Below are 72,089 nucleotides of genomic sequence, written 5' to 3'. Positions count from 1 at the left end.
GTCAGACCATGAGAAGTCTGCATTGTAATACAGAGAACTGATAGGCTTTAAGCATATCAAACACTAGCGGCCTATCACACACTTTTAGTGTATCTTACTAATAATGACTAATTATTAGTAAGAGTTGTGCACAGACCCCTATGTTTTGGTTTGGTTTTAGATCTGAATTCATCTTTGTGTTTTGGGTTTGGATTTGGGTAAAAATTTACAAAAGCAGATAAAATGTCCGAATCCAACACCTTAGTTTGGTTTTTAAATCCGAGTTCCGAACCGACAACACATCCGAAACAGGACTCGGTTCAAACCGAGTCACAAAAGTGAATCCAATCCTTAACCCAGTTCTACACAGAACCCCTAAATTCGGCTGTGTTCGGATTTGAGATATCCAGACCGGCATTATCTCTACTAAAAATATGCATTTTACTTACTACTATCCACAGTGGCTGACATCTTATGAGACCAGAAGCTCTGCATACTGTGCGAGACCAGAAGCTCTGCATATTGTGTGAGACCAGAAGCTCTGCATATTGTGGGAGACCAGAAAGCTCTGCATATTGTGTGAGACCAGAAGCTCTGCATATTGTGTGAGACTAGAAAGCTCTGCAAAATGCGTATTTTATCTGGACTCAAGTTGCTTTTTAAATGTAAATTGTATACAACTACACATTAGGTACCATGTAGAAGTTTTCTAAGGACTAGGGGGAAGATTTACTAAAGCTTCTAAAACAGACAAGTGGTGATGTTGCCCATAGCACCCAATCAGAATCTGTCTATCATTTCTCTATTGCATTCTAGAAAATGATAAACATAATCTTATTGGTTGCTATAGACAACACCTCCACTTGTCTATTTTAGAATCTTTAGTAAATCTATCCCCTAGGATATCAAGTAAAAGTGTCTATTGTAATTTGTAACGTTCAAGGATGGGCAACAAAGTTCTCTTCAAGTTCTACTAAAAAAAAAAATTTTTTCCATTCACTCCACTTTAAATAAATTGGGAAAACAAAGCTAAATACTGTAAGATATGTCATGCACTAAACACACACACTGCCTTTATTGCCAATTACTGTGTTCATGGAGTAAAACTTTTTTTTTATAAACAGCGTGCTTGCGTGTCTAAAGTCTAAAAAAACTCAGCGTCACTTGACAGCAGTGATTGCAGATAGACATGTTACGGGCTGGGTGGGGTGCTCCATTCTCAGACAGCTACATACAGCAGTGTCCTCCTCCCATGACAGTACGTTTCATCACTTCCCACCCACAGAAACAACAAAGAACGTTTTGCATGTGTGACAGAAGAACCATTTTAAATGATGTTTCCACAACTCCACTGCAATAAGTACAGAACTCTGCTTACAGTCTTTCTATGAGCAGAAGAAGATGAGCCTGTAATAATTACTGTTTATATTGCAAAGTTCTTTGCAAAGAAAATTCATGCTAATTAGCCGAAAATATTTTTTTGCAAACTGCAACATGCTAGGCTGGTCACTACCATTTGCGGAACATGTCTCAGCCTGCGACTGCGATCTCATTCTAGGGGTGAGCGGGTTCGGATTTCTGAAATCCGAACCCCCCCGAGCCCCCCCGATCCGAGTCCGATCCGAGTCAGGCTCGACTTTTCCCGCCTGACTCGGATCTGACATCGAGGCAAAACGTCATCATCCCGCCTTCCGAGTCTCGCGGGTTTTGGATCCTATATAAGGTACCCGCGTCGGCGCCATTTTCTCACTCGGCTGTGGACAGTGAAGAGGGAGGGTGGGAGTTAGTGCTGTGTAGTGTAGTGTAGTGTAGTGCTGCTGTTGTCCACTACTTCAAAGTCCATAGGGGCTGGCTGTGTTGTGCTGTGCTGCTGTTGTTAATAGGGGCTGTGTCCACTACTTCAAAGTCCATAGGGGCTGGCTGGACTGTGTTGTGCAGTCAGTTCTCCATAGGGGCTGTGTCCACTCCAAAGTCCTGTGCAGTGTCCCAGTCCTAAAGGGGTGCTGTAGTGTTGTCCAGGGGGTGCTCTGTCCATCAGGGGTGCTCCCCCCAAGTGCTAAAAAAATAATATATTTTCTGTGTTTGTGAATTGTGTGCGCAGTAGCCGCACGTGCATCAACAAAGTAGTGCCAAGCGTGCGCCTGTGTCATAAGTAAAGGGCCGGCTGGCTTGATCGTTAAGGGTGCTGTAACCCCCGAAAGTACACTCCAGTCCAAACCAAAAAAAAAATTATTTTCTGTGTTTGTGAATTGTGTGCGCAGTAGCCGCACGTGCATCAACAAAGTAGTGCCAAACGTGCGCCTGTGTCATAAGTAAAGGGCCGGCTGGCTTGACCGTTAAGGGTGCTGTAACCCCCGAAAGTACACTCCAGTCCAAACCAAAAAAAAAATTATTTTCTGTGTTTGTGAATTGTGTGCGCAGTAGCCGCACGTGCATCAACAAAGTAGTGCCAAACGTGCGCCTGTGTCATAAGTAAAGGGCCGGCTGGCTTGACCGTTAAGGGTGCTGTAACCCCCGAAAGTACACTCCAGTCCAAACCCAAAAAAAAATTATTTTCTGTGTTTGTGAATTGTGTGCGCAGTAGCCGCACGTGCATCAACAAAGTAGTGCCAAGCGTGCGCCTGTGTCATAAGTAAAGGGCCGGCTGGCTTGACCGTTAAGGGTGCTGTAACCCCCGAAAGTACACTCCAGTCCAAACCAAAAAAAAAATTATTTTCTGTGTTTGTGAATTGTGTGCGCAGTAGCCGCACGTGCATCAACAAAGTAGTGCCAAACGTGCGCCTGTGTCATAAGTAAAGGGCCGGCTGGCTTGACCGTTAAGGGTGCTGTAACCCCCGAAAGTACACTCCAGTCCAAACCAAAAAAAAAATTATTTTCTGTGTTTGTGAATTGTGTGCGCAGTAGCCGCACGTGCATCAACAAAGTAGTGCCAAACGTGCGCCTGTGTCATAAGTAAAGGGCCGGCTGGCTTGACCGTTAAGGGTGCTGTAACCCCCGAAAGTACACTCCAGTCCAAACCCAAAAAAAAATTATTTTCTGTGTTTGTGAATTGTGTGCGCAGTAGCCGCACGTGCATCAACAAAGTAGTGCCAAGCGTGCGCCTGTGTCATAAGTAAAGGGCCGGCTGGCTTGACCGTTAAGGGTGCTGTAACCCCCGAAAGTACACTCCAGTCCAAACCAAAAAAAAAATAATTTTCTGTGTTTGTGAATTGTGTGCGCAGTAGCCGCACGTGCATCAACAAAGTAGTGCCAAGCGTGCGCCTGTGTCATAAGTAAAGGGCCGGCTGGCTTGACCGTTAAGGGTGCTGTAACCCCCGAAAGTACACTCCAGTCCAAACCTAAAAAAAAATTATTTTCTGTGTTTGTGAATTGTGTGCGCAGTAGCCGCACGTGCATCAACAAAGTAGTGCCAAGCGTGCGCCTGTGTCATAAGTAAAGGGCCAGCTGGCTTGACCGTTAAAGGGTGCTGTAACCCCCGAAAGTACACTCCAGTCCAAACCAAAAAAAAATTATTTTCTGTGTTTGTGAATTGTGTGCGCAGTAGCCGCACGTGCATCAACAAAGTAGTGCCAAGCGTGCGCCTGTGTCATAAGTAAAGGGCCGGCTGGCTTGACCGTTAAAGGGTGCTGTAACCCCCGAAAGTACACTCCAGTCCAAACCAAAAAAAAATTATTTTCTGTGTTTGTGAATTGTGTGCGCAGTAGCCGCACGTGCATCAACAAAGTAGTGCCAAGCGTGCGCCTGTGTCATAAGTAAAGGGCCGGCTGGCTTGACCGTTAAAGGGTGCTGTAACCCCCAAAGTACACTCCAGTCCAAACCAAAAAAAAATTATTTTCTGTGTTTGTGAATTGTGTGCGCAGTAGCCGCACGTGCATCAACAAAGTAGTGCCAAGAGTGCGCCTGTGTCATAAGTAAAGGGCCGGCTGGCTTGACCGTTAAAGGGTGCTGTAACCCACAAAGTACACTCCAGTCCAAACCAAAAAAAAAATTATTTTCTGTGTTTAGCCGCACGTATATATCAAATCGATATAACATAAATGGAGGACCAAACTTTCTCCGATAAAAATAAAATAGAGAAAGATCAAGAACCACTTCCTCCTAGTGCTGAAGCTGCTGCCACTAGTCATGACATAGACGATAACATGCCATCAACGTCGTCTGCCAAGGCCGATGCCCAATGTCATAGTAGAGGGCACATACAATCCCAAATGGCAAAGTTCAGGAAAATGACCTTGAAAAAGACATTTAAATCAGCTGAAGAGAAACGTAAACTTGCCAATATGCCATTTACGACACGGAGTGGCAAGGAACGGCTAAGGTCGATCCCTAGTATGTTCATGACTAGTGGTTCAGCTTCACATGACGATGGAAGCACTCCTCCCACTAAAAAAATCAAAAGAGTTAAGCTGGCAAAAGCACAGCGAAGAACTGTGCTTTCTAAGAAGATATCACAAATCCCCAAGGAGAGTCCAAGTGTGGTGGTGGTTGCGATGCCTGACCTTCCCAGCACTGGACGGGAAGAGGTGGCTCTTTCCACCATTTGCACGCCCCCTGCAAGTGCTGAAAGGAGCACCCACAGTCCACTTGCTGATATGCAAATTGAAGATGTCACTGTTGAAGTACAACAGGATGAGGATACTGGTGTAGCTGGCGCTGAGGAGGAAGTTGGCGAGGAGGATTCTGATGGTGATGTGGTTTGTTTAAATCAGGCTCCGGGGGAGACAGTTGTTGTCCGTGGGATGAAAAAGCCCATCACGGTCATGCCTGGGCAGAAGACCAAACATTCCACCTCTTTGGTCTGGCAATATTTCTATCCAAATCCGGACAACAACTGTCTTGCCATATGTACCATATGTAAAGGTGAAATAAGTAGGGGTAGGGACGTCAACCACCTAGGAACATCCTCCCTTATACGGCACCTGCAGCGCGTTCATAAAAAGTTACTGTCAAGTTCAGAAACTTTGGCTCAGACCGTAAGCAGTCCAGGGACACCTAAATCCCGTTGTCCTGTTGTATCCAAGTGCCTGCAAACCACACCGTCAACTCCCTCCTCGTCAATTTCCTCCTTAGTCAGGATCGGAAGTAGTCCTGCAGGCCATATCACTGGCATGACTGACTCTCCTATCCGGGATTCCTCCGGAGGATCCTGCATTGCTACGCCTACTGCTGCCGCTGCTGCTGTTGCTGCTGCTGCTGGGAGTCGTTCATCATCCCAGAGAGGAAGTAGGAACACCACTACTTTTACTAAACAATTGACCCTCCAACAGTCCTTAGCGAGGAGGATGAAGTACGACAGCAGTCATCCTGAAGCAAAACGTATAACTGAGGCCTTGACTGCTATGTTGGTGTTAGACGTGCGTCCGGTATCCGCCATTAGTGCAGTGGGATTTAGACAATTGATGGAGGTAGTGTGTCCCCGGTTCCAAATCCCGTCTAGATTCCACTTCACTAGGCAGGCGATACCGAGACTGTACAGAAACGTCAGAAAAAGTGTCCTCAGTGTCCTGAAAAATGCCGTTGTACACAATGTCCACTTAACCACGGACATGTGGACAAGTGGAACAGGGCAGACTAAGGACTATATGACTGTGACAGCCCACTGGGTAGATGTATCACCTTACGCAGCAACAGCAGCAGCGTCACCAGTAGCAGCATCTCAGAAACGCCAGCTCGTTACAAGGCAGGCTACGCTGTGTATCACCGGTTTCAGTAAGAGGCACACCGCCGACAACCTCTTAGAGAAACTGAGGGAAATCATCGCCCAGTGGCTTACCCCACTTAGACTCTCCTGGGGATTTGTGATATCTGACAACGCCACCAATATTGTGCGGGCATTACATCTGGGCAAATTCCAGCACGTCCCATGTTTTGCTCACACAATAAACTTGGTGGTGCAGAATTTTCTGAAAAGCGACAGGGGCGTGCAGGAGACGCTTTGGGTGGCCCGAAAAATTTCTGGCCACTTTCGCCATTCAGCGACTGCGTGCCGAAGACTGGAGCGCCAGCAAACACTCTTGAACCTGCCCCGCCATCACCTGAAGCAAGAGGTTGTGACGCGGTGGAACTCAACCCTCTATATGCTTCAGAGGATGGAGGAGCAGCAAAAGGCCATACAAGCCTATACATCCACCTATGACATAGGCAAAGGAGGGGGTATGCACCTGACTCAAGCGCAGTGGAGAATGATTTCCGTGTTGTGCAAGGTTCTTCAGCCCTTCGAACTTGCCACACGTGAAGTCAGTTCAGACACTACCAGCTTGAGTCAGGTCATTCCCCTCATCAGGCTTTTGCAGAAGCAGCTGGAGAAAGTGAAGGAGGAGCTAAGACGGAGCGATTCCGCTCGGCATGTGGGACTTGTGGATGAAGCCCTTCATTCGCTTTGCCAGGATTCCAGGGTGGTCAATCTGTTGAAATCAGACCACTACATTTTGGCCACCGTGCTCGATCCTAGGTTTAAAGCCTATGTGGTGTCTCTCTTTCCGGCCGACACAAGCCTGCAGAGGTGCAAAGACCTGCTGGTGAACACACTGTCAGCTGAAGCGGAACGTGACACGTCAACGGCTCCTTCTTCATTTTCTCCCGCAACTGGGGCTGCCAGGAAAAAACTTAGATATCCTAAGCAACCCGCTGGCGGTGATGCAGGGCAGGCAGGACCAAGTTTGGACATCTGGTCCGGACTGAAGGACCTGGCAACAATTTCTGACATGTCTACTGTCACTGCATATGATACTGTCACCATTGACAGAATGGTGGAGGATTACATCGGTGACAGCATCCAAGTAGGCATGTCAGACAGTCCATACCTGTACTGGCAGGAAAAAGAGGCAATTTGGAGGCCCCTGTACAAACTGGCTCTATTTTACCTGAGTTGCCCCCCCTCCAGTGTGTACTCCGAAAGAGTGTTTAGTGCAGCCGGGAACCTTGTCAGCGAAAGGCGTAGGAGGTTGCTTCCACAGAATGTGGAGAAGATGATGTTCATCAAAATGAATTATCAGCTCTTCCAGGGAGACCAGCCTCCAGAACGTACAGAGGGACCTGTGGTGGTGGATTCAAGTGGGGACGAGTTAATACTTTGTGAGGATGAGGATGTACACACTGAAGAGGGTGAGGAATCGGTGGATGAGGAGGATGAGGATGACATCTTGCCTCCGTAGAGCCAGTTTGTGCAGGGACACATTAATTGCCAGCTTGTTTTGTGGGGGCCCAAACGAACCAATCATTTCAGCCACAGTTGTGTGGCAGACCCTGGCGCTGAAATGATTGATTTGTTAAAGTGTGCATGTCCTGTTTATACAACATAAGGGTGGGTGGGAGGGCCCAAGGACAATTCCATCTTGCACCTCTTTTTTTCTTTGCATTATGTACAGTTTGGGGCCTAGTTTTTCTAACTGCCATCCTGTCTGCCACTGCAGTGTCACTCCTAGATGGGTCACGTGTTTGTGCCGCCCACTCGTGTCGCTTAGCATAGTCATCCAGCTACCTCGGTGCAACCTTTTGGACATAAAAACACTATTGTGAGGTGTGAGGTGTTCAGAATAGACTGGAAATGAGTGGAAATTAAGGTTATTGAGGTTAATAATAGCATAGGAGCAGAAAAACCTACAAATTCTGTGATTTTAGCTGTTTTTATGCTTTTTTTCAAAAAAATACAGATCCAAAACACAAAACCCAGAACCCAAAACACGGAAGGGTGGTTTTGGCAAAACCAATCCAGATCCAAAACACGAAGAAAGATCCAGATCCAAAACCAAAACACAAAACACGAAAAGTGGCCGGTGCACACCCCTATCTCATTCACAGTGAAAATGGCTCAGGCGTCTCAGTTCTGGTAGCCATTCTGCCAATTGTTGGATTAGCATATGAAAGTAAGTACAATGCTTCTGCTGTTGGGAAAAGTAGGGACAGAAGTTTGCGACTTCAAATTAGACCCACAATGGGGACTGTGGGGGTGTGCACATGGGGAGTTTTTCCAAACTGCTATAAAAAAAAAAAATTATGCTGTGTTAAAAACCATGCAATTAACCATGCAATACACAGTTTTTCCAAACCTGCAGATGGCAAACTGCAATGCCAGTTTTGCTACCTGTGATCAGTGGCGGCTTTTACCTAGGGGCAGCCCCCTTCCTTCCCCAGTAAAATCTGCTACCTCAGTGAGCCAGCTGCAGTATGTGACTGCACTGGCTACACTGTGACTGGCAGTGGGAGCTCTGCCTCCCAGTCACATACAAAACAGGCAGTCTCAGGGAGAGGTGTCTCCTCCCCTTGGGACTGCAGGTCCAGGCTGCTATTAGCTGAGAGCGGCTTCCAGTAAGAAGCCGCTTCTCTGATTTTCAGGCAGCCCTTCCCGGCAGCCGATGCAGCCCTGTCAGATCCATTGTGTAGGCGGCGGGACCCGGCCAGGAGCCAGTGACTGTTTCTTCAGTCCCCTCTCCTTCTCGGCACCGGCAGCCCCCCTCATCTAAGAGGGTAGGATCCGCAGCTGCCTGTCCATACAAATGCAATGTGTACAGCAATGGTTTGCAAAAACCAAAGGGAAAACTGCACAAGAAGAGACAAAAGAAGTCTAGATACATGTTAGTCAAAAGTGGATGAATTTCAAAGTGCATCAGGGAAAAACTATTTTTTTCATAGTGTTCAGTTTGCAAACCATGTGCAGACTGATAAATGCTGCAGTTTAGATTTTGAAACTGCATCTAATTGACAGTGGTTTAAAAATTGCTTATTATCACAATTTTACACATTCCCTTATTTCTCTTCCAGTGTACATTTAGATCAGGGTTACCAAGAGATCTGTGAAGTCATGGTATTAGGGGGTGTGGCCATGCATGTGGGGTGTGGCTATGCATTTTGGCGGTGCAGTCATGCTCCATTTTGAATTCCTGGGCCCTCTGCAGAAGTTGTTTATAAAGAGTCATGCTATGTTGGGATGTAGCTTTGTCAGGGCTGACATAGGGTGCCTAGGGATCCAAATGGCTTAGGGCCAGGTCTCAGACAACACACGGCAAAAATGTTAAATCCATTCTATGATATGGCAAGAAGACTTTCCTCTAGACTCCAAACCTTCAAGTGTTCCAGAAAACTCACCTCTTCAGGCAAAATTCAGCACCACCCTTTTAACCCCCCACGCCTATACCTATCATTTATTTAGTACATTCGATAAAATTATAGTTGATATCTGATCTGGTTGTCATGGGAAACACCTCCGATTTTCCTCTTTTAAAGTATGATAAATCTGCACAGTTACCAGCTAGTACAGTATATGTTATTATTATTATTATTATTATTATTATTATTATTATTATTATTATGAAAATGTATATCCGTTAATTAGCAATATAAATTTCAAATGCAATAGATCTTCATCATTTTTTTTTAAAATAATTTTATCTTTTTTATATACTCTAACACTAGAACATTTAAAAGAATATAAGTATTTTAATAAGTAAATTATTTTATATTTATAGAAAGAAAGACTGTTATTTCATGCTGCCTTCAGTTTTTGCATGTAATAATTAAGATATTGATATATGAACAGATGACAAAACATTGGTAAATTTATGGTTGGAATTGCATTGTTAATCCATGTCTTAATTTACTGGCATCTAGAGTTTTTTATTATATTTATTCTTTTTGCTAAGCAAATAGAAGAAATAAAACGTACATGCATGGCTACCGCTTAAACAACCCAGCTACATCAACCTAGTCACATACAGGTGATTTGTTACAACTCTCCAGAGTTAGCAGTAATATAACACTAAGCAGAATATAGTTTATAAAAACATGTCTTCGGGTACAGCTCCTACCTCTCTACTCTCGCTGAAACCACCAATGCTGAGAGTGCTCTTTGTCAGGGACTTTTCCGCTCATGTATTTCTGCTAGAGCCTTAAACATGTTTACAAACTGAACGACTTTACTTGACTCAGAGTTTCCACAACTCGGAATGAAGAGACGATAAAGTAACTTTTTTTTTTGGCAAAAATAATTTGCTCAGCAGGCAGAGAACTTTATACACCAGAACAGTGTGCTTGCTTATATGTTTTATCAAAACCAACAGTAATTTATACATTTACTATGCTGGTACAGTAGTAAGGTTCTTCAGCTCACTGGACCTCATTCAGAGTCTCTCGCAGGATGCGATCGCTCGCTTGCAAAAAGGGCCGGGTATGCTAATCAAGCAATCGCTCTTTGCACTGTAAGGACACCCTCTATGTCTTAGTGAGCGACGGCAGTTAGTGTACGCTGGACTATAAAACCTCCCACCTGTCACTCGCAGCACACGTCATCTCCGGGAAGAGTCTGGTTAATCGTGAACATCGAGGGCCATCGGAGCTGCTCGCAGCGCTTGGGGTTGACCTAATCTACCACAAACACTGTGAGTAGTGCAGGCTAAAAAATAACCAAGTAACGTGTGCAATGAGGCTACTTTGCTAATTATGCACACCAATTAAACGCCGTTCTTATGGTCAGACACGTCTGCGTTCACACATCCACACCCCCGTTCACAAGCACCTTCCCCTGTTACCACCCACAAATGGCACTATCTGTCACTCAAAACAGGGACCTGAAAGTGGCTTGTGAGCTAGCAAAATCAGACCGTAACGAATAACTTGAGCACGCGCACTGCGAATTATACGCAGTGACTCTGAATGAGGTCCACAGTCCCATGGTGTACGGGTCGATAGTTACTTTGGGGCGCAAGTCAAGATACTCTGGGACTATGTATCAATATGTCATGAGGTTGCCAGGGTATGCCCTCCATTGCCACACCACTAAGCCCCAAAGTGGCAAGAAATAGAAAATATTGCAGATGCCCCTTTGGCATTTTTGGCAGGTTTTTCATGGAATCAGAATTAAATAATGCAAGAGTGTATTCAACAATCGGTGCATCGAGTGACATCGGACCCAAACGAAGCACTTGTGGCTGACCATACCCAACTGAAAACACTGCGAGTGCTGCAGTGTGTAATTCAGCGATGTGACGTGTATTATGATGCTGCATCTTAATTATGCACGTCTCTGAAATGGCGTTAAGATGCACAGACACGCCCGCATTTGCACCACCACACCCCCGTTTCCATTGACCAACCCCTCTCACCACCCACAAATGGCTCGTCCTGTCACTCATTCTAGCGAGGCGTCTATGTGCAGGGTGCGAACGGTTCCCGATCGCATGGACTAGTTTGCGCACGCACACTGCATCTTGTATGCATGCGCACATCGCAAACATCAGCAGGTTATGAGCGAATGGGTCGGAATCAGGCCCTGAGCTCTAGGCTTGGATTGTGTCACATCTGGATCATTTTTTTTTTACCAATCTAATGTGACTTTTGTTGTGTTTTCTTTGGTCAGGTTTTCTGTTTCATTACATCCTGAATTTTATATTTCTTTTATAGACATTTACATGTTTATAATTGTGTCATTCCTTTGCTACTTATATTGGTGGAAGCATTGTTATTGCTGGTAATTGCCGATCTCTTCAGAGGCCAGCGTTCCCAGTCATGCAGTGCGTGGGTGAGTATCCTGCGCGGCCGTGCCTGCTGGATCATATTTGATCCAGTCAGCACAGCAGTGTGAGGGACATCCCGGATAGCGGCGAGTCAGGTAAGTAGCAGTACTGGTGGGTGAGGGCTCAATTTCAAGGGGGCCTGCATAAGGGGCACTGCTATAAGGGAGGCTGCATAAGGGGCACTGCTACAGGGGGGCCTGCATAAGGGGCACTGCTACAATGGGGGCTAAATAAGGGGCACTTCTAAAAGGGGGCTGCATAAGGGGCACTGCTACAAGGGGGCATCTGAAACTTTTTGAAAGGGGGGAGCAAAATTTATAGTTAAGCCACTGGATGTGTGTCCGTCAATGCAATGCTAAAATCACCTATGCACCATTAAAGGGTTTTAATATTTATTTATTATTAAATAAAAAACAAGGATGTAAGTAGTAACCATCACGTATGAGATTAGATGAATCAAATCCTGTACAGGACAGTGAGGGTTATGGCATCTTTTATCCAGAATGCTTGGTGTTATTATTGGGCCGGGTTCAGAGGTGCACACAGTTCATTGATTCACCAGTGCGAAAAATATGCAAATGTCAGCTTGAGAAAGCAGCCCCATGCTGAAACTCACCCATGACAATCCCATAACACCCCCATGACACCTCCTCTATTTTAGTCACTTCAGTACACCTCCAAGTCTCTACCCCTGAAATGCCCATGGATCGCAGATGCCTTATCAAGTTATATGCCATCGAGCACATTGCTCCATGCGTGCATAGAAAAGGGTTCCTAGACTTTTTTGCACATGTGCAGTAACAAATATAAAATCACTCAAATCCACAAACATGGGCAATACTTTCATCTATGAGTGAGGCCCATTGTTCTACAAACATGTGTAGTAGTGGTAGTAACAGTAGTAGTGGTGGTGGTAGTAGTAGTAGCAGCAATAGTAGTGTTGGTAGTAGTAGCAGTAGTAGTAGTATTGGTAGTAGTAGTAGTAGCAGCAGCAGTAGTAGTGGTGGAGGTAGTTGCAGCAACAGTAGTAGTAGTAGTAGTGGTAGTGGTAGTAATAGTAGTAGTAGTAGTAGCAGCAGTAAAAATAGTGGTGGTAGTAGTAGTAGCAGAAGTAGTATTAGTAGTAGTGGTGGTGGTAGTAGTAGCAACAGTAGTAGTAGTAGTAGTAGTAGCAGCAGTAGTAGTAATGGTAGTAGCAGTAGTAGCAGCAATAGAAGTAGTGGTAGCAGTAGTAATAGCAGTAGTAGTGGTGGTAGTAGTAGTAGTAGTAGTAGTAGCAGCAGTTGCAGCAGTGGTGGTGGTTGTAGTAGTAGCAGTAGTATTAGTAGTAGTAGCAGTAAAAGTAGTGGTGATGGCAGTAGTAGTAGGAGCAGCAGCAGTAATAGTGGTAGTGGTAGTAGTAGCAGCAGAAGTAGCAGTAATGGTGGTGGTAGTAGCAGTAGGAGTAGCGGTGGTTGTAGTAGTAGTAGCAGCAGAAGTAGTAGTAGTGGTGGTGGTAGGAGCAGCATTAGTAGTAGTAGTGGTGGTAGTAGTGGTAGTAGCAGTAGTAGTATTGGTAGTAGTAGCAGTGGTGGTGGTAGTAGTAGTAGTAGCAGCAGTATTAGTAATGGTGGTGGTAGTAGTAGTAGTAGTAATTGAAGTAGTAGTATTAGTGGTAGGAGTAGCAGTAGTAGCAGTAGTAGTAGTAGTATTGGTAGTAGTGGTGATGGCAGTAGTAGTAGGAGCAGCAGCAGTAATAGTGGTAGTGGTAGTAGTAGCAGCAGAAGTAGCAGTAATGGTGGTGGTAGTAGCAGTAGGAGTAGCGGTGGTTGTAGTAGTAGTAGCAGCAGAAGTAGTAGTAGTGGTGGTGGTAGGAGCAGCATTAGTAGTAGTAGTGGTGGTAGTAGTAGTGGTAGTAGCAGTAGTAGTATTGGTAGTAGTAGCAGTGGTGGTGGTAGTAGTAGTAGTAGCAGCAGTATTAGTAATGGTGGTGGTAGTAGTAGTAGTAGTAATTGAAGTAGTAGTATTAGTGGTAGGAGTAGCAGTAGTAGCAGTAGTAGTAGTAGTATTGGTAGTAGTAGTAGTAGTGGTGGTGGTGATAGTAGTAGTAGCAGCAGTAGTAGTAGAAGTAGTAGTAGCAGTAGTAATTGAAGTAGTAGTATTAGTGGTAGGAGTAGCAGTAGTAGCAGTAGTAGTAGTAGTATTGGTAGTAGTGGTGATGGCAGTAGTAGTAGGAGCAGCAGCAGTAATAGTGGTAGTGGTAGTAGTAGCAGCAGAAGTAGCAGTAATGGTGGTGGTAGTAGCAGTAGGAGTAGCGGTGGTTGTAGTAGTAGTAGCAGCAGAAGTAGTAGTAGTGGTGGTGGTAGGAGCAGCATTAGTAGTAGTAGTGGTGGTAGTAGTAGTGGTAGTAGCAGTAGTAGTATTGGTAGTAGTAGCAGTGGTGGTGGTAGTAGTAGTAGTAGCAGCAGTATTAGTAATGGTGGTGGTAGTAGTAGTAGTAGTAATTGAAGTAGTAGTATTAGTGGTAGGAGTAGCAGTAGTAGCAGTAGTAGTAGTAGTATTGGTAGTAGTAGTAGTAGTGGTGGTGGTGATAGTAGTAGTAGCAGCAGTAGTAGTAGAAGTAGTAGTAGCAGTAGTAGGAGTAGCAGTAGTAGCAGCAGTAGTAGTGGTGGTGGTGGTAGCAGTAGTAGTAGTGGTGGTAGTAGTAGCAATGATAGTAGTAACAGTAGCAATAGTAGTAGTGGCAGTAGTAGTAGTAGCAGCAGTAATAGCAGTAGTAGTAGTGGTGGTGGTAGTAGAATTCCACATAGTAGTAGTAGCAGTAGTAGTAGTGGTGGTGGTAGTAGCAGTAGTAGTAGCAGTAGCAGTGGTGGTAGTAGTAGTAGTAGCAGCAGCAGTAGTAGTGGTGGTTGTTGTAGTAGTAGCAGCAGTAGTAGTAGTGGCAATAGTAGTGGTGGTGGTAGTAACAGTATTAGTAGTGGTAGTAGCAGTTTTAGTAGTAGTGGTAGTAGTAGCAATGATAGTAGTAACAGTAGCAATAGTAGTAGTGGCAGTAGTAGCAGTAGCAGCAGTAATAGTAGTAGGAGTAGTGGTGGTGGTAGTAGAATTCCACATAGTAGTAGCAGCAGAAGTAGCAGTAATGGTGGTGGTAGTAGCAGTAGGAGTAGCGGTGGTTGTAGTAGTAGTAGCAGCAGAAGTAGTAATAGTGGTGGTGGTAGGAGCAGCATTAGTAGTAGTAGTGGTGGTAGTCAGGGCCGGATTAACAATGGGGCGGGTGGAGCTTCAGCTCCAAGCCTCCTATGAAAATAGGCCCACACAGGATCCCCTGCAGTGCACAGTAACAGTGGTGACAGAAACAGTTTTTCCTGTCACTACCAGCAGCCCAGCACATTATCCTCCAGACCAGCAAAGGCATTGTCCACTCCATACCCCCCCCGCCAGCATTGACCACCAAAGCCCCGCCCCCTACTCGCGCTAAGCCCCGCCCCCAAACTTGTGTCATTAGTGTAGGAGCCACCTGGTCGCGGTAAACGCTGCCTCCTGGTTGCCCTAAGATCCGTCCCTGGCCTTTCCGAAGTCCTTTCCCACAGCGGGGGAGCCACCTTGTCACTTTAAGCTCCGCCCACTTATCGAGGTAAGCTCCGCCCCCTGGCCACAGTAAGCTCCGCCCCCGGCATACGACACTGTGTCCTCAGTGTGCTTCTATGCCTTGGTCTCGCTAAGCTCCTCCCCTGGTCTCCTGGAAAATGTGCCACTAGTGTGGGAGCCCCCTGGTCCCCTGGTTTTTTTCTGGCAAAACCCTCCAAACCCCGCAATCGGGGAGCAGCAGTTCCTGGACCCTGGACCAAGTACAGCATTGTACAGTAACTCTGCAACCCAGGAGGGGTGAGTCAGTGGTACAACCGATTTTTACTTACTGTACTTCGTTGTATTCCTTGTAGTTGTCTGTAATGCAGGCAGCATATTGTGTTTTAAGAACATTCAGAGATATACAGAGTCCCATTGGTTTATGTACATCTAGGATGTTTGTGGGTGTGTGCATGCGAGTCCTGCGTGGTCACTCACAGTCCCAAACTGTGGCGTTTGGGAGACCGAGTGGGGGTGGTGACCTGGACCCAGGGGCGTTTCTAGAGAGGAGGGGGCCCGTGTGCAGTCTCCGACATGGGTCCCCTCCTCTCTGTCCGGCAGCGCACTGAGCTGTGCGTGGCCAGTGCCGGAGTTATAGACTCTGGGCACTAGAGTGCGCCCAGAGTCTATAGAGGATGCGCTGGTCACCGGGAAAATGGCTGCAGTGGGTCGATGGTGGCCCACAGCGCATGCGCACGACGGAGCAGGCTCCGTCGTGCGCATGCGCGAGACCTGGCTAGCGATGGGTAATCCGTCACTCCAGGTCTCGCACCAAAGGGGGCGAGCTGTCGATGTTGAGTGAATACTCCGTCGTTTGGTGGGCGGGCTGTGGGGGGTGGTTGCCCAAATGGAGGCGTTCCCGAGGGAATGCTTGCCATTTGGGGGCGGCCCCACTGACATCACGAGTGATGTCAGTGGAGAGCTTCCGGCTCTGTTAGAGCCAAAAGCTCTCTGGGGCTTGCGATGAATGAGACCCTACCACAAGGGTCTCGTCGCAAGCCCGATGGTCGCAATGGTCTTGACCATCGCGACCATCTTCCTGGCCGCTCGCTACAGCTGTGGGTGGTCACCCACAGCTATGCGAGCAGCCAGGAGGCCGCTCTAAAAAACAAGAAGGCCGGCCCTGATTCAGAGCGAGCGTTCTGTCAGAGCGTCCGGCTCTGAATCAGGGCCAGAGGGCCTGATTCAGAGCCGGATGCTATTTAAAGTGACCATTCGCTCTTTGCGGTCTGTTGACGCCTCCATGTCTGAACGAGCGAACAAAACATGCGGTCGTTATTTTGTTAAAAATGCCCCCTGGCCGCTCGCATCATACGTCATCTCCGCTATTTATAAGATTAATCGAGTACATCGAAAGGCGTATGAACTGCTCGCTATTCTTGTGGTTGCATTTTCCTACCGCAATCATGCGAGCAGTTCAGACTAAAAGACAACCAACTGACGTGGTCGATGACGCTGCTTTGTTAATTATGCACACCCTTAAAACGCCCGTTTTGACCTTTTGGCACACCTGCGTTCGGAATTCCACTCCCCGTTTTCAAGCACCTTCCCCTGTTACCACCCACATACTCCTCACCCTGTCACTCAAATTAGCAGGCATTCGCTATTTTGCGAGCACATGATTTCCGACAGCACTGACTGGTTCGCGCATGCGTATTACAACCCATACGCATGCGCAGATGTGCGAACATCGCTCGGAACGAACGAGCGGCCGCTTACGAGCAGCTCTGAATCAGGCCCAGAGTTACAGAGCACTTTACATATACATTAGGGACCTGTGAGAAGGGTATAATTCACTAACAGGGTTCTACAGGAGCTTCTAAGCACTGTCTACACTGCCTAATCCTATTGAGTGGCTGAGTGGACTTTTCCTTTTTTTAACTATATTTTAATTTTTTTAATTTGACTATTTTGTATGAATCTTATATGTTGTGTCGTAAGTGTGTAATTTGTATACCAGTATCAGGCCATCACAACATACATTTCTAATTTTTATTTAACTATAAGATCTACAATTATTTCTATGGGGCATATCAGGTTTCAGACCCAATAATTAGAATTTCTTATCGCCACTATTTGCGGCAATAAGAAATTAACTTTCCCCCAAATGTACAAAAAAATCAACTGCAGGAACAGGGACTCCAAAAGGAGCTCGTCCCTGCGATGTGTAAAGAAGGGAAATGATCACAAAATGAATCATTTCCCTTCTATATCCGGGGCCGTCCTGCGCATGCACTGTCAGCAGACCACGCATGTGCGGAGGCCATTTCTGAGGTGGCCTCTCCCTGTAATTTTTGGCCATAGGCTACTATAGGATAACGCCATCTGGAGATGCCGTTATCCTATCGGGGAAAGCTCCGAAATGTGAAAGGTTCATCTGACAGCTTCACAGCCCCATAGAAACATATGGGGGCTGCAGCTGCTGTCGGAAATGGAAGAACCTTCATACATTCAAGGGATCCTTAATATTTTGGGGTAGTTCCCAAAAACTAGTGTATTCGGGGAATATCCCCCAAATATTATTTGAAAAGTAAGCCCCTACATCATTTGATAAACTACTCATAATTTACCTATTTAGGGGTCTATTTACTAAGCTGTGTTAAGAGATAAAGTGAACGGTGATAAGGTACCAGACAACCAGCTCCTACCTGCCATTTTTCAAACACAACCTGTGACATGGCAGTTAGGAGCTGATTGGCTGGTACCTTATCACACTTCACTTTATCTCCTAACACAGCTTAGTAAATAGACCCCTTAGTGTTATATTAGTTTATTTTTAAAGCATATCCCTCTAAATTTATACTCTATTAGCAGAAGTAGTTCTGGTTATGCACTAGGAACTTATACCCCAACAAAAATCCTGGGTCTGACACGGGATTTGGAACATGGTTCCAAGCCGGGTCAGATGCGGGATTTACCCCTTCTCCATTATGGCGTTGACCCGGTCGATTCCGTTCACACTGCACCCGGGTGCTGTGCTGGCGCTTGGCGATGACGGCATCACTAAGTCCCGGAAACTCCACCCTGAATGCCGGACCGGAGCAAACCGGGCACCAGGGGAGGGGGTCCTTCCTAGTGGGGGCAGTCATTTGGGAGGCTGTCTGTGACAGCTGTCACTGGGCAGAGAGAGATTACAGCCTCCTAGGACCCTTTTCCTCTGAGCCGCTGCCGGGTTGACACGGCAATAACCCAGGTATTTTGGGCAGTGGAAAAGAGGTATTAGATTACAATTACAATGCTGACGTCTGTATTCAAGCAGTGAAGTGACTACTATCCAATGGGTGGGGATGCCAAGCTGAGTCTTTGCCTCAGGTGACAGAAAGCCTAGCTTCCACCATGTGTGCGTATATACTGTGTGTGTATATATACATTATATATATATATATATATAAAGATATACATACATGAGGCAAACGAAGGCGGCACTCAGGAGCACAGGCCACACCACCTGTGTAGACCACACCCACACAACACTGGTCACACCGCCCTGGCGACACACATTAGGCCATTCATAAATTTCAGCTCCAGGCCCATGTGGACATTAATCTGGCACTGGTTACAGCAGCCAATGAGAGTCACACAGACTCTCATTGGCTGCTGCACGGAGGGAGCCGGCTGGAGCTCACACATGAGCTCCGTCTTCCGGCTCCCTCCTCAGCGTGTGACAGAGCGGACGGCGCGGGAGCGGGGATACAGGTAAGTTTTTATTTTTTATTTTTTTATTTGTGCAAGGGCCAGGGGCGCTACTGGGGGTGCGGGGGGGCCCTACTACTGGGGGGGTCTGCAATACTGGGGGGGCTATACTACTGGGGGGGTCATACTACAGAGGGGCCTGCAACTGGGGGAGGCTATACTACTGGGGGGGTCTGCTACTGGGGGGGGCCATACTACTGGACATTAATCTGGCACTGGTGGTAGTAGTAGTGGTAGTAGCAGTAGTAGTATTGGTAGTAGTAGCAGTGGTGGTGGTAGTAGTAGTAGTAGCAGCAGTATTAGTAATGGTGGTGGTAGTAGTAGTAGTAGTAATTGAAGTAGTAGTATTAGTGGTAGGAGTAGCAGTAGTAGCAGTAGTAGTAGTATTGGTAGTAGTAGTAGTAGTGGTGGTGATAGTAGTAGTAGCAGCAGTAGTAGTAGTAGTAGCAGCAGTGGTAGTAGTAGCAGTAGTAGTAGTAACAGTAGTAGCAGCAGTAGTAGTGGTGGTGGTAGTAGCAGTAGTAGTAGTGGTGGTAGTAGTAGCAATGATAGTAGTAACAGTAGCAATAGTAGTAGTGGCAGTAGTAGTAGTAGTAGCAGCAGTAATAGCAGTAGTAGTAGTGGTGGTAGTAGAATTCCACATAGTAGTAGTAGCAGTAGTAGTAGTGGTGGTGGTAGTAGCAGTAGTAGTAGCAGTAGCAGTGGTGGTAGTAGTAGTAGTAGCAGCAGCAGTAGTGGTGGTGGTTGTTGTAGTAGTAGCAGCAGTAGTAGTGGCAATAGTAGTGGTGGTGGTAGTAACAGTATTAGTAGTGGTAGTAGCAGTTTTAGTAGTAGTGGTAGTAGTAGCAATGATAGTAGTAACAGTAGCAATAGTAGTAGTGGCAGTAGTAGTAGTAGCAGCGGTAATAGCAGTAGTAGTAGTGGTGGTGGTAGTAGAATTCCACATAGTAGTAGTAGCAGTAGTAGTAGTGGTGGTGGTAGTAGCAGTAGAAGTAGCAGTAGCAGTGGTGGTAGTAGTAGTAGCAGCAGCAGTAGTAGTAGTGGTGGTTGTTGTAGTAGTAGCAGCAGTAGTTGTGGCAATAGTAGTGGTGGTGTTAGTAACAGTATTAGTAGTGGTAGTAGCAGTTTTAGTAGTAGTGGTAGTAGTAGCAATGATATTAGTAACAGAAGCAATAGTAGTAGTGGAAGTAGTAGTAGTAGCAGCAGTAATAGTAGTAAGAGTAGTGGTGGTGGTAGTAGAATTCCACATAGTAGTAGTAGCAGAAGTAGCAGTAATGGTGGTGGTAGTAGCAGTAGGAGAAGCGGTGGTTGTAGTAGTAGTAGCAGCAGAAGTAGTAGTAGTGGTGGTGGTAGGAGCAGCATTAGTAGTAGTAGTGGTGGTAGTAGTAGTGGTAGTAGCAGTAGTAGTATTGGTAGTAGTAGCAGTGGTGGTGGTAGTAGTAGTAGTAGCAGCAGTATTAGTAATGGTGGTGGTGGTAGTAGTAGTAGTAGTAGTAATTGAAGTAGTAGTATTAGTGGTAGGAGTAGCAGTAGTAGCAGTAGTAGTAGTATTGGTAGTAGTAGTAGTGGTGGTGGTGATAGTAGTAGTAGCAGCAGTAGTAGTAGTAGTAGCAGCAGTGGTAGTAGTAGCAGTAGTAGCAGCTGTAGTAGTGGTGGTGGTAGTAGCAGTAGTAGTAGTGGTGGTAGTAGTAGCAATGATAGTAGTAACAGTAGCAATAGTAGTAGTGGCAGTAGTAGTAGTAGCAGCAGTAATAGCAGTAGTAGTAGTGGTGGTGGTAGTAGAATTCCACATAGTAGTAGTAGCAGTAGTAGTAGTGGTGGTGGTAGTAGTAGTAGTAGTAGCAGCAGCAGTAGTGGTAGTAGTAGTAGTAGCAGCAGCAGTAGTAGTGGTGGTTGTTGTAGTAGTAGCAGCAGTAGTTGTGGCAATAGTAGTGGTGGTGTTAGTAACAGTATTAGTAGTGGTAGTAGCAGTTTTAGTAGTAGTGGTAGTAGTAGCAATGATATTAGTAACAGAAGCAATAGTAGTAGTGGAAGTAGTAGTAGTAGCAGCAGTAATAGTAGTAAGAGTAGTGGTGGTGGTAGTAGAATTCCACATAGTAGTAGTAGCAGAAGTAGCAGTAATGGTGGTGGTAGTAGCAGTAGGAGAAGCGGTGGTTGTAGTAGTAGTAGCAGCAGAAGTAGTAGTAGTGGTGGTGGTAGGAGCAGCATTAGTAGTAGTAGTGGTGGTAGTAGCAGTAGTAGTAGTGGTGGTAGTAGTAGCAATGATAGTAGTAACAGTAGCAATAGTAGTAGTGGCAGTAGTAGTAGTAGTAGTAGCAGTGGTAATAGCAGTAGTAGTAGTGGTGGTGGTAGTAGAATTCCACATAGTAGTAGTAGCAGTAGTAGTAGTGGTGGTGGTAGTAGCAGTAGAAGTAGCAGTGGCAGTGGTGGTAGTAGTAGTAGCAGCAGCAGTAGTAGTGGTGGTTGTTGTAGTAGTAGCAGCAGTAGTAGTGGCAACAGTAGTGGTGGTGTTAGTAACAGTATTAGTAGTGGTGGTGGTAGGAGCAGCATTAGTAGTAGTAGTGGTGGTAGTAGTAGTGGTAGTAGCAGTAGTAGTATTGGTAGTAGTAGCAGTGGTGGTGGTAGTAGTAGTAGTAGCAGCAGTATTAGTAATGGTGGTGGTGGTAGTAGTAGTAGTAGTAATTGAAGTAGTAGTATTAGTGGTAGGAGTAGCAGTAGTAGCAGTAGTAGTAGTATTGGTAGTAGTAGTAGTGGTGGTGGTGATAGTAGTAGTAGCAGCAGTAGTAGTAGTAGTAGTAGCAGCAGTGGTAGTAGTAGCAGTAGTAGCAGCAGTAGTAGTGGTGGTGGTAGTAGCAGTAGTAGTAGTGGTGGTAGTAGTAGCAATGATAGTAGTAACAGTAGCAATAGTAGTAGTGGCAGTAGTAGTAGTAGTAGTAGTAGCAGTGGTAATAGCAGTAGTAGTAGTGGTGGTGGTAGTAGAATTCCACATAGTAGTAGTAGCAGTAGTAGTAGTGGTGGTGGTAGTAGCAGTAGAAGTAGCAGTAGCAGTGGTGGTAGTAGTAGTAGCAGCAGCAGTAGTAGTGGTGGTTGTTGTAGTAGTAGCAGCAGTAGTAGTGGCAATAGTAGTGGTGGTGTTAGTAACAGTATTAGTAGTGGTAGTAGCAGTTTTAGTAGTAGTGGTAGTAGTAGCAATGATATTAGTAACAGTAGCAATAGTAGTAGTGGCAGTAGTAGTAGTAGCAGCAGTAATAGTAGTAAGAGTAGTGGTGGTGGTAGTAGAATTCCACATAGTAGTAGTAGCAGAAGTAGCAGTAATGGTGGTGGTAGTAGCAGTAGGAGTAGCGGTGGTTGTAGTAGTAGTAGCAGCAGAAGTAGTAGTAGTGGTGGTGGTAGGAGCAGCATTAGTAGTAGTAGTGGTGGTAGTAGTAGTGGTAGTAGCAGTAGTAGTATTGGTAGTAGTAGCAGTGGTGGTGGTAGTAGTAGTAGTAGCAGCAGTATTAGTAATGGTGGTGGTGGTAGTAGTAGTAGAAGTAATTGAAGTAGTAGTATTAGTGGTAGGAGTAGCAGTAGTAGCAGTAGTAGTAGTATTGGTAGCAGTAGTAGTAGTGGTGGTAGTAGTAGCAATGATAGTAGTAACAGTAGCAATAGTAGTAGTGGCAGTAGTAGTAGTAGTAGTAGCAGTGGTAATAGCAGTAGTAGTAGTGGTGGTGGTAGTAGAATTCCACATAGTAGTAGTAGCAGTAGTAGTAGTGGTGGTGGTAGTAGCAGTAGAAGTAGCAGTGGCAGTGGTGGTAGTAGTAGTAGCAGCAGCAGTAGTAGTGGTGGTTGTTGTAGTAGTAGCAGCAGTAGTAGTGGCAATAGTAGTGGTGGTGTTAGTAACAGTATTAGTAGTGGTGGTGGTAGGAGCAGCATTAGTAGTAGTAGTGGTGGTAGTAGTAGTGGTAGTAGCAGTAGTAGTATTGGTAGTAGTAGCAGTGGTGGTGGTAGTGGTAGTAGTAGCAGCAGTATTAGTAATGGTGGTGGTGGTAGTAGTAGTAGTAGTAATTGAAGTAGTAGTATTAGTGGTAGGAGTAGCAGTAGTAGCAGTAGTAGTAGTATTGGTAGTAGTAGTGGTGGTGGTGATAGTAGTAGTAGCAGCAGTAGTAGTAGTAGTAGCAGCAGTGGTAGTAGTAGCAGTAGTAGCAGCAGTAGTAGTGGTGGTGGTAGTAGCAGTAGTAGTAGTGGTGGTAGTAGTAGCAATGATAGTAGTAACAGTAGCAATAGTAGTAGTGGCAGTAGTAGTAGTAGTAGTAGTAGCAGTGGTAATAGCAGTAGTAGTAGTGGTGGTGGTAGTAGAATTCCACATAGTAGTAGTAGCAGTAGTAGTAGTGGTGGTGGTAGTAGCAGTAGAAGTAGCAGTAGCAGTGGTGGTAGTAGTAGTAGCAGCAGCAGTAGTAGTGGTGGTTGTTGTAGTAGTAGCAGCAGTAGTAGTGGCAATAGTAGTGGTGGTGTTAGTAACAGTATTAGTAGTGGTAGTAGCAGTTTTAGTAGTAGTGGTAGTAGTAGCAATGATATTAGTAACAGTAGCAATAGTAGTAGTGGCAGTAGTAGTAGTAGCAGCAGTAATAGTAGTAAGAGTAGTGGTGGTGGTAGTAGAATTCCACATAGTAGTAGTAGCAGAAGTAGCAGTAATGGTGGTGGTAGTAGCAGTAGGAGTAGCGGTGGTTGTAGTAGTAGTAGCAGCAGAAGTAGTAGTAGTGGTGGTGGTAGGAGCAGCATTAGTAGTAGTAGTGGTGGTAGTAGTAGTGGTAGTAGCAGTAGTAGTATTGGTAGTAGTAGCAGTGGTGGTGGTAGTAGTAGTAGTAGCAGCAGTATTAGTAATGGTGGTGGTGGTAGTAGTAGTAGAAGTAATTGAAGTAGTAGTATTAGTGGTAGGAGTAGCAGTAGTAGCAGTAGTAGTAGTATTGGTAGCAGTAGTAGTGGTGGTGGTGATAGTAGTAGTAGCAGCAGTAGTAGTAGTAGTAGTAGCAGCAGTGGTAGTAGTAGCAGTAGTAGCAGCTGTAGTAGTGGTGGTGGTAGTAGCAGTAGTAGTAGTGGTGGTAGTAGTAGCAATGATAGTAGTAACAGTAGCAATAGTAGTAGTGGCAGTAGTAGTAGTAGCAGCAGTAATAGCAGTAGTAGTAGTGGTGGTGGTAGTAGAATTCCACATAGTAGTAGTAGCAGTAGTAGTAGTGGTGGTGGTAGTAGTAGTAGCAGTAGCAGCAGCAGTAGTGGTAGTAGTAGTAGTAGCAGCAGCAGTAGTAGTGGTGGTTGTTGTAGTAGTAGCAGCAGTAGTAGTGGCAATAGTTGTGGTGGTGGTAGTAACAGTATTAGTAGTGGTAGTAGCAGTTTTAGTAGTAGTGGTAGTAGTAGCAATGATAGTAGTAACAGTAGCAATAGTAGTAGCAGCAGTATTAGTAATGGTGGTGGTGGTAGTAGTAGTAGTAGTAATTGAAGTAGTAGTATTAGTGGTAGGAGTAGCAGTAGTAGCAGTAGTAGTAGTATTGGTAGTTATAGTAGTGGTGGTGGTGATAGTAGTAGTAGCAGCAGTAGTAGTAGTAGTAGCAGCAGTGGTAGTAGTAGCAGTAGTAGCAGCAGTAGTAGTGGTGGTGGTGGTAGTAGCAGTAGTAGTAGTGGTGGTAGTAGTAGCAATGATAGTAGTAACAGTAGCAATAGTAGTAGTGGCAGTAGTAGTAGTAGCAGCAGTAATAGCAGTAGTAGTAGTGGTGGTGGTAGTAGAATTCCACATAGTAGCAGTAGTAGTAGTGGTGGTGGTAGTAGTAGTAGCAGTAGCAGCAGCAGTAGTGGTAGTAGTAGTAGTAGCAGCAGCAGTAGTAGTGGTGGTTGTTGTAGTAGTAGCAGCAGTAGTAGTGGCAATAGTTGTGGTGGTGGTAGTAACAGTATTAGTAGTGGTAGTAGCAGTTTTAGTAGTAGTGGTAGTAGTAGCAATGATAGTAGTAACAGTAGCAATAGTAGTAGTAGCAGTATTAGTAATGGTGGTGGTGGTAGTAGTAGTAGTAATTGAAGTAGTAGTATTAGTGGTAGGAGTAGCAGTAGTAGCAGTAGTAGTAGTATTGGTAGTTATAGTAGTGGTGGTGGTGATAGTAGTAGTAGCAGCAGTAGTAGTAGTAGTAGCAGCAGTGGTAGTAGTAGCAGTAGTAGCAGCAGTAGTAGTGGTGGTGGTAGTAGCAGTAGTAGTAGTGGTGGTAGTAGTAGCAATGATAGTAGTAACAGTAGCAATAGTAGTAGTGGCAGTAGTAGTAGTAGCAGCAGTAATAGCAGTAGTAGTAGTGGTGGTGGTAGTAGAATTCCACATAGTAGCAGTAGTAGTAGTGGTGGTGGTAGTAGCAGTAGTAGTAGCAGTAGCAGTGGTGGTAGTAGTAGTAGTAGCAGCAGCAGTAGTAGGTGGTTGTTGTAGTAGTAGCAGCAGTAGTAGTGGCAATAGTTGTGGTGGTGGTAGTAACAGTATTAGTAGTGGTAGTAGCAGTTTTAGTAGTAGTGGTAGTAGTAGCAATGACAGTAGTAACAGTAGCAATAGTAGTAGTGGCAGTAGTAGTAGTAGCAGCAGTAATAGCAGTAGTAGTAGTGGTGGTGGTAGTAGAATTCCACATAGTAGTAGTAGCAGTAGTAGTAGTAGTGGTGGTGGTAGTAGCAGTAGTAGTAGCAGTAGCAGTGGTGGTAGTAGTAGTAGTAGCAGCAGTAATAGCAGTAGTAGTAGTGGTGGTGGTAGTAGAATTCCACATAGTAGTAGTAGCAGTAGTAGTAGCAACAGTAATAGCAGTAGTAGTAGTGGTGGTGGTAGTAGAATTCCACATAGTAGTACTGGCAGTAGTAGTAGTGGTGGTGGTAGTAGCAGTAGTAGTAGCAGTAGCAGTGGTGGTAGTAGTAGTAGTAGCAGCAGCAGTAGTAGTGGTGGTTGTTGTAGTAGTAGTGGCAATAGTAGTGGTGGTGGTAGTAACAGTATTAGTAGTGGTAGTAGCAGTTTTAGTAGTAGTGGTTGTAGTAGCAATGATAGTAGTAACAGTAGCAATAGTAGTAGTGGCAGTAGTAGTAGTAGCAGCAGTAATAGCAGTAGTAGTAGTGGTGGTGGTAGTAGAATTCCACATAGTAGTAGAAGCAGTAGTAGTAGTAGTAGTGGTGGTTGTAGTAGCAGTAGTAGTAGCAGTAGCAGTGGTAGTAGTAGTAGTAGCAGCAGTAGTAGTGGTGGTTGCTGTAGTAGTAGCAATAGTAGTGGTGGTGTTAGTAACAGTATTACTAGTGGTAGTAGCAGTTTTACTAGTAGTGGTAGCAGCCGCAGTAGTAGTAGTAATAAGCGGTGGTAGTAGTAGTAGTAGTAATTGAAGTAGTAGTATTAGTGGTAGGAGTAGCAGTAGTAGCAGTAGTAGTAGTATTGGTAGTTATAGTAGTGGTGGTGGTGATAGTAGTAGTAGCAGCAGTAGTAGTAGTAGTAGCAGCAGTGGTAGTAGTAGCAGTAGTAGCAGCAGTAGTAGTGGTGGTGGTAGTAGCAGTAGTAGTAGTGGTGGTAGTAGTAGCAATGATAGTAGTAACAGTAGCAATAGTAGTAGTGGCAGTAGTAGTAGTAGCAGCAGTAATAGCAGTAGTAGTAGTGGTGGTGGTAGTAGAATTCCACATAGTAGCAGTAGTAGTAGTGGTGGTGGTAGTAGCAGTAGTAGTAGCAGTAGCAGTGGTGGTAGTAGTAGTAGTAGCAGCAGCAGTAGTAGGTGGTTGTTGTAGTAGTAGCAGCAGTAGTAGTGGCAATAGTTGTGGTGGTGGTAGTAACAGTATTAGTAGTGGTAGTAGCAGTTTTAGTAGTAGTGGTAGTAGTAGCAATGACAGTAGTAACAGTAGCAATAGTAGTAGTGGCAGTAGTAGTAGTAGCAGCAGTAATAGCAGTAGTAGTAGTGGTGGTGGTAGTAGAATTCCACATAGTAGTAGTAGCAGTAGTAGTAGTAGTGGTGGTGGTAGTAGCAGTAGTAGTAGCAGTAGCAGTGGTGGTAGTAGTAGTAGTAGCAGCAGTAATAGCAGTAGTAGTAGTGGTGGTGGTAGTAGAATTCCACATAGTAGTAGTAGCAGTAGTAGTAGCAGCAGTAATAGCAGTAGTAGTAGTGGTGGTGGTAGTAGAATTCCACATAGTAGTACTGGCAGTAGTAGTAGTGGTGGTGGTAGTAGCAGTAGTAGTAGCAGTAGCAGTGGTGGTAGTAGTAGTAGTAGTAGCAGCAGCAGTAGTAGTGGTGGTTGTTGTAGTAGTAGTGGCAATAGTAGTGGTGGTGGTAGTAACAGTATTAGTAGTGGTAGTAGCAGTTTTAGTAGTAGTGGTTGTAGTAGCAATGATAGTAGTAACAGTAGCAATAGTAGTAGTGGCAGTAGTAGTAGTAGCAGCAGTAATAGCAGTAGTAGTAGTGGTGGTGGTAGTAGAATTCCACATAGTAGTAGAAGCAGTAGTAGTAGTAGTAGTGGTGGTTGTAGTAGCAGTAGTAGTAGCAGTAGCAGTGGTAGTAGTAGTAGTAGCAGCAGTAGTAGTGGTGGTTGCTGTAGTAGTAGCAATAGTAGTGGTGGTGTTAGTAACAGTATTACTAGTGGTAGTAGCAGTTTTACTAGTAGTGGTAGCAGCCGCAGTAGTAGTAGTAATAAGCAGTAGTAGTAGAAGAAGTGGTTGTGGTAGCAACAGAGGAAGTATTAGTAGTAGTAGAAAGTAGTAAAAGTAGTAGTAGTAGAAGTATTAGTAGTAGCAATAGTAGTAAAAGTAGTACTGGAAGAAGTAGTAGTAGTGTTAGTAGTGGTAGTAGAAGAAGAAGTGGTTGTGGTAGCAACAGAGGAAGTATTAGTAGTAGTAGAAAGTCGTAAAAGTAGTAGTAGTAGAAGTATTAGTAGTAGTAGAAAGTAGTAAAAGTAGTAGTAGTAGAAGTATTATTAGTAGTAGAAAGTAGTAAAAGTAGTAGTAGTAGAAGTATTAATAGTAGTAATAGTAGTAAAAGTAGTACTGGTAGAAGTAGCAGCTGTAGTAGTAGTAGTAGTAGTAGTAGTAGTAGTAGTAGTAGTAGTAGTTGAAGAAGTAGTAGCAGAGGAAGTATTAGCAGTAGTAAAAAGTAGTAAAAGTAGTAGTAGAAGAAGTATTAGCAGTAGTAGGAGTAGCAGTAGTAGTAGTAGCAGCAGTAGTAGTGGTGGTAGTAGCAGTAGTAGCAGTAACAGTAGTAGTAACAATAGTAGTAGTAATAGTAGTAGCAGTAGTAGGAGTAGCAGTAGTAGTAGCAGTAGTAGCAGTGGTGGTGGTAGTAGAATTCCTCATAGTAGTAGTAGCAGTAGTAGCAGCAGTGGTAGTAGTTGCAGTAGTAGGAGTAGCAGTAGTAGTAGCAGTAGTAGCAGCAGTAGTAGTGGTGGTGGTAGTAGCAGTTGTAGTAGCAGTAGTAGTGGTGGTAGTAGTAGTAGTAGCAGCAGTAGTAGTGGTGGTTGTTGTAGTAGTAGCAGCAGTAGTAGTGGCAGTAGTAGTGGTGGTGGTAGTAACAGTATTAGTAGTGGTAGTAGCAGTTTTAGTAGTAGTGGTAGCAGCAGTAGTAGTAATAAGCAGTAGTAGTAGTAGTAGTAGAAGAAGAAGTCATTGTGGTAGCAACAGAGGAAGTATTAGTAGTAGTAGAAAGTAGTAAAAGTAGTAGTAGTAGAAGTATTAATAGTAGTAATAGTAGTAAAAGTAGTACTGGTAGAAGTAGCAGCTGTAGTAGTAGTAGTAGTAGTAGTAGTAGTAGTAGTAGTAGTAGTAGTAGTTGAAGAAGTAGTAGCAGAGGAAGTATTAGCAGTAGTAAAAAGTAGTAAAAGTAGTAGTAGAAGAAGTATTAGTAGTAGAAGTAGCAGAAGTAGTAGTGTTAGTAGTGGTAGAAGTAGCAGCAGTAGTAGTATCAGCAGCAGTAGTAGTGGTAGATGTAGTAGTAGTAATAGTAGTAGAAGTAGTGGTAGAAGTAGAAGCAGTAGTAGTAATAGTAGTAGTAGTAGTAATAGTAGTAAAAGTAGTAATAGTAGCAGAAGTAGTAGTGGAAGACATAGCAGAAGTAGTAGTGTTAGTAGTGGTAGAAGTAGCAGCAGTAGTAGTATCAGCAGCAGCAGTAGTAGTGGTAGAAGTAGTATTAGTAATAGTAGTAGAAGTAGTGGTAGAAGTAGCAGCAGTAGTAGTATCAGCAGCAGCAGTAGTAGTGGTAGAAGTAGGAGCTGTATTAGTAGTAGAAGTAGTAGTAGTAATAGTAGTAGAAGTAGTGGTAGAGGTAGCAGTAGTAGTAGTATCAGCAGCAGTAGCAGTGGTAGAAGTAGTAGTAGCAGTAATAGTTGTAGAAGTAGTAGTAATAGTAGTAGATGTAGTGGTAGAAGTAGTAGTAGTAGTAGCAGTAATAGTAGTAGAAGTAGTAATAGTAGTAGTAATAGTAGTAGAAGTAGTGGTAGAAGTAGTAGTGTAAGATGTAGCAAAAGTAGTAGTGTTAGTAGTGGTAGAAGTAGCAGCAGTAGTAGTATCAGCAGCAGCAGTAGTAGTGGTAGAAGTAGTAGTAGTAATAGTAGTAGAAGTAGTGGTAGAAGTAGCAGCAGTAGTAGTATCAGCAGCAGCAGTAGTAGTGGTAGAAGTAGGAGCGGTAATAGTAGTAGATGTAGTAGTAGTAATAGTAGTAGAAGTAGTGGTAGAGGTAGCAGTAGTAGTAGTAGTATCAGCAGCAGTAGCAGTGGTAGAAGTAGTAGTAGCAGTAATAGTTGTAGAAGTAGTAGTAATAGTAGTAGATGTAGTGGTAGAAGTAGTAGTAGTAGCAGTAATAGTAGTAGAAGTAGTAATAGTAGTAGTAATAGTAGTTGAAGTAGTGGTAGAAGTAGTAGTGTAAGATGTAGCAAAAGTAGTAGTGTTAGTAGTGGTAGAAGTAGCAGCAGTAGTAGTATCAGCAGCAGCAGTAGTAGTGGTAGAAGTAGTAGCGGTAATAGTAGTAGAAGTAGTAGTAGTAATAGTAGTAGAAGTAGTGGTAGAAGTAGCAGTAGTAGTAGTAGTAGTGGTAGTGGTAGTGGTAGTAGTAGCAGCAGTGGTAGTAGTAGCAGTAGTAGGAGTAGCAGTAGTAGTAGTAGCAGTAGTAGCAGTAGTAGTGGTGGTAGTAGCAGTAGTAGTAGTAACCGTAGTAGTAGCAATAGTAGTAGTGGCAGTAGTAGTAGTAGCAGCAGTAATAGCAGTAGTAGTAGTGTTGGTGGTGGTAGTATAATTCCTCATAGTAGTAGTAGCAGTAGTAGCAATAGTAGTAGTGTCAGTGGTAGTAGCAGCAGTAATAGCAGTAGTAGTAGTGGTAGTGGTAGTAGTAGTAGTAGTAGTAGCAGCAGTGGTAGTAATAGCAGTAGTAGGAGTAGCAGTAGTAGTAGTAGCAGCAGTAGTAGTGGTGGTAGTAGCAGTAGTAGTAGTAACAGTAGTAGTAACAATAGTAGTAGTAATAGTAGTAGCAGTAGTAGGAGTAGCAGTAGTAGTAGCAGTAGTAGCAGTGGTGGTGGTAGTAGAATTCCTCATAGTAGTAGTAGCACTAGTAGTAGCAGTGTTAGTAGTTGCAGTAGTAGGAGTAGCAGTAGTAGTAGCAGTAGTAGCAGCAGTAGTAGTGGTGGTGGTAGTAGCAGTTGTAGTAGCAGTAGTAGTGGTGGTAGTAGTAGTAGTAGTAGCAGTAGTAGTGGTGGTTGTTGTAGTAGTAGCAGCAGTAGTAGTGGCAGTAGTAGTGGTGGTGGTAGTAACAGTATTAGTAGTGGTAGTAGCAGTTTTAGTAGTAGTGGTAGCAGCAGTAGTAGTAATAAGCAGTAGTAGTAGTAGTAGTAGAAGAAGAAGTCGTTGTGGTAGCAACAGAGGAAGTATTAGTAGTAGTAGAAAGTAGTAAAAGTAGTAGTAGAAGTATTAATAGTAGTAATAGTAGTAAAAGTAGTACTGGTAGAAGTAGCAGCTGTAGTAGTAGTAGTAGTAGTAGTAGTAGTAGTAGTTGAAGAAGTAGTAGCAGAGGAAGTATTAGCAGTAGTAAAAAGTAGTAAAAGTAGTAGTAGAAGAAGTATTAGCAGTAGTAGTAGCAGCAGTAGTAGTGGTGGTAGTAGCAGTAGTAGCAGTAACAGTAGTAGTAACAATAGTAGGAGTAGCAGTAGTAGTAGCAGTAGTAGCAGTGGTGGTGGTAGTAGAATTCCTCATAGTAGTAGTAGCAGTAGTAGCAGCAGTGGTAGTAGTTGCAGTAGTAGGAGTAGCAGTAGTAGTAGCAGTAGTAGCAGCAGTAGTAGTGGTGGTGGTAGTAGCAGTTGTAGTAGCAGTAGTAGTGGTGGTAGTAGTAGTAGCAGCAGCGTTTGCTGATCTGGCCAGCCCTGCAGTCACATAAGTGCTGCCAGCCTTCTCCACTGTAGCTACCCTCCGCAGTGTAGCCAGCCTTCCCTCACCGCAGCATGTGCTGATCTAGCCTCCCCCCCTCCTTAACCCTGCGCTGTGGTAACCAGTGAATGTTGCCAGCCTCTGCCTCCATTGCATACCCCGCTGTCTACCTGCCCCCTCTGACCCACACCCCCTGAAGCTAGCCTCCCCCGTGATGTAGGAACCGCGGGAGACAGACTCACCCCCCAGTCATTCCATCTCCCAAGTGAGAATCATGGGGTGATAATGCAGGACACTGGTCTTCTGCCTCTGAAATCAGGGGCATCAAAATTACCCAGCAAAGACAGGCATGGGTAAGTTTAACTGAAAAAAAATTCTTATAGTGTTAAATAATAAAATAACACAGCGCTCTCTCTCTCTCTTTGCGAGTCACTAGCAATTGTGTAGGTGTTTACTTTATTTTCTGTTTCCCCACCTTCTCCTGTCTCCCTCTGTTCTTCCCCCTTTCTTTCTGTCTCACCATGTTCTTCCCCTTTTCATTCCAACCCCCTTTTCCTCCCGTCTCATTCTGTTTGTCCCCCTTTCCTCTCGTCTCCCTCTGTGTGTCCCCATTTCTTCCTGTCCACCTCTGTTCATCCCCCTTTCCTCCAATCTCACCCTATTTTCCCCTTTCCTCCCGTCTCACCCTTCTTTCCTCATTTCTGCCTCTGTTTGTCCCCCTTTCCTCCCGTCTCAACTATTCCCCTGTATACACACGCATGATTGTTTGATGGAGGGGTCCCTAAAACATATCTTGCCTAGGGCCCCGTGAACTCTAAATCCGGCTCTGGGTAGCAGCGGTCTTGAATTGTAGCAGCAACAGTAGTAGTGGTGGTTGTGGTAGTAGCATCAGCAGTAGTACTAGCAGTAGTAGTAGTACTGTAGGTGCAGCTACAGTAGTAGTAGCAGTATTAGTAGTAGTAATAGCAGAAGAAGTAGTAGTAGCAGAAGTAGTAGTACTAGTAGCAGAAGTAGTTGTAGTAGTAACAATATTATTTTTACAATAGCAATAGCAGTATTATTTATTGCGTTGCATTTACCTATCTTGCCCTATACCATGGGTGACCAACCAAGTCCTCGAGGGCCCTAACATTACATGTTTTGCAGACCACTTAGATGGTGCACAGGTGTAGTCATTGTCAACTGTTACATTTTAAAACATGTGGTGCATTAAATTGTAACTGAAGCTGGGTACACTCTGAGACGATGTCAGCGCGATATGTCGTTTCTGGCCGAATCGCTCAGTGTGTACGGCCAATATGCGCACTCCCACGGGCACTTGCCACATTGTCGGGTTGATGTATCGCAAGCGGCCCCATTGCAGGTAATGAAGGATGGAATGAGGTATCATTCCGTCGTTCATTACCTCATTCTGATGCATACGCAGGATCCGATATGTCAGCCCATCGCTCAGTGTGTACCCAGCTTGACACACTTTACAGATCCACAGGTGGTCTGGAAAACATGAACTGTTAGGGGTCCTTGAAGACGGGTTTGGCTATCCCTGCCTTATACATTTTATGGCCTAATAAAAACGGTTCCCATTAATCTTTTGCGATTTTGTTTGTACATTTGATCGATACTACAGTAATGAGGTAGTTTCTCTATCATTGTTGTCTGGAATTACAGGTGGAATAAGCAAAAGTCCCCTACCTACAAGCCCAGATACAAACACATTAATATTTTAATATGTTTACATTCGTTGAAACTTAGCAACTGAGATGCTTAATAGATAATCTGCTCTTTTGCAGCGCTGGACACTTTATTAATTGAACTCTGATGACCAGATCTGGTCTTGTAAATCTTATTCATTTCTATACCAAGGTGAATTCTAGCAGACTGTCAATACTGACCTCGGGCAGCAAATCAGTCTTCCGTTTGATATTAATGGATAGCCACATCTGGCATTTTAAACAGACAGTCTACTATATGTTTTTAATACATGTAATGATTCATTTTGAACACATGCCTGTACATAGCAGCATGTCTTCAGTATTTCATGTGCTCATTTCTTTAGTGTATTTGTAGTACAGTGGATGTGGACAGCACCCATTGGATCATTTTCTTGCCTTCATATAAGGTGCTAGTGCAGTAATTTGTTTTTTATTTTCTGTTTACCTTTATGATTATTATTATTATTTTTTGTTTTTTGCAATATATTTTTTGTCAAACTACTTTGCAATTTTGTGACTCACTGAGACAAGGAAAGGTAGGTGAGATGGGTCTAGAGCTGTCTGCGTAAACCTTTGATGGACTACAATGTCATTTTATAGTGCGTCTTATTTTTAACAACGGGAGACAAGAGGGATTAGGGGAAGACAACATTAGCGTAAATGGCGAATAATCTCAGTTGACGAGGGTTGCTACAGACAAACCTGGCAACAAAACATTGTAAAATAAAGGGTGTAACTTGAATAAATGTTAACTATCTTTTAGATAAGCGTTTTTAAGAATTTATTTTTAATAAGCAGTAGTTGTATCAGTTTTTAAAATCCCTACTGTAAACCTAAACCTGCAGTCAGCCTGCATCTTTTCTATATTAATTCAATTATCTAATGTGTTATTATTCCAATGTCCGTAAAACCCATGTAAAACGAAAAAAGATCTTAGAGAACGTTGACTAGTGGCGTTTGTTTCATTTAAATTCTTTCGAACTCGGGAAGAGAAAAAAAAAAATCTGGTGCCGTGGTACAAAATGGTCACAGGCGTACTTGTGATTCAAAACATTCAGGAAGGATTGTAGCAATGGTTGTTGAATAATACATGATATGGGGGAGCATTCAACACCGGTCCCTCCTGGGGAAATGTACAGCAGTTTTTGCTTGTTATCTTCGAAATTTCCTTGCTGGATTACTCCTCAATAATATGCAATGCAGACATGAGTTTTTTTTGTTTTTTTTTGTTAAGAAAGGCACATCGAGAAGTTTGCAGGAAGCTAGTAATCCTTGACCTATATAAATCTTTATGGATAAGACTTGCAAAAAAAAATGCTGGGATCTTTAAATGAACATAATGAGTTTAGCTTCTTGGTTTACTATATATTATGTTACAGGGAGAATGGATTATAAGAGGACAGTGTTAATGCTCAAGTACTGTATGAATGACCGAGTAAACGAGAATTGTGATGCCAGCTGCACCAGTAGTGAAGAGTGAAGGATTAGGACAGAAAATTAATCCTTGTGCTGGAATGGTCTTGAATGAACACTAATAGGAGGTGGGAAAATACATCAATAATTGAGGGAAGGAAAAAAAAATTAATAACCTTGACATTGCATTGCACTTTCCATAATAATGTACTAACATGAGATTAGAAGTCTCAGTTCTTTGTGCTTTGTAGATCCGAGAGATTTGCATGATGTATGATTATTCGTATTAACACGTTTTGAGAAATGTAGATTTATGGTGCTATGGACCAGAACTGTGTAAACACCAGGATTTAGCCCTGAGAAATGTTCAATGTCTGGATAAAGAGGGATAAAAAGGGGTTAGTACGGTGACTTTTTCCTTAAATAATATAAAAGTAAACTGAATATTGTGGTTTCTCCAGCTGTTGGGATGTACCACTGTCAGATACTGCACACTACGGACCTCGGGACCAAACCGATAATAATACAAATTAATGTATCAGTAGAAACAACATTTAAATTGTGCGCGGTGAGATCTTCTTAAAATATTTTAATAAATAGGGAGAATTGCTAACAATTGGCCGGTGTAAGCCTCAATCTCGCCAAGATACTTATCTCCCTATCATCCTGGATTTGCACGCCCTAAACTTAACCACAAACTAGAAATACTAGATTTTGTAAAATTATATGGCGGCAGCTTGAGTGCGTATGTCTGTGTGTGTGCTTGTGATTTAGGTTCCCAAGCAAAATTATCTCATATTTAAACATAATTGTACAAGTAACTCATTTACTAAGACCGGAAGTAAGTGTAAAATATCAGCTCCGGAATACAATAGCAGCTTTGAACCCTCTGTACACCTCAGTTTACTTCATTCTGCCTAAATTTCTGCCCCAGTGCAGAGGTTTGCAAAGCAAAGTGGACCCAGAAGCTTAGACTAGATGTTTGGGATTGGAGGGGGGTAGGTATTCCTAGCCCAGAATGAAGTAAACACCACAATGAACCTCAGTGCAGAAGACAGATACAATTTTACGAAAAGGTTAATATTAACTAATGGATCAATGTGGTGGAGGTGGTGCACTTTCAAGGGTAGCCCCTTGCCATGCATGACCATTCCCACTCAGTAAAAGCTCTTGAATTTGGCATTAACACAGAGTTTGTAGAGATTATGGGGGAGGTGTATCAGTTCCTATATGTAGTGCAATATTTACGATAAAGCATAAAATATCATTATAACACATGCACTACCCTCTCTGCAAGCCCTCCACCAACACGAGAGGAACACAACCAGCCTCAGCTGACCAGAGCAAGATAATTGCCTCCATAGTGGAAGGGCAGAAACAGAATCACTGGGACTCTTCCCAACACACCTGGGCTCCAGGGGGCTCCCTATTTTACCAAAAGGGCAAAAAGTAAAACTCCTTGAAATCTTGTTCATCACTTTATTAATTACAATTTATTTTTTTCTTCTTTATTCTTTTTTTTATCCATGGTAGTGCCAAAGGAAGATAATATTATGTATTTGTATTAGTATTTTTCTATTTTTAGTATGTGAAAAGCAACAGTATATGCTGGTGCTATATAAATAAATGCTAATAACTAATTTATAAAATTTTGCTCAGGGATCTTAGGGACCCCTGTCCATTATATTGGGACCACAAAAGTAGCAAAGTTTTCTCTCCAGGGAACTAATCTTATTAATTACCCTAGTAGACCCCCAAAGCTCAGTGTGGTCAGGACAGGCGTGGAACAGTGCATTACCCAAATGTTGTTATAGGGCCCAGCAATTCTACTCAAGCCTCTCAGGCCACTGTTTTGCACTTAAGAATGTTCTATCCAATGCATGTGCAGGTCCAGACTGTATTATTATTAGTGCTGTTCGGTTCTCCAGAAATCTGAATCCACCCGAATATTCATGAATCCGGACAGATCGAAGTTGCAGTTCTAATCTCCTGAGGAGATCCGCATAAATCCAAATCATAGTTCTTCCAGCGATTTAGAATTTGGATTTTAAATCTGAATTTTGGGTTTTTGATTGCAAAAAATTACATGATTTTAGCTGTTTTTAAAACCTTTTTATAATTATTATTTTTTTTTTTTTAATCCAGATCCAAAACCAAAGCACTCGATGGTGGTTTTGCAAAACCAAAACATGAAGATGAATCCAGACCCAAAGCCAAAACATGTGGCAATTTTATATGTATTGTATTATATTATTTAAAGTATACCTGCAAAGTGAACCAAACTGATCCAGCTAAAACTATAGGAACATAGTTTTATTTGAGATAACAAAATAAACAAGAAAGGAAAATAAATGCTTGCCAGTCAGGCTCTGACCAACATACAATTGCCTCTCTCATGGTGGAAAGATCTTGTGTTGAACTCACAAAACAACATTAACACATCACTTACTATCACCAAAAATTGTTTCTCTAGCTCTCTCAGCTCTCTCTCTCTCTCTCTCTCTCTCTCTCTCTCTCTCTCTCTCTCTCTCTCTCTCTCTCTCTCTATGCAAGCCTCAACTTGCTCATCAGGCAGTGAGAGACAGACTAGAGAAACTGACCCAACTTTTATCAGCCTCTCACAGGAGGCCTGGCCATCAAGGTTGCTAATTAGCTGTCTACCAGACAAGAGCTAGGAACCTGGGCCTGGGCATATAATTATCTCCCCTTGTCAAATTCCTCAGTGTTTTTGTCAGTATATCACAATATTTCACAATTTGTTGGCAGTGGGAACAAGTAAATCATATAATTAGGTATAATGCCGATTTGCAGGTGTATGGAAGATAACGGGGCCAGAATGACACCTGTAAATGACATTATGTCGCGAGTACGCTGGACTCCAAAAGTGGTCATTTAGGGGGGATTTCCAGGTACCCAGAAACCCCCCCCTGCATGTGCCACTGATTGTATTAGTCACTTTTCATTCACGTGTATATATCTTACTTCCATATATTGCTTAACCTATGCATTGTGCCCAAGATGGCTGCCTCACCTTGTATGCTTGGGGGTAGGATGAACAATGTATGGTTCTGATTATTTTGTAAGGATCCTGCATCTCACTTTAGTATTCTGTAGCTTCCCTGTTATTTCTCTTCCAGGCATTGCCAATTCCACCCAGTATAGCCCAAGATGGCTGCATCGCCTTGTACATTTGTGTGTAGGATAAGTACTGTAATCCTTGGAATATGACTCAATGCATTATCTTCATTGTTTTCTGTGTCTTTTCTAAATCTAAATCTCTGTATCATGTTCATGACTTCTGTAAAGCACCTTGGCCCTCATTCAGAGCCACTCGCTATTTGCGGTCGTTCGTTCAAAAACAAGGGGTGGCTATTCAAATGAACCATTCGCTGTTTGCGGTCTGTTCACGCCTCTAGGTCTGAACGAGCGAACAAAACTTGCGTTCGTTTTTTGGAAAAATACGCCCCCTGGCCGCTCGCATCCTACGTCATGTCCGCTATTTATTAGATTAATCGAGTACATCGACCAGGGTATGAACTGCTCGCTATTCTTGTGGTTGGTTTTTGCTACCACAATTTTGCGAGCAGTTCTGGCTATAAAAGAACCCAGTGACGTGGTCAATGACGCTGCTGTTTTAAATATGCACACCCATAAAACGCCCGTTTTGACCTTTAAGCACGCCTGCGATCGGATCTCCACTCCCCGTTTTCAAGCACCTTCCCCTGTTACCACCCACATATGCCTCTTTCTGTCTCTCAAATTATCAGGCATTCGCTATTTTGCGAGCACATGAATTTCGGCCGCACTAAGTGGTTCGCGCATGCGTATTACGATCCGTACGCATGCGCAGTTGGGCAAACATCGCACGGAGCGAACGAGTGGCCACTTGCATCCGGCTCTGAATCAGGGCCCTTGTTTGATTCTGCAATAAAGCGCTATATATAGAGATGTGCACCGACCCCCATGTTTTGGTTTTGGTTTTGATCTGTATCTCTCCTGGTTTTGGATCTGGATTGGTTTTGCCAAAACCTCCCTTCCGTGTTTTGTTTTTTGGTTTTGGTTTTGGATCTAGATTTTTTCTTAAAAAATCATAAAAACAGATAAAATCACATAAAATGGGCCTGTTTTTGTTTCTACAGTATTATTAACCTCAATAACATTTATTTCCACTCATTTCCAGACAATTTTGACCACTTCACAGCTCAGTATATTGTGTTCATCCAGTTTAGACCCCCCAAAATTTGCACCAAGCTAGCTGGCGGACTAAGCTAAGCGGCAACAGACACATGGCAGTTCAACTTCCAACATGGCCCATGAGGAAACAAATGTTTTCATCATTCAAGAGAGGCCTGAGGGAGTTGGAGTATTATGTAGTTGAAGGCAGGGACAGGAAGGGTTGATTGGTAGTAAATTTAATTTCATTTTTTGATTCTAAAGTAAATGTATGAGGGAGAAGGGGAGGTTAGGAGGGGAGGAGATGCATTTTCAAAAAAATGTTGACACATTCACATCAGTCCTTGCCCCAGAAAAATCCTTGAGCGCCATCCCTGCTACTGGGAGTGGATTTTTTTTTCATCCCAGAAGGGAACCAGGAAGACTTCTAGTAGTGCTTTCCAAAACAATTGACTGTTAAATACTCCTTTTTGAAAGCTTCCATATGAAAAAGCATTTCCCAACCTGTACAGGGACATTAAGAAAAACATAGTTAGTTAGTGGTCTCCAAACTGCCACTTAACCAGTACAGATATGTGGACAAGTGCAAGATTTAAGATATAGGGCCAAATGTAATAGGGTGAGAGTTTAGAAAATGTGAGAGTTCAGCAGTAAACTCTCACATTGGTTGAGTTTTATCTTCAAAATGGGAAAACATCTGAATTAGATTTTAAACCGTGAGAGTTTTTTTAAGTCTAAAAAAACATGCAAGTTCGCTCTATTACTTTGTTTTAGGACTCTGGCAAAGTTTAAAAAGTGTCAGAAACTCTCACTTTTCTAAACTCTCACCCTATTACATTTGGCCCTTAATGTCTTACATTGTATCTTTCTTGAGAATCCTGCACCTGCTGCTGCTGCTGCTAAGAGTGGATTTTCATCCCAGAAGAGGACCTGGAAGAGTGCTACTGCTTTCCAAAACAATTGACTGTTAAATAATCCTTTGCTATGCTTCCACATGAAAAGCATTTCCCAACCTGTACAGGGACATTAAAAAAACATACTTATTTATTTATTTATTTATTACCAGTTATTTATATAGCGCACACATATTCCGCAGCACTTTACAGAGAATATTTTTTCATTCACATCAGTACCTGCCCCAGTGGAGCTTACAATCTATATTCCCTACCACATGTTCACACACATACACACTAGGGTTAATTTTTTGGGGACCCAATTAACCTACCAGTATATTTTTGGAGTGTGGGAGGAAACCGGAGCACTGAAGGAAACCCACACAAGCAAAGGGAGAATATACAAACTCCACACAGTTAGGTCTATAGTAGGAATCGAACCCACAACCTAAGTGCTGTGTGGCATTAATGCTAACCATTACACCGTCTGTGCTGCCCAGTTGTAACTTAGTTATTGGCCTTTAAACTGCCGTGGTACCCTCTGTCCACTTAACCAGAGCAGATATGTGGACAAGCGGAACAGAGCAGCAAATGCAACATTTCAGATATAAGGTTTAAGTCTTACATTGTGTCTTTCTTGAGAATTCTTGAGCACCATACCTGCTGCTGGAAGTGGATTTTCATCCCAGAAGGCATGAAGACATTGTTTCATCCTCCCAATGGACACAGATCTGAAGAGATGTAAAGAACTACTGGCAGGAAAAAGAGGCAATTTGTAGGCCCTTACACAAACTGCCTTTGCTTTACTTGAGCTGCCCACCTTCCAGTGTGTATTCAAAAAGAGTTTTCAGCACAGTCAGGAACCTTGTCAATGATTGGCCTGAGACTACTTCCCCAAAATGTGGAAAAGATGATGTCCATCAAAATGAACTACAAATTCTATGAGAAAGACCTTTACCGTCAATTACGTGCAAAAATTACAGAGGCACCTGTAATGATGGATTCCAGTGGGGACAAATTAATATTGTGTGATGAAGATGATGTATATGTGGTACCCCCATATTTGTGCCCCAAATAGGGGTACCCCACTTTATTTATTTTTTTAATATTAAGGACTGGCCCCCACAGATGGTATATATTTATAATGTATTACTCAGCCATAAATAGGCAGGGAGGCTGGCTGAAGTCTGTCTGACCCCACTGTCTTTGGCTGCTACTGGGCATGTGCAGCCTAAAGGAAGAATTTGTCCTCTGTCCAGCAACCCCTTTAGCCTGGGAAAATGGCCCCATAGGTAGTAAGGCAGAGGACCCAAGGGGCAGGTTGACAATGGACCCCACTGGCCAATCAGGAGGATCGGAATGACCCAAGAAAGGGGACAGTAGGGTTAAGTAATCGCTCCCTGGAGGATTTGTAGATTTTTGCCGGGCTGCTGTGAGGGTCCCCAATGTGGGGGAGGATTATGGGATGGAGCGGGGTGAGGCTGAACCTGCCACCCTTAGGAGAGGACCGCTGGGACTGTCTATTACGGCACCTGCCTGACTCACCTGCCACTGCTGTCACATATCTGCCCCATCGTTGGACTGCCAAGCCTGAGCAGAGAGCCAGGACTGCTCCACAGATGTTGCTGTGTGAAAGGGACTCACTGAAAGCCCCAGTGCCGAAGTCAGCCGCACAGAACCCTTGGGAGCACTAAAGAACCCGCAGAGAGGACCCCTTCTTCTGCAGGCTGCCTGAAGCAGTGCCCACAAACTGGAGGAGCAGGTGACCATTGCCAGAGGGAGAGGGCCACTGCCGCATGGAGCTAATTGCTAGTGCCACCCTGAGGGACCGCTGCTGTCTGGAAGCCCCTCAAGAGACCCGAGGGTACCACTGGCAGCCATGGGCAATGAAGAGGACAGCCACAGAAGAGGAGTGAGAAGACTGCTGCTGGGGAGAGGAGATGCTGCCGGATGAGAGGGAACGCCACTGAGGAGGATCGTCGCCGGAGAGAGGAGCTGCGTTAGTCGGTGAAGAGGACCAGAGTGGGGAGGACCCCACTGCAGAAAAAAAGAGACCAGCTGACATCACCAGGAAAGCACCCTTGCATAGGGAGAAGGGCTGCCAGAGCAGAACCCCATTGGACGGAAACCCTGGGAGGGGGAAAACTTACCCTCTTGTACTATAGTGCCTGACATAGGAGCTGCTGATGACACAGGATTACAAAATATCACCTGGTGCGGTGCTCAGCATCCCAGGCCCATAGGTGGAGCTTCCCTGGAGAACGAGAGGAGGCTGAATAGCTGCAGCAAGGGGTGAGATTACCTCAGATTCCCTGTCACCTTCTATAGGTCCCCAGTCTTCACCTCCCCTCCAAACTACCCTCCTGCTCTCAGTTTTCCCAAAGAAGTGCAACAAGGGGGAATATAGGTCTTCTGTTATCTGCCAGGGCTTAGTTATATGAGGAATCCCCTTTAACCTTACTGGTTACCCCTCATTTGTCAGTTAGGGGCATTGAGCTACTGAGTAGGGGTGGCCTTTGGTCTGTACAGCTCATTAGGCAAGCGATGTAGGGTTAGGTTACCCCTTCTGAGACTCATTGTCAAATTGTTTGGTGTATTACTTTTCTTGTCAACCTCCAGCTCATGCTGGGAGGGGAAGTGATTTGGCTATTGTGTCAGCTCATGTCTGATGCAAGTGTGATTACTGTAAATGCTGTTTTTCATGCCATAAAATGTATATGTATTCACTGGTAGTGGTGTAAATGTAAATGTCTTTGATGCACTGCTTGTTTATTCTGAATGTAATGTATATTCATCCTTGCCAGTGCCTAATTTGTATGCTACATTTTCAAAGCATTGTGTATTTCTACTGAGAAACATTTACCTTGTTGATTTTTGTAGTGCTATGTATATGTAATGCTTGTCTAACCCTGTGTAACTCCAGCTGGCAACTTCTGTGGTAATCGTGTGTGGCACAAGCGTATGTATTTTTCTTTATTTTTCTCAACAAAGGCCAAGTGTTAGCAAAGGCTGTGTTTAAATGGTATAATCTGCCGGTGAACTACTGCTCCCAGCATAGCCTGTGTGTACTTTCTATTTTTTCTCAGCAAAGGCCAAGTGTTAGCAAAGACTGTGTGTAAATGCTACAATATGCCGGTGCCCAACTGTTTCAAGCATAGTGTGTGTTTCCTCGATTCCTCGCTTCTCAGTAACAAAGAGCTTTGTGACAACTGTGCTTCCTTTTGTTGTCCTCTACTTACCAGCTGGGGTCACCGGTAGAGGACAGGGTGGTGTAAAGTAAAAATGTTGCTATTGTAATCTGCAAGATTGTGTTCTGCCTATTGTTTACATTTTATACTAACTGTTGTTTAACCAGTTGCAATAATAAAATTGCGTTGTACCTTCCTTCCTGAGTGATCACTGTGTCTGCAAAAGGGGGTATCACTTAGGCTTGCCTCTCTGTCATGGTGTGTCCTATCTTAGCTATGGGGAGATCGGCCACAGAAGCATACCGAACACACCTGAACCTGGGGCTAGTGGTGCATCACTATACTAACTTCCAGAGCATCACATATACATCACCCCAGATTATATCATCACCCAAGCCTATATTGTCATCCCATCGTGTGTTTTGTATAAATTACAGCTGCGCTCCCTGTTAGATTGGGGATCCATTGTCCACTTTAGTGGATGTGAGCTACATTTTAGTCCATATCACCACACCCCCTACACATCTTCTGACCTGGGCTACAGGAGAAGCAGCTGCACTCTGGAATACGGTTGCATGAAGTTGTCCCTCTGACTCACTGAAATTCCGGTAGAGGGGCCATGGGTAGGGAGTAGGGACACTATAATCAGAGAACGCAATTGTAGCTGCTTTATTCCATTTTTTAAACCATATCCTCTATTTTCACCTTTTGAAAATGTTTATGCAAATCTCAGCAGAGGCGTTTGTGATGTCATGGCTAACGCACACACACACAGAAAACAAAACACTTTGATTTTGGCACTTGGAGGGAGAGCACCCTTATCGAGACAGCAGCCCCTTGATAAATGACACAGGCAGCACCCCTGCACAGCTACCTTGCTGGTGATAAGTGTGCCTAATGCACACACCCGCACACAGAAAAAAAACACATTGATTGATTGATTAATTTTTTTTGGCACTTGGGGGGGAGAGCACACTTGAACGAGGCAGCAGCCCCTTGATAAATGACACAGGCAGCTCCCCTGTGCAGCTACATTGCTGATAAGTGTGGATAACGCGCGCACACACACAGAAAAAAAAAATCTTTATTTTTTTCACACTGGGGGTGAAGAGCACTCCTGATGTATAGAGCACCCCCTGGACAACACAGCAGCACTCCTTATGGACTGCAGTGACAGGAGCCACTGAAGCCCCCCTCTTCTGTCTGCAGCACAGCTCCTAGTATAGAGTAACACAGCCCTTGTGGACAACAGGCACAGCACAGCCCAGCACAGCAGCCAACCCTAGCATGGAGTGGACAACAGCCAGCCTGCCAGCCCCTATGACAATTGACAACAGCCAGCCCCTATGTAGTATGGACATTAAGCAGCCAGCCCCTGACAAGTGACAATGATAGCCAGCCCCTATGCACACACAGCAACAGCACAGCGATTACAGCCCCCTCCTTCCTCTTCACTCTCCACAGTCGGAATTAAAATGATCGCGGGACCTTTTATACAATCCAAAACCCACGAGAATCAGACAGCGGGACGATGACGTTTTGCCTCATTTTGAGATCTGAGTCAGGCGGGAAAATCCGAGATGACTCGGATCACGGCTCGGAACGTCAAATTCGGGTGGGTTCGGTTCTCTGAGAACCGAACCCGCTCATCTATAGCTATATTACTAAAATTATTATTATTATTACACCTTCTGACAGACATATCTGTAGCTTTATTGACCTCTACACAGACAGCAAGCCTTTACTGGACTCGGTGACGTCACAAGGGGGGAGCGGGCCGCACCCGGGTGTCACCCGCCGAGGGGTGACACCAAGGTGCAGACTCCCCCTCAGTGACAGGAGCCGGGTGCAGCACTGTATAATTAAGTGCAGCACTCGGCTCCTGACACTGTGAGGGAGCCGGCCGGCACTGCACGCTCTTCCGGCACCTCTTCCCCTGTCTCCCAGTGATATGGGGGTTCAACCATGAGGCCATGCCCCTTACCACAAGGCCACGCCCCTTACTACGAGGCCACGTCCCTTTTGGCGGTGCATGACTTCGCTCAAAACATTGTCCCTCCCCACACCGGATGACACCGTGGGGAGGGACGCCACTGACTGCACTTGATCAATACTGAAATGCCAGTTACCCCTACTGTTCTATAAGCAGAGGGAGTAGAGAATGCTAGCTGTGACTGCATAGGAAGGGAGCTCCGGCGTGCACATGCGCGAGACCCGGCGAGCGAAGGACTTTCCATCGCTCCGGGTCACGCACCAAAGGGGGTGTGCTGTCGATGTTGATTGACAGCACGCCCCCTTTGGTGGGCGTGCCGGGAGCGTGCCTGCCAGACGGAGGCGTTCCCATGGGAACGCCTACCGTCTGAAGCCGGCCCCACTGACGTCACTAGTGATTTCAGTGGGAGTGATTTTGGCTCTGACAGAGCCAAAATCACTCCTGGGCTTGTGGTTGAGAAACCCGACCACAGGGTTTCACTCGCAAGTCCAATGGTCGCGATGGTCAAGACCATCGTGACCATCTTGTTGGACGCTCATATATGCTGTGGGTGGTGACCCACAGCTATACGAGCGTCCAGGAGGACGCTCCATATTAATGGAGGAGGGCCCTGATTCAGAGCGAGCGCTCTGGTCAGAGTGTCCGGCTCTGAATCAGGGCCATAATGCTTGTCTAATTTTCATGCAAGTGTACAGTAGAAAATGTATCATTTAAAAAAAAAGTTAAATTGATTTACATCCAACCCTAGCTTAGGTCCTATATTGTGATATTACTTATTTTGAAGCAATATGGGGGACATGCACTAAGCTTTGAAATTGATAAAGTGGAGAGTGATAAAGTATCAACTAATCAGCTCCTAACTATCACTTAGAGGTTGTGTTTGTAAAATGACAGTTAGGTGCTGATTGATTGGTACTTTATCTCTCTTCACGTTATCACTTTTCAAGACTTAGTACATCTTCCCCTATGCCTTCTACACTTTGTGCTTTTTCAGTATTTTAATTCATCAGCAAGACATCTAGCAACTTTGGGCCTGATTCAGAGCCGAACGCTCTGACCAGAGCGCTTGCTCTGAATCTGGGCCCTCCTCCATGAAAATGGAGCGCCTCCTGGCCGCTCGCATAGCTGTGGGTGACCACCCACAACATATGCGAGCGTCCATGATGATGGTCGCAATGGTCTTGACCATCGCGACCATCGGGCTTGCGACGGAGACCCTACCGCAAGCCCAGGAGTGATTTTGGCTCTATCACAGCCAAAATCACTCCCACTAACATCACTAGTGATGTCAGTGGGGCCGGACCCAGACGGTAGGAACGCCTTCGTCTGGCAGGCACGCCCCTGGCACACCCACCAAAGGGGGCTGTGCTGTCAATCAACATCGACAGCACGCCCTCTTTGGTGCGAGACCCGGAGCGATGGAGAGCCCGTCGCTCGCCGGGTCTCGCGCATGCGCACGACGGAGATCCCTCCGTCGTGCGTATGCGCAGTGGGGGAACATCGACCCGCTTGTGAGCGTCCTGCGCTCGCGAGCGGGTCTGAATGACCCCCTTTGTTCTATGGGCCTGTTTCAGTGATGTACCTGATGGTTTGCACCCATCTCCGATATTTGGGGTCTGGGCATTAGCAAAACGCGTCCTGCGATCTCGCTCGCACATCCCCCAAGCCGCAGCATGATTGACATACTGTGCCATTTGGGGTGCGGAGCAGGGCTGTGGCTGGGCAGCATTCCCAGAAAAAGTGGCGTGTCATCCCTGTTTTCTGGTAGGGATGGGTGGACGCAGATTTTGTGGCCAGGAACCAACCAAGCTGAGTAAATTTCAGCTACCGCAGCCTGGCCAAAGGAGCAACCATGGTTGTGATGGTAATTGGACGCAGTGTCTGCGGACGCTACACTTGAATCGCAGATGCAGTAAGGTGTCTTTTTCCTACAGACACCTCCTGATGCATTTACATTTGAGTTGGACGGTACAAATGAATGAACTTGCTTTTTGAAAACCGTAGTGCATTTGGTCTGCATTATTGTATGAAAAAGATACAGTTTGTATTGTTTTACGTTAAAAGACAATTGCAAAAAGTATTTTTTACCGTATTCTGCACTTGGGTGCGGAATTTCGAAAGCTTTCCCAGTGGAATTGATTCTTTTGTGTCCTGCACAGAATTTCTTACTCCAATGCTGACATTTGCAATGTTGACAAGGACAGAATGTCGACATGTCATAATGTCGACATTGTGAATGTTGACAAACAATTGTTCTTACCAATTTTAGGCTTAGGGTAAGGGCTAGGCTGTGTCGACATTCACAATGTCAACCTTATATCACTGTTGACATTTGGCATGTCGACATTCAGAACATGTCGACATTTTCTAGTGTCAACATTCTGTATGTTGACACTGAATGTTGACATTTTGTACCACATCCCTGTTCATCCGCAAAATTCGAGTTGTGCAAAATTCCAGTAATACTTGGATCATCTCTAATTTCACAGTTTCAAGGTACAGTAAAACATGATGGGTAAGGGATACCGGTGGTCAAAATCCCGACACCGACACCAAAATCCCGATACCGACATCCCGACGGGGTTAGGATACCGACACAGGTCGGTCAATATCTTAACCCTCCCCCTCTCCCCACCCCTAACCCTCCCTTGTGCCTGAACCTTACCTCCCCCCCTAGTGCCTAACCTTAACCCTCCCCCCAACTTACCTTCAGCATGTCGGCAGTAGGGATGCCGATGCCGGGATTCTGACAGATGTTGGGATTCCGGCACCGGTATTTTAAGCGCTGGCATCAAATGTGTCGGCATACTGAACGTGTACCCAGTAAAACAGCCTGATGCAAAAATAAAAAAAAAAGTGAAAAGTTTACAGCTCCCTACATTATAGAAAAACAACTGGCACACAAAAGAAAGCATCTTGGTATTTCTAGGCTAATAGAAACACAAACTAAATTTGACATGACTTTCATAAAATAAACACCAAAGCTTGTAATCTGATGGATGCACACAATGACATTTTAATGACGAATTGTTATTGAATTACCCATGTGTGTTTATGAGAGAGACTCGGTAATAGAACTTGAGAAACGTGTTGGACAGGCCTGACGGACTTCGCGGCTCATGCTAGACCCTGTAGCAAAACTTTATGGTCTTTTCACTGTAAGTTCCAGCCTGTTATTTCCAAACTCTGCTGTATATTTATTGCATGAGATTAGGGTGACAACGTATGGCAGGTGGTCTGAGTGTCACACAAACTGTGTAACACTATCTCATGCCAGCGGTATATTTAGTGCTGTGCTCTTTTTTCTCAGACGTCTTACATAATATGGCGTAACTTATTTGACGTAATTGTTGATATTATGAAAGATCCTTACTTCCTTTTCTTGTCAGGCTCAATAAAGATCCATTAATAAAGGTACAGTAAGTGATGAATATAATATAAAAATATAAAAGGGCAGGTAAAGGTGATGAGGGATACAGACAGAGATGTGCCGTTCGGCTTTGCTGAAAACCGAACACACCTAAACTTTGGGGTTCCGTATCGAGTCCCGTCTTACATGACGTTTGGGGTTCCAAGTAGAACCGTGTCCTGTAAGTTTGGAACTTGGATTTAAAAACCGAATCTAGTGTTTTGGGTGGCATGTAAACAGGTCCAAATTACATGATTTTAGCTGTTTTTATCAATTTTAAAGAAATCCAAAACCAAAACAGAAAAGAACCAAAACAGTTGAGTGTGGTTTTGCCAAAACCATCAACATTTGCGCACCTCTCTAGTCATATAATACTAGTGCTAAAAGGTGCACATTTACACTTGAACCACAGCAGCCAATCAGATAATTGCTTCTATGTCACCAGACAAAATTAGGTAAGTGCTTAAATACTGCTTTATTTTGAGTTTTAGTAGATTTGCACCATAGAGAATGTTAGTAAATAACCATCAATAAGGGTCATTTATCAACCATAAAATGTATGCACATACAATGCTTCTTTATATACTCAGGTTCATCTCCCACTGCTGTGAACATTATGATGATCTGATTGGCTATTGTTCTATCCACACACCCACTTTAAAATTGAGAACATCCCACAGTTAGAGGCCATGACTGAATAGTATCCAGAGATTATGCTGACATTCATAATGTTGATGGTTCAATATTGAGGTTGACGTCTGTCATGTCGGCGTACACAATGATGACATCGTCCTAATGCTGACACAGTCATTAGGTCGACATTGTGCATGTCTTTAGTCACACTGTCAGCAGTACATGTAGCGCTAACATGTAATTTAGGGTTAGGGCTTAAATAGTTGATATGACAACTGCCAAAATGCAAAATGTCAACGTTATGACCATGTCGACACTGTGTATGTCGACATGGCGTATGTTGAAATAACGATTGTGTCAACATTTTGAATGTCAACAAAACATACCACTACAGATTGCATAAAATAATGTGACAGAACCTAGTCAAACGCACCTTAAAATCTAGGCAATGTTCTGCATTTTCTTTGCTTTTCCTGTCCAGTGCATTATCTGCTGCTTCAACAGACACCAAAGATTAGCTACAACAACAGAGAGACATCCGCATAGAACATTGATATACAGGTTGAGTCTCCCATATCCAAATATTCCGAGATACGGAATATTCCGAAATACGGAATATTTTTAGCATGACTGAGAAAGTGAAACCTTTTGCTTTCTAATGGTTCAATGTACACAAACTTTGTTTAAAGCACAAATTATTAAAAATATAATATAAAATAACCTTCAGGTTGTGTGTATAAGGTGTATATGAAACATAAATGAATTTCATGTATGTACACAAACTTTTTTTGATGCACAAAATTATTAAAAATATTGTATAAAATGACCTGCAGGCTGTGTGTATAAGGTGTATATAACACATAAATTAATTCAATGTTTGTATTTGGGTCCCATTCCCAAGATATTTCATTGTTTTGTGCAAATATTCCAAAATACGGAATATTCCGATATCCAAAATACCCCTGGTCCCAAGCATTTTGGATATGGGAGACTCAACCTGTACTACTTTCACATCTCCCCCTTGATACCTCATGCACAGAAGTCATTTACTGTAATTTTGGGATGTTCCACAATAAAATAAGTCACTTTCAAACTAATTTGCTTTCAAATTGGATTAAACAATCATGATTTTACTGCGAAATGCATCACATAAATGGTTTGAAGAACCACTGAGAACATATAAGTGTTGAACGCTGATAATAACACTAAAAGCTGGCCACACATCTAAAGATTATCTGTCCAACCAGCCAACTAGATGATTGGTTGGAATGAAAATCTGGTAAGGTATGAAAGCAAATGACAATCAGCAATCTGCTCCCAAACGCCGGAAAATGGACAAAAACTGTTGTTTGAACAAATTGTTTAGATCAAACATTTAATAAACTTGTCTGACGACCATTTTCGTCTGTTTTCTGGCATTTAGGAGCAAATTGCTGATCATCATTTACTCCCATATGTTACCAGATTTTCATTCCAATCAATCAACTAGTTGGCTGGTTGGACAGATAATCTTTAGATGTGTGGCCAGCTTTACATGTTATCGGTGATGCATCATATCACACACAGGTGGTGGGGGAATTAATGTATTTTCTGCCCTTTTGTGCTTTAAATGTAATCATAATAATTACCATTAGAGATGTGCGCTGACCCCCGAGTCAAGTGTTTTGGTTTTGGATCTGGGTCTTTTAAAAAAAAAATTTGATAAAAAGTTTTTAAAAACAGCTAAAATCATGTAATTATTGCAATCCAAAACTCGATATTTAAAATCCAAATTCCAAACCACTGGAAGATCAAAACCGCAACTCGGATCTGTCCGGATTCACGAAATTCGGATGGATTCAGATTTCTGGAGAACCGAACTGCACATCTCTAATTTTATATTCTAAATGAGATATTTACCTGGTCAGTTGTTTTTAGATTCCAGTTATAAAATGTATTTGTATTCTTGCATGTCTGTATTGGTTTCACTGTTTGTTATAAAATACTTATTATGATTTCATCACTGCATAATATCTACTTTTGTATGATTATTGCACATGTTTATTTTTTATATGTTTTATTTTTTCCTGATTGGCCATGTACCTCCTGTATCAAGTGCAGCCTGATATTGTTATGAGAATACTTTGCATAGACAGTTAAGAACTGGTTGAAAAATGTAACCAAAACACTGATATGTAACATTATTATATATAAAGTCAAAACAGATTACACTGTACAACAAATTAATACTTTTAATTTGTTTCCTTTCTAAAAACAGTCATACATTACTAATTTGAGGTCAAGAAAAACTAAAATGATTTCAGAATGTTTTTACTAGCTCTATTTTTTGAGCTACACTACTTGCACTATACTGGATGTACATTAGTAATATAGTCATAGTGAAAAGCTATTTTAAAATAATCTGATATTTTCTTAATAGAAAATAAATAACAGTTGTTTTAATTCAATCAATCACAAATAAGAACACAAAATGAAACAAACATACAGCATACGAAACAAACATACAGCATACGAAACAAACATACAGCATAGGAAAGTACTATGTAATATAGTGGCCTATTCATGGGGGTGCTCTCTCTTTGCTTGTCGCTTGTACTCCTCTTCTGGGGCATCTCTTGTCACTGTCCAACAGTAGTGATTCACCTGCCCTGATATCTTTGTTCCATTGCTGAAATGTCTTGGTGGAATCGCTCACTATGCTTGTCCCCATTAGTAATGCCCCCATTAGTAGTGCCCAGTGACAGTTCGAGGTGCAGGCTAACAGGGCCGTCGCCCGGAGCGCCGACACCTAGAGGGCGCCACTGAGTCCCCCCCCTCCCTGAAAAAATCTAGAAGAAAAAATTTAAATAAAAATACGCTGGTCTCCCTCCCCCGCTAGCCGCCGCAGGGTGGCTGCATTTGCCGGGCGCCCGCTGATATTTGTTATCAACAGGCACCCGGCTCCCTCCCTGCAGTGGCAGCCAAAAGCCAGAGCTCACTCCTGAGTACTATAGGAGGGATGTCTCCCATAGATCCGAGGAGCCGCGGTCAGACCGGACGGCAGCGGCCGCGGAAGCAGGAGAGGGGCTAAAGGTAAGTATTGTGTTTTTTTTTTTTTTTCAGTCGGAAGCACCAGCACTGGGGGCACGATTATAGAGGCATTACTACTGGGGGGCATTACTACTGGGGGATGTCTATAGGGGGCATTACTACTAGTGGGCACAACTACAGGGGGCATTATTTGTGGGGGCAGTACTACTGGGGAGCATTACTAATGTGGGCACTACAATAGGGGGGATTACTACTGGGGAACATTACTAATGGGGGCTCTACTAATGGGGGCGCTACTATAGGGGGCATTACTAATGGGGGCACTACAATAGGGGGGATTACTACTGGGGAGCATTACTAATGGGAGCACTACAATAGGGGGGATTACTACTGGGGAGTATTACTAATGGGGGCACTACAATAGGGGGGATTACTACTGGGGAGCATTACTAATGGGGGCACTACAATAGGGGGGATTACTACTGGGGAGCATTACTAATGGGGGCTCTACTAATGGGGGCACTACTATAGGGGGCATTACTAATGGGGGGATTACTACTGGGGAGCATTATTAATGGGGGCATTACTAATGGGGGCATTACTAATGGGGGAACTACTATAAGGGACATTACTACTGTGGGCACTACTAATGGGGGCATTACTACTGGGGAGCATTACTAATGGGGGCACTACTATAGGGGGCATTACTAATTGGGGGATTACTACTGTGGAGCTTTACCACTGGGGGAACTACTATAGGGGGCATTACTACTGGGGGCATTACCACTGGGAGTACTACTAATGCGGGCACTGCATGGGGGGGCACCACTACTGGGGCCATTGTGTAAGGGGCACCACTGATGTGGGCATTGTATCAGGGGCACTACTACTGTGGGCATTGTATTAGGGACACTACTACTGTGGCCCTGTGTATAAGGGACACTAATTTTGGCATTATGTAAAAGGGGCACCACTGTGTGTCATAACATAAGAGACTACTGTGTGGTGTAATTTGAATTGGGGATAATGTATTATAAAGGTAATTACTGTGTGTGGCACAATGTATTATACAGGGCATTACTGCATGTGGCATAATGTGTTATAAAGGGCATTACTGCGTGTGGCATAATGTGTTATTACTGCGTGTGGTATAATGTGTTATAAAGGGCATTACTGCATGTGGCATAGTGTTTTATAAAGGCCATTACTGCGTGTGGCATAATGTGTTATACAGGGCATTACTGCATGTGGCATAATGTGTTATTACTGCGTGTGGTATAATGTGTTATAAAGGGCATTACTGCGTGTGGCGTAGTGTGTTATAAAGGGCATTACTGCATGTGGCATAATGTGTTATAAAGGGCATTACTGCGTGTGGCATAATGTGTTATTACTGCGTGTGGTATAATGTTATACAGGGCATTACTGCGTGTGGCATAATGTGTTATAAAGGGCATTACTGCATGTGGTATAATGTGTTATACAGGGCATTACTGCGTGTTGCATAATGTGTTATACAGGGCATCACTGTGTGTGGCATAATGTGTCATACAGGCCATTACTGCGTGTGGCATAATGCATTATACAGGGCATTACTGCGTGTGGTATAATGTGTTATAAAGGGCATTACTGCGTGTGGCATAATGTGTTATAAAGTGCATTACTGCATGTGGCGTAGTGTGTTATAAAGGGCATTACTGCATGTGGCATAATATGTTATAAAGGGCATTACTGCGTGTGGCATAATGTGTTATTACTGCGTGTGGTATAATGTGTTATACAGGGCATTACTGCGTGTGGCATAATGTGTTATAAAGGGCATTACTGCATGTGGTATAATGTGTTATACAGGGCATTACTGCGTGTTGCATAATGTGTTATACAGGGCATCACTGTGTGTGGCATAATGTGTCATACAGGCCATTACTGCGTGTGGCATAATGCATTATACAGGGCATTACTGCGTGTGGTATAATGTGTTATACAGGACATTACTGCGTGTGGCATAATGTGTTATACAGGGCATTACTGCGTGTGGCATAATGTGTTATAAAGTGCATTACTGCATGTGGCGTAGTGTGTTATAAAGGGCATTACTGCATGTGGCATAATATGTTATAAAGGGCATTACTGCGTGTGGCATAATGTGTTATTACTGCGTGTGGTATAATGTGTTATACAGGGCATTACTGCGTGTGGCATAATGTGTTATAAAGGGCATTACTGCATGTGGTATAATGTGTTATACAGGGCATTACTGCGTGTTGCATAATGTGTTATACAGGGCATCACTGTGTGTGGCATAATGTGTCATACAGGCCATTACTGCGTGTGGCATAATGCATTATACAGGGCATTACTGCGTGTGGTATAATGTGTTATACAGGGCATTACTGCGTGTGGCATAATGTTATCTTATCTAAAAAAATTCTTTCTTTTCTTTACTTTTTTTTTTTGGGGGGGGGGGGGGGGCGCAACTGGGAACTTTCGCCCTGAGCTCCACAATGTCTAGAACCGGCCCTGAGTGCACCACAGTCATCTTGTGTGGGTAATCCCGTGAATCACATATATTTGAATAGGGGAGGGGACAAATAACTGATTCATTTAATTGGGTCATTAGGCCCCGCCACCTCTGCGCGGAACGCAGATTGCTGGTAAGATTCTCTCCATTCTGCCCACATCACTAGGAATACCCCTACATCATCATAAATGGGCTTTATCTCGGAACTCAGAGCTAACTGAGAGTTTTAAATGTCATATTCATTCTTTGCATGCTGACATCAATTAGAAGTAACTATGTTCACATCGGAAACATTTTCATTGTTGTGCAGTGTTATCTAAAGTCAGACATTTGAGTGGCTATAGAGATAAGACAAATAAAAAATGAATTGAATTTTGATTCCTCGCTGCAAGATACAGTCTACAATGTGCCCACTTATACAGTATTTCTGTTATTTGCTGTAATCCTATAAATCTTTAATTTTTTTAGTTAGAATTAAAGGACGGGTAATAAAGATGGGGCACCGGATGGATAAAAAGGAAAGCTAACAAAAGCTAGGGCCAAGAATATTTAATTTCATGAATAAGCCAATTTGTAATAACCGTTAACTGCTTATGAAAAATCTAATTCTATTAGCTATGGTTATTACAGTATATAACTAATACAGGAGCCACAGATAAGTCTAACTCCAGATAGTTATCTAATAAACTGGGGGATCTATTTACTAAGCCTTGGATGGAAATAACGTGGACAGAGATAAAGTACCAGCCATCCAGCTCCTGTAAGTTTCAAACACAGCCTGTGACATAGCAGTTAGGAGCTGATTGGCTGGAACTTTATCTCCGTCCATTTTATCTCCATCCATGACTTAGCACATAGACCAGTGAGTTTGAAAAATGACAGTTAGGAGCTGGTTGGTTGGTACTTTATCTCCCTCCACTTTATCTCCATCCAGGGCTTAGTAAACAAACCCCTGGGAGCCCGGGTAAAATGCCTACTTTACACTAGTCTCATAGACCCCTCATTATGCAGGTAGCAGTCAATTATATAATTAATATATATCATACTATGGGGGAAGATTTATCGAGCCTTGGAGAGAGATAAAGTGGAGAGAGATAACGTACCAACCAATTAGCTCCTAACTGTAACTTTTCAAATACAGCCTTTAAAGTGGCACTTAGGAGCTGATTGGTTGGTACTGTATCTCTCTCTACCCTATCTCTCTCCAAGGCTTAGTACATCTCCCCCATTACTTAGCAAAGTCACACTAACCTAATGTTAATTTGGAAATTTTTATTTACGTAGTATACATTCTAAGAAATGAATATGTCATTATTTTATTGTTCAAGGAAATAATTTTGTTTCTGTTGAAGTGTTACCAAGGGAATCGGTATGAAGTCCCGGCAGCCTGCAGGGAGAAGATCCCGACAGGGCAGGTAATTTCCCTATCCCTACCTCTCTTCCCCCCTAACCCTCCCTTAGTGGTGCCTAATCCTAACCTCCCCCCTAGTGCCTAACCCATACCTCCCCCTCGGGGTGCCTAACTTAAACCCCCCCTTACCACACCCTGAACCTAACCCTCCTGGGGGGGTGTCTAACCCTAACCCCCCACCAGTGGTGCCTGACCCTAACCCTCCCCCTAGGGGTGCCTAACCCCATCCTCCCCCAAAAAACCTAACGCTAACCCCGCTAACTTACCTAAACCTAACCCTCTCCATCCCCACGACTAACACTAAGGCTGCACCTGCTTACCTGCGTTCGGGCACGCGTCCACCTGGATTCTGGCATCGGGATTAAGATAGGTGTCTGTATTTTGATGCCTATTTTAAGTCCCTTGTCAGGATTCCAGCGTCGGCAATGAGACCGGCGGCCTCGCGGCTGCTGGTCTCTTAACTACATCCCGTTACCAAGCCTGCTGGCAGAAGTTGCTAGAGTTCCATTGCCATTTGTCTCATAATCCTTTTATCCTCTTCTAAAGTTATGTAACCCAACCTACTGTAAGTAATGTGCAATAATCTCATTGTGATACAATGGCATGAGCTAGTGGCAAGATGGAGGAGCACGACAGCATTGTGGGCATGGCATGCCCAGAAACTCTAAAAATATGCCAGATTTAATAGGATAATATAACAGGACTCACTAAAAGGTTCTTCTGTACTGCACATGAGTACCTAAAATGTCTATGCATATGTCAGAACATAATGAATATATAATGCATAAAATACATAAGATATTAGGAGGACAACAAAGGTCCAGTGACAGATGATCACCAGCTGTGGTAGCCAAATGCCTTCCACTTTTACCTCTTCTATTAGTATACATATACCCATCATAAGTCATGTTATCATTTACCAACTAATGCCCCCGCCACTGAGCAGCTGTCTTGTCTGATCCAGCAGCACTGATTGGATCCTTCGGTGGCCTGTTCTACCAGTGAATGCCTCCAGGCAATGAGCCATCCTTCCCTATAATCCTGTCTTCCCCTTACCTGAACCAGAGGTACATTTTGTTAAGTGCTACCCTGTCCAACAGCTCCCAGAGTGTTAGCTACACAGCCACCTTACACAGTCCTCAGCTGCTTCATTGGCTGCGCCACGAATAGCTCCCGACAAGCCCTGCTGTCTGTTAGCTCCCATCTGCATCTCTGCATCTGCCGGTGAGGCTGCACTTTAAGGATTCTGCCTTTGAACCTCTATATACCCCTGCCTATACCTTCTAATATCCTTCCTATAAACTGCTAAGGATGACGCTAATTTGCGTACGCAGTCATCCAGTAAATAAAGATTCCAGACTTAGAACATGTGGTTCCACAGCACAAAGTATTATTAAAGTAAAGTACAGCAGTTACACGCTACGATCCTCATATAATCTTAGCGCAAAGAGATTATACAGACCCAAGTACAATTATACATACGCAGCGCTCTCTGGTCCAGATGTTAGGCATCAGCAAGAAACCCCTCGTCAATCAGCATTCAGCACATAGACTAGGAACCCAGGGTCAGAGCACATATTTATACCCCCCGGAAATAAACAACACAATAGAGAAGTTTGTTGCTAATACCAGTGGTCCTAAAGGAGAGGGCATATGTTACAAGGCATTTAACAGGTTGATTCAAATAGACACAACCCAGCCTCTAACAACTGAAGGTCTCTGGTTTCCTGCCTCATGCAATCATCCTAACAGTTGTTCATATTATGTACATTTTTTTGCTTGAAGACTCTGTGGTCCATAAGTTGAGAATGCATGATGCGATCTCCACACCGATGGTACCGGAATACTGTTGAAAGAGTACACATCAGTACAAAACCAATCACGGCTTACTTATCATGTATAAAACCTTAGTTACGAAATAATCTTTATTTCACAGCATTTATGCTAAATGAACAAACTTAAATATTATACTTTAAAGCTTATTAAACCTTTTATGTGAATATGTAATGTGTAAGTATGCGGGGTGTGATGTAAAGACGCTAGTTAACTTGGGGCAGATGCGTGCGCATGAAGCTAATAAACAGCGTTTTCATACAGGATCTTAAGCATTCGCTAATATGCAATTGTGCGTATTAATGTGTGTATGAGAAATGGTGCACTTAAATTTCACTTAAACTAAGTGAACACCTAGCAGTGTAGAACGCTGAGCATTATAGTTCCACACGCCCACATCTCTCAGCAGCCCCCACCCTTCCCAGGCTCAAAAGTACAGTCCTTTGTTCTCCCAGGTTCTTGTGTAAATGCAAATTAGCACAGCTACAAGACCCAAACCTCAGATAACACTCTTGGCTTTGAAGGTATTTTATTGTAGGAAGCCTGCTAATGTAAGGTGCTACAAACGACCCTCTTGCTGTATTCGAGCAGGGCCACCTGGAGTGAGAGCAGACGTTATGTCCAGGAAGCTTGTCTACACAGGCTAGTTGTCACGTGGCCATTTGCTGTTTAGCTAATGCAATCCAATTTTGACATACTGTACAGCCATTTCTGAAATATATCCTTTAGAGGAATTATAATAATATACACTTTATCCAGACCACCCAAACTATGTAAAGTCATGAAATGGGCTTTTGATGAATCGTCGTAACTTATGGTGATGGTCACAGATGCAATCATATGATGCTAATAGTAATATCACCACATGTACTAAAGTGTGAGTTTATCTAAAATGGCGCTTAGGCGGCCATTCGCAAAATGGCGTCTTGCGATCTCATTTCCAAGATGGCGTCTTACGGCCAGTCGCAAGATGGTGTTGCTGTGATTAAATTTTAAACTGATCTTGTCTCAGCCAATAATCCAGCTTCGACAGTCTCCCTTTGATAGTGAACAACATGCTATCACAATCTGATTTTAAAATATAATTTTGGCTTACATTTATATACAATTTAGTGTTATTATGGGATGGCACAAGGTGGTTCTTAATCCATCAATAACGTGTCTCTGACTGGGGACATAAAACTACTATTATACACACACCGCGGATCTTGGAAGATCATGTCAAAGGTGTGGGGATACATCAGTCCTATAAAGGCAGTCTTGAAGGGGAATTGAGACTTTACATTATCTGAGGTGTTTTTAAAAATAACATTTCAATAATACATTCTATGCATGTCTAAATATAATACATTAAAGGATGGTATTTCCTAGTTCAGGGTTGTAAAGCAGTTCTGTATTTACCTCGGTATTCATACTGACCACCATCATAATTTCGTTCTTTCGTTTTACTCTATTTTTACATTTTCCACACTTCAACACAATAGGAACACACCGGACACATATGCCAATTATTATGATGACAATCAGTATAAGGATTAAGAACTTGCCTATACTGGTGATCATTTCCTGGACCCATTCCCCTAGACCTGAGAACCATTTCACTGGGTTCAGCCATGAAACCCATCCTTCTATCTTCTCCCTTACTTCAGCCATTGAAGCGTTATGGTTCTTACGAAACTCCCATTTTTAGCTGCAGAATTTCATCCATCTTCCGGTCTATCACCTCCTTGGGGTCGCTGGTATCATTGGTGACATAGGTGCAACATTTTACTCCAAATTGGGTGGCCAACGTTACGCATACCCTCCAGTAACAGCAGTTAAATAATTTAACACTAGCCTGTGTTGCACCAATTCTTTCTTGTACGCTTGCAATTCTCTCCCTGTATCCCTGAATGTGTCATCGTACATCTCGGTGATATTATCTATCAATTTAGCAAGTTCCTGAATATATCTAAAGTTTAATGTACCCCGAGCGATCCTGGTGGGATCCAATGCAACTAAAACTTGAAAGCCAGTTGTCTCACTAATTAACTCAGTGGCTTTGTGCACGTCACCAGGTATCATATTTCATTTGCCTCTGTGTTCATATTGTGTGTGAAGATATGGTGACGGTGTGTTTTTATGTATACCAAGCATTTCAACATGTGTGAGGGTCATAACTTCTGGGACTACTCTTCCCAGGTAACACAAACCTTTGGAACTCGGGGAGAGCCACGTATACGCTTTTCTTCCACATATAAAATACACATTATCAGGGAGAACATAAGGAATGTTATGCATCATTATATTAAGCACATTTCCCTTGCAAACAATCCTATTTCTGGGTCTTCCATCTGGTACATGCAAGTTTCTGGCTGTATTATTTTAGCACAATAACCATCTGGCACCTTACCAATAATTTCTTTGGTGGAACTCAATGTATACTGATACCTAAAATGTTTCCCACTAGATTTAATTGAGCGTAACAGATCATGGTTTATGGACTCATTATCAGCTCTTTGTGAGAAGGTCATCGTCTGATTATTCCCCGTCACTTCCCAACTCCCGTGTTTATTGGAGTTGGTTATGTTTAAACACAAAAGTGATCTATCTACTTGGAATTGATAGAGTTTGAAATGAGGTGGTTTGGATGAGAGAAATTTTCCATCCAATGTTTTCCCTTTTTGTAATTCTAAAATTTCCGTGATATTCAGCGGAAATGGCATCAACCCTACATTATGCTGTCCCTGTGGGACATGTGAACACACCCAGCAATCAGTTTGATTTAACACTTTGCCTACCATGCTGTGATAATCCTCTAAAGGATACCCACTCCAGTACGGGTTATATTTAGGTTGGCACCATTGGATACAGTTCTCATCAACTAGGGACCCACAAAGCTCACAAATACAGGAATCTTCAGACGATAAACCTCTACACCATCCCCGAGTATCCGGAATGACAGCTCTCTTAACAATAACAGTACTAAGATTGGTCAGACACTCCCCTGATTGGCATTGCACACCTCCTGACTCCACTCCATCAGCACTGCCATCAGCTCCCATTTCCTCAATCGGTCTCCCATCACATAAACTGGATATTCCTGCACCGACCAGGATGGTGAACACTCTAAAAGAGAATATGAAAATGAACACAGCAGGCCCGTCCATTGTCACAACAAGACCTGCAAATTTCTCTTAGTTCAGGTATCTCACTACGACCTTTTCAATCCTCCCGGAACAAGCTCGCGAGCAACAGGTCCACGCTATCAGCCTTGTCTCCGACTTGTTTCTCCACCGGTTGATTGACCTTTTTGCAGTGAGTGGAATGGACCCAGGTATCTCTCTCAGCCACCTTCAAAGATGTAGTACTTGTCAGCAGCACCTGGTACGGACATTCCCACCGATCAGTCAAACAACCTGAACGCCACAAATTTCTGATCATAACATATTCTCCTGGTTCAACATCATGACAGTTAGTTTCAGGCATATCATGGGACAACAATTTCAGTTTCTGCTGCTGTTGCTTTAACTGCTTACTCATTGATATAAGATACTTTACAGTTACCTCGTTGTTACCCTTCAAGTCTTCCTGTGGACTTATAATCAAATGAGGTTGTCTACCGAACAGTATTTCAAATGGGGACAGATTTAGAGGAGGTCTAGGAGTGGTCCTTATGCTATGTAGGACCAAAGGTAACGCTTCTGGCCATCCTAGTCCAGTCTCTGCCATGATTTTACTTAACTTATTTTTAATAGTCCCATTCATCCTCTCTACCTTGGCACTGGCTTGCGGTTGGTAGGGAGTGTGAAGTCAGCTATTAATACCCATCAGCTTACACATATTTTGAAAAATATCACCTGTGAAATGAGTACCCCTGTCACTCTCGATGATTTTAGGAATACCGCACCTGCATACAAATTCCTGAACTATTTTCTTGGCAGTAAACGCAGCAGTATTAGTGGCCGCTGGGTAGGCCTCAACCCAATTAGAAAATACATCAGTGCACACTAATACATACTGCAGGGTGGTAATTGGATGAAATCAATTTGTATCACCTGGAAAGGTCCATCAGTCGGTGGAATGTGGGACGGTTCGGTAGGGATTGCTTTCCCTATGTTCTTCCTCAAGCAGGTCAGACAGGACATTGCTATCTTTTCTGCTTGTGAAGAAAAACCTAGTGCGCACCAGTATGCTCTCACCAACTTGCACATACCTTGTTTTCCCAGATGAGTCAGACCGTGTGGTGCCTCAGCCAGGCTGGGGCAATATGCCTTCTGGGCTACTGGTTTACCTTGTCCGTCCCTCCAGAGCCTTGAGGACTCTTGCCCACATCCCTTGGACTTCCAAATGGACTTTTCCTGAATTGAACACAAATTTTGCATCTCAATTAATTTCAGCATATCAATTGTTTGGAAAGACATAATTTTTTCAGTGGGAGAAAACACTTTTAACCCTGCTGCCCATTTTGCAGCTTCATCGGCTCTGTTGTTGTTCAGTGACACCGGATCATCCTCACATGTATGGGCTTTACATTTAATTACTGGCACCACTTTGGGCAGTTGGATTGCTTCTAAAAGATGTTTTATGTGTCGGGAATGTGCAACTGGTGTGCCTGCTGCTGTCATAAAATTTCTCAGATGCCATAGAGCCCCAAAATCATGCACTACCCCAAACGCATGCCTCGAGTCAGTGTAAATGTTAGCAGATTTGCCTGCTGCCAGTTCACACGGTCTAGTTAGTGCTACTAACTCTGCCACCTGGGCTGAGTGAGGAGGACCAAGAGGTTTAGCTTCTATGATGTCTGTGTCATTTACAACAGCATAACCTGTACATAATGCACCTGTGTCTGTTTGTCTATGACAACTCCCATCTGTATAAAAAGTCACATCCACATTCTCTAAAGGTGTGTCGTGTATGTCAGGTCTAGCAGTAAAGGTCTGATTCAGATATTCCATACAATCGTGCGTGTCATTATGTCCGCTGAACTTACCTCCCGCCAGCAACTCGCCTCCTTCCACCCTTTGTACATCATGTTGTACATATGGTAAATACGTTGCTGGATGCAGCATGCTGCAACGTTTAACAGTGATGTTTGCAGGTGTGATTAGAGCTTGTTCCCATTTGGTAAACCTAGCCGAAGAGACGTGTCTGGTTTGAGCTGAGTTCAACAGAGCAGATACAGCATGGGGAGTGTAGACAATCATATCATGACCCAATACTACGTCCTCACTTTTACTCACCAATAAAGCGGTAGCTGCTACACTTCTCAAACAAGTGGGGAGTGATCTTGCGACAGTGTCCAATTGGTCACTCTAGTATGCTACGGGCCTACTGACATCACCATGTTTTTGTGTAAGGACACCTGCAGCACAACCATCGATACAATACAAATCAAAAGGTTTTTCATAATCAGGTATTCCCAATGCAGGAGCTTTTGTCAGACTATCCTTAAGTTTAAGAAAAGCCTGCTCTGTTTCCTCTGTGTGTATGACATGATCGGGCTTTGAGGAAGAGACTAATTCCTGTAAAGGCAAGGCCAAAATAGAAAAACCTGGGATCCACATTCTACAGTATCCACACATTCCCAAGAAGGTACGAATTTGCTGTTGATTCTGTGGCAGTGTCATGTTCTGTATGGCCTGGATTCTATCATTTGTAAGATGTCATAAGCCCTGGGTTAGGCAGTGTCCCAAATATTTTACTCTGGATTGGCATAGCTGTAGTTTGTCCTTAGCCACCTTGTGTCCTGTATGCGAGAGATGAAGCAACAAAAGTTTAGTATCATTCAAACATGACATAAACGAGTCAGAACATAGCAATAAATCGTCCACATATTGAATTAGAACAGATCCATTGGCAGGTTGAAAAGATTGTAAACAGTCGTGCAATGCCTGGGAGAAGATACTGGGGTTGTCTATGAAACCTTGGGGTAACCGTGTCCATGTGTATTGTACACCTCTGTATGTAAATGCGAATAGATACTGACAGTCAGGGTGGAGAGGCACAGAGAAGAAAGCAGAACAGAGGTCAATGACAGTGAAATGGGTTGCATTTGGTGGGATCTGCATCAGGATGACAGCTGGATTTGACACTACAGGGAATTGGCTCTCTACTACCTTATTAACACCTCTAAGGTCTTGTACCAGCCTATAACCCTTCCCACCACTCTTCTTCACTGGGAAGATAGGACTGTTGGCTACACTAGCTGTACGAACTAAAATTCCCTGTTGCAATAATCGCTCAATTATTGGAAAAACCCCTAATTCTACCTCCTGTTTTAGTGGGTACTGGGGAATTTTTGGAGCTTGCCTACCGCTTTTTAAATTTACCATTACAGGGCTTACGTTTGCCATTAATCCAGTGTCCTGCCCATCCTTAGTCCAAAGGGAATCTGGAATTTGGGACATTTCATCTACCTGAGATGGATTTTCATTTAAACTTGTAGAGTGATACATTATCCTTTGGGGAGAGTCCAACATATCCCGCACCTCGTGTGCAACTCTCTCTGGGATATCTAAAAATACACCATCAGGGGTGCAATATATAACACATCCCATCTTACATAACAAGTCTCTACCCAGCAGGTTAGTAGGAGTCGCAGCAGCCAGAAGGAAAGAATGCCTGGTATGCAACGGCCCAATAGTAACCTCTGTGGACTTTGTTAAAGGATAATGTTCCACTTTACCTGCTACACCCATTGTTGGTACTGTCTCGTTGGTCACCTGTAAATTAACGGGAGATTTTATCACTGACCTGGTCGCCCCTGTGTCTACAAGAAAAGGATATTCAGTACCAGCTACATCAACCATCATGACCGGTTCTTCCCTAGTACTTCCGGTTAACCTGACTATCTGTAGACTACAGGTATGACCTGACCCCTAGCGTTGGCTACCATTCTCCAATAAAGCATTTACGGCCACAAATGGAGCTGGTGCCTGCTGGACATTTGCTGGTCTCTGTCCATATCCCTTATGGGGATGTCCAGGTCTTCCCTGATTTGAGGTTCCTACTCTTTTTACTGTACAGTTTCTACTTGTGTCCTGTTTGTTTACAATAAAAACATGTTCGTGGATCGGGTGAAGACACGTGTTGTTGTGAGGTTTGAGCAGAGGGTAAAGGTGGTGAATATGGGAAAGGATAGGGAGGGTAAGGGTATTGTGGGGGATATGAGGTTTGTGAGTAGTATGGGACCTGTGGTAGTATAGGGTTTGTGGAATAGAGCTGTGTTTGTTTTTGCGTGGGGTTAGTGAGGGCATATAACTGTTCAGATGTAAGTGTGTGTGCAGATGCTAGTGTGTCTGTTGGCTGTGATGTTACCATCATTCCCTCCAGCGCTTGTATACTGACAGACATTAGTTTTTCGCTCTGGGTCTCTCTCTTCTTTGAGATGTTTTTATCATGTTCTATGGCAGATTCTATGAGGGTATCTATTGTGACACCCCTCTAGCCAGGTTGTGAGGTCTGAACCCGAGTCTTTAAATTCTCTTTCAGACCATCCATGAGTACTGTGACTATCATTCCCCTGTGGTGAGTGCTATCTTTAATATCTTATAACCCAGTGTACTGGGTGATAGCCTGCAGAGCCCGGTTGCAATAATCTTCTGCAGATTCACTCTCCTTTTGCTTAATGGTGAAAATTTTGTTCCAGTTAACTACTACCGGAAAATATATACCCAATTGAGTTACAATGCGGGAAATGTTACCTTGGTCTACTTGGTCTGTTAAGGGAACGTCACCATCCAATACACAATCCGTGATAAATTTTGTCACGTCGGTATTGCGTGGTAGACAGACCCTTGACACCACACACCAATCTTTATTAGTTGGCTCATGAGAACTACCCAAATTTCTCAAAAATCTTTGACATTTGGCTAGTTCCTTTTTGGGATCGGGGAAATCATTTATGATGGAATTTAGTTCTGCTCTTGTCCAGGGACAATGCATTACTACTTCCCTCATGGGCACTACACCGTTCGCATTTGCATTTCCATTCGGAATGGTTATTGTCCGAATGGGATGCAGACCGGCAGCGCTGCTACCTTTGACCTTGTTACCTGGCTGGGGGTTTAATCTGTTGCTGCTACATATGGTATTAACAACTTCCTCTACGGGTGCAGAGGGTGTTAGCACTTCCCTTACTGTTACTTATGGAGATGATGGCACCACTCGTGATTGTTGTGATGCAGCATCTATCATCTGTACAGCATTGGAGATGGCAGACATTACAATAGGCTCATCATCCACATCATGAACATTTTCTTTATAGTTGCTTAAGAGAGGGTACAAATTGCTTGTTACATTTTTATGGGTATTTTTGGTAACTGTACTTGCACCTCCATCCACATAAGGTGGGGGTGGTGAGAGTGAACTGCGGGCAATACTCTACACAATGCTACCTTGCTGCACATGTGCGCCATTTTGCGGCTTGCCCGTATTGCAATTCAGCGTCGCGGTTGTATTTTCTGGCAATGCGCTCGCAACGCTAGTTTGCATTGCTTGCGCATTTTTAAGCCACGCATCCCCTGTATGCTTCCACAACTTTAAACATTCATAATATTTGACCTTTTTATCTCGGGAGCGCATCAGACTGATGTGACCCCGGACATTATCTAGTACATTAACACTCTTCATCGTCATTTTAAACCATACATCACAATACCTTATCGCATAAGTACCATACTTAGTATGCCTAATACGATGGGCCGATCCAAACGGCGCTTCCATTAGCAGCACATCATTGTCTAACATCTCTATTGTTTGCATGGCCCCCATTCTGAGACAACTCCTATGCTTTTCAATAAAGATTTAAACTGGTGAAAGACAATCAAGATACTTTCACTTACCTGTGGACGATTTAAACGGCAGCGCCCACACACCTGGATAAGATTTATAAAAGGCAACTTCCACACCCGGATAAGATTTAGTAAGGCAACTTCCACACCTATGGAAGTTTAAGTAGGCTACTTCCACGCACCTCTCTATAACAAAGACAACATGAACACCTTCTACTGTGTATAGAACGGTAAGCTGCTTACCGAGCGACTAGCACTTAGCCCTTAAAGGTCATATGTTACCTCTAACTGTAGGGAACAAGTTACCCCTACCAACAAATACTTACTGTTACACACTTTTTCCTGTGCAGAAAAATACACGTTAACCCAGATATTGATAACAATTGAAAAATGTAAACCTCAACGTATTTATTTAAACACATGGCAGCACAACCGGAAGTACGTATACGCTATTGTGCAACCAGTCACATACACAATAATGTGACTACCACACAACCGTATGACAACTTTTTAGCTGCGTACGCAAAAGTGTATCTTTACTGTGCGCAAAACTGCGACTCAGCCGCGTGCTCAATACTGCGGCACCCCTTTAAATGTTAGGTTCTATCAACAAAGGAAAACAAACTTATTCCTCTCTTGTCCCTAGATTCTAGTCAGCTTCCTTGGCTCACACGAAAATGGATAGCGATCTTTCAGCACAAAGCGGTTGCAGGTAAACCCTGCATGTAGCCACTCCACCCTTTGCTGAGATATCGATAACTGTATGTGCCATGTGAGTAGGTAAGTGACTTCACGATGAGCCCCCAACTAAGGATTCTGCCTTTGAACCTCTATATACCCCTGCCTATACCTTCTAATATCCTTCCTATAAACCTCTAAGGATGATGCTAATTTGCTTATGCAGTCATCCAGTAAATAAACACTCCAGACTTAGAACATGTGTTCCAAAGCACAAAGTATTATTCAAGTAAAGTACAGCAGTTACACGCTATGATCCTCATATAATCTTAGCGCAAAGAGATTATACAGACCCAAGTACAATTATACATACGCAGCGCTCTCTGGTCCAGATGTTAGGCATCAGCAAGAAACCCCTCGTCAATCAGCATTCAGCACAAAGACTACGAACCCAGAGTCAGCACACATATTTACACCCCCCAGAAATAAACAACACAATAGAGAAGTTTGTTGCTAATACCAGTGGTCCTAAAGGAGAGGGCATATGTTACAAGGCATTTAACAGGTTGATTCAAATAGACACAACCCAGCCTCTAACAACTGGGGGTCTCTGGTTTCCTGCCTCATGCAATCATCCTAACAGTTGTTCATATTATGTACATTTTGTTGCTTGAAGTCTCTGCGGTCCATAAGTTGAGAATGCATGATGCGATCTCCACACCGATGGTACCGGAATACTGTTGAAAGAGTACGCATCATACAATACCAATCACGGCTTACTTATTATGTATAAAACCTTAGTTACCAAATAATCTTTATTTCACAACATTTATGCTAAATGAACAAACTTAAATCTTATACTTTAAAGCTTATTAAACCTTTTATGTGAATATGTAATGTGTAAGTATGCGGAGTGTGATGTAAAGATGCTAGTTAACTTGGGGCAGATGCGTGCGCATGAAGCTAATAAACAGCGTTTTCATACAGGATCTTATGCATTCGCTAATATGCAATTGTGCGTATTAATGTGTGTATGAGAAATGGTGCACTTAAATCTCACTTAAACTAAGTGAACACCTAGCAGTGTGGAATGCTGAGCATTATAGTTCCACACGCCCCCTCTCTCAGCAGCCCCCACCCTTCCCAGGCTCAAAAGTACAGTCCTTTGTTCTCCCAGGTTCTTGTGTAAATGCAAATTAGCACAGCTACAAGACCCAAACCTCAGATAACACTCTTGGCTTTGAAGGTATTTTATTGTAGGAAGCCTGCTAATGTAAGGTGCTACAAACGACCCTCTTGCTGTATTCGAGCAGGGCCACCTGGAGTGAGAGCAGATGTTATATCCAGGAAGCTTGTCTACACAGGCTAGTTGTCACGTGGTCATTTGCTCTGTTTAGCTAATGCAATCCAATTTTGACATACTGTACAGCCATTTCTGAAATATATCCTTTAGGGGAATTATAATAATATACACTTTATCCAGACCACCCAAACTATGTAAAGTCATGAAATGGGCTTTTGATGAATCGCCGTAACTTATGGCGATGGTCACAGATGCAATTGCATGATGCTAATAGTAATATCACCACATGTACTAAAGTGTGAGTTTATCTAAAATGGCGCTTAGGCGGCTATTCGCAAAATGGCGTCTTGCGATCTCATTTCAAAGATGGCGTCTTGCGGCCAGTCGCAAGATGGTGTCGCTGCAATTCAATTTTAAACTGATCTTGTCTCAGCCAATAATCCAGCTTCAACAACTTCTGCCCTGCCTCTATCACATTTGCTGCCAAGCACCGTCAACAACACTGCGGGACCTCTCCAGGTTGAGGCCATTCTAATACTATGCTGCTACTTTGACTCCAATAGCACAGTACCCTGCCGTCCCTTGACCCTGAAGACCCTACTATACAGTTTGCTTGCACTCATGGGTATGCATGAGAGCCTTCTCTGCCCCCTTTTGGCAGTGCCTGATGTGACAGCTATGCAATAGGATATGCCACGAAAGCTGATATGTGGGTGATGGATAAGAAGGGGTATCTGGGTACAATAAGCAGAAAGGCTGGCATTGGGTACATAAGTGAAGAGTGACAGGTGGGAGGTGGGCCCAGGAAATCAGTATGATTTACAGCCGGCCGCAAGGGGGGTGCCTAACCTCCCCTTGGGGGTGACTAACCTTAATCCCCCTTCCCCTAGCCTAACCCTTACCTCCCAGGGGGTGCTTAACCCTAAGTCACCCTCCCCCAGGAGCCTCTAAACTAACCCCCCCCCCGTGGCTGTTCACGCCCGGCTTACCTTTGATCGGTAAGCCGGGTGTCGGGCTCCAGGCATAGGTCTAATGACATAGGTCTAATGAAATTTCGATGCCTGTCATTTGTACCTTGCCGGGATTAGGCAGTTGGGAAGCCAGAGGTCAGCATTGCGACCGCTGGCTTCCTGATTGTTTCCCGGGCCCAGTGTATGTTTAAAAAGTAGAGATGAGCGGGTTCGGTTCTCAGAGAACCGAGCCCACCCGAATTTTGCAGATCCGAGTCGGATCAAAGCAGGCTTGGAGTTTCCCGCCTGACTTGGATTTCGAAACCGAGGCAAAACCATGGAGTCGGAAATCCCGGTTTCTCGAGCTTACGTCTCTGTGATCAAAGTAGTATATAGGGACCACGCGGTGGATGCCATTTCACTTCGGCTGTGGAGACTGAACAGAGAGGGTGGGTAGTGTAGGACTGGGAGAGTGGCGCTGTGTCCTGTGTCCTGGGCTGGTGCACTGCTGATTCATTCCGGGCTGGTGCTGATCCATTCTGGGCTGGTGCTCTGCTGTCTGCTGTATCCCGGGGTGCTGCAGTGCTGATCCATTCTGGGATGGTGCTTTGCTGTCTGCTGTGTCCATCTGGGCTGGTGCAGAATACATCTGAGTTGGTGCTGTGTCCATCTGGGCCCAAGTGCTGGACTCCCAAAATGTTTATATATATATATATATATATATATATATATATATATAGTAAAAAAAAGTTTCTTTCAGTATAATATTTTTCTGTGTGTGTGTGCGTGTTAGGCTTAACCGCACAAGATCCAGCCAGCAATGCAAGTTACAACCTAGTGCTGCCCGACTCCAGTCGTGATCAATCGGTGTTCTGGGCCCAAGTTCTGGAGCATAAAAAAAAAAAATTGTCTTTTTTTATCTTTAACTTTAACTGTCTGTGTGTGCGTGTATCCAGCCAGCAACACAACTTGCATCCTAGTGCTGCCCGACTCCAGTTGTGATCAATATAAAATATATTGTCTTTTTTTGTTACATTTTCACACCTGGCTGTCACTGTCATTGGCGTAGGTGTGCAGGGGTGCTGTGCTCCTGTCTGTCGAGGGGCTGCTGCCCAAAATAATAAATAAACAATTTTTATTGTGTGCATGTTAACCACACCTGTCATCAGCGTAGCTGCGCAGGGGTGCTGTGCTGCTGTCTCTCAAGGGGCTGCATGAATATTGCAATGAAATGTTTTTTTTTTAAGTTATTAGGTTACAAAAAAAAAAATTTTTTATCTTAGCAGAAATGTTATCCTAGCAGTTTATAAAGTTATATGCTCTAAAAAACTAAAGCCTGTATTTATTTACTAACCTATATAGAGTAGACATCCTAAATTCTCAAACTGTTCTATTCAAAAATTTCAACAAAAGCAAAGATTATAAGTCTAGAGACCACTACCAGTTGCTGCTCATGATAAATCACTATAGTGTCCAAGTTTGGGACAGCGCCGACATTTACGAAAGTTTGCACTTTAAAGTATGTACAGACATCTCACTTTTGCTGTGTTTGACTCCCGAAGCACTGAGCATGTGCTCCACATGTATTGAATACTGAATACTGTAAGTGTAGATTTAAAAAATAATAAAGAAAAAAAAAACTATATTTTCAAGGTCTCAAACCCACGGGACAAGAAGATGGGAGAAGCAGTGAGACTAGGCATTAGACTGCTAGGCCACACGCTTCACCCATTACTACAGTACTGTAGATCCTAAAGTAATTAAATCAGTACAATGTCTAAGTCTGGGACAGTGCCGACAGTACTTACATTGGCGCAAGTGTGCAATTTCAACTGCACAGTCAGTGTGTAATACAGAGCTTAATGATTTAAAACTTTATTAGACATTCTTCTACCGCTTTATTATACATTCCTGATTCCATGTGGAAAATGCTGTACTACTGTATAGTGTACCGAATTACCGCTTCTGTCATCCAATCATCGGGCGGTGATACAGAACATGCATTGGAAATCAGACGCATGCGCTATGTAGTGTAGGTGAAGTGACACCTGGTGGGCAAAAAGGTGTATTACATGTTATGACATTTTTCCAGCACTACGCTATGCTACATTACAAAACTTTCTGTGTGGCGCGACTCATGGCGTGGTGTGTGGCACGCCTTGCGTGGCGCGCTACATAGCGTATGGAGCAACAAACTAGCTGGGCACATCTGTTTGTAGAGTAGACATCCTAAATTCTAAAACTGTGCTATTCAAAAACGTAAGCAATAGTCAGGAGAGGCCTCAGAGAACATGAAAAAAGATGCTCTAGGTGCTGAACTGCAAGGGATTTCTCCATCATGTACTGCAGTGTGGAAAGATTTAATTCACATGTTTTCTATAAAGCAGTTCAATGTTACAGCCTTCAAAGTGTCTGGCTATAACACCCACCTTTGCCAGGAATTACCAAAGATTATTACAAGCAAAGGATTCATATGTCCGGAATCTGTCTGGGAATTCATGTTTCGTATTTGGCCTGAATGTACTAAGACATCCAGTGATTCTGTCACTGTGTTCTGTAGCCGACTTTATTCCTACCTGAATCGCAAACTGAAATACAGAATAGTAAGCACAGACAACATGGAGGCCTTTGTTATGCCGCTGCCTGCATGCCAACCAATATCTCCCAGACTACACCCACTGGGGGTACCAGGTCTTGATAATGACTTTCCCTATCTGTTGCTAGGCCTTCTTCTTCCAAACCATCAATCCTGGACTTCCTGTCCAAAAATATCTATATCTATAATAAATGATGTGGATAGATAAGAGCTTCAGATGTTGGAACAGGGGCTCCCACCTATTTGGCTTCCCTCCAGAGAACAGAGCTCTGTTCCTCAGGAAGTGTCTATGCCTGAGCTGATAGGTAGGTAGTCTCTGTCTGTTGCTAAACACCCTTCAGGAGTTGGCAATCCAAAATAATAACAACTATAATAATGTTTCCACTGATAACCAGCCTGATCTCTTTACAGCAATATACTACATATGGCCAACTCATAA

This window comes from Taudactylus pleione, unplaced genomic scaffold (genome assembly GCF_031769625.1).
Source record: "Taudactylus pleione unplaced genomic scaffold, aTauple2 ptg000161l, whole genome shotgun sequence".
In the NCBI taxonomy this organism is placed as follows: domain Eukaryota; kingdom Metazoa; phylum Chordata; class Amphibia; order Anura; family Myobatrachidae; genus Taudactylus; species Taudactylus pleione.
Note: the sequence above shows the minus strand (reverse complement) of the source record.